At 38.0% G+C, this 70862-nt stretch overlaps 7 protein-coding genes and 1 long non-coding RNA gene across 8 annotated transcripts; 6 read left to right on the forward strand and 2 right to left on the reverse strand.

The window, feature by feature from the left end:
- The first annotated feature begins 3935 nt into the window (after positions 1-3935).
- Positions 3936-7633, forward strand: LOC113357906 (tRNA (cytosine(34)-C(5))-methyltransferase-like). The gene is made up of 8 exons (XM_026601406.1): positions 3936-4467; positions 5131-5216; positions 5341-5433; positions 5544-5780; positions 5936-6044; positions 6261-6778; positions 6878-7115; positions 7196-7633. Exons 1-8 carry the CDS (start codon positions 3936-3938, stop codon positions 7441-7443), a joined length of 2061 nt encoding a protein of 686 aa, XP_026457191.1. The 3' UTR covers positions 7444-7633.
- A 114-nt stretch (positions 7634-7747) lies between these two features.
- On the reverse strand, positions 7748-8908 carry LOC113312137. Its single transcript, XR_003341643.1, has 4 exons — positions 8432-8908; positions 8126-8333; positions 7943-8035; positions 7748-7867 (listed from the first exon to the last, which is right to left on the reverse strand). It is a non-coding gene; the product is annotated as an uncharacterized LOC113312137 (long non-coding RNA).
- Positions 8909-25450: 16542 nt separating this feature from the next.
- LOC113357912 (laccase-7-like) lies at positions 25451-27231 on the forward strand. Its single transcript, XM_026601411.1, has 4 exons — positions 25451-25655; positions 25742-25870; positions 26010-26975; positions 27065-27231. Exons 1-4 carry the CDS (start codon positions 25451-25453, stop codon positions 27193-27195), a joined length of 1431 nt encoding a protein of 476 aa, XP_026457196.1. The 3' UTR covers positions 27196-27231.
- A 5572-nt stretch (positions 27232-32803) lies between these two features.
- LOC113312157 (tRNA (cytosine(34)-C(5))-methyltransferase-like) lies at positions 32804-34187 on the forward strand. The gene is made up of 2 exons (XM_026560913.1): positions 32804-33053; positions 33144-34187. Exons 1-2 carry the CDS (start codon positions 32856-32858, stop codon positions 33234-33236), a joined length of 291 nt encoding a protein of 96 aa, XP_026416698.1. The 5' UTR covers positions 32804-32855; the 3' UTR covers positions 33237-34187.
- A 646-nt stretch (positions 34188-34833) lies between these two features.
- LOC113312142 (tRNA (cytosine(34)-C(5))-methyltransferase-like) lies at positions 34834-46507 on the forward strand. The gene is made up of 9 exons (XM_026560898.1): positions 34834-34848; positions 35166-35248; positions 35419-35675; positions 35765-35820; positions 38680-38765; positions 38890-38982; positions 39093-39329; positions 46042-46149; positions 46366-46507. The coding sequence occupies exons 3-9, from the start codon at positions 35479-35481 to the stop codon at positions 46399-46401; spliced, it is 813 nt and encodes a 270-aa protein (XP_026416683.1). The 5' UTR covers positions 34834-34848; positions 35166-35248; positions 35419-35478; the 3' UTR covers positions 46402-46507.
- Positions 46508-46982: 475 nt separating this feature from the next.
- On the forward strand, positions 46983-47737 carry LOC113312152. The gene is made up of 2 exons (XM_026560907.1): positions 46983-47219; positions 47300-47737. The coding sequence occupies exons 1-2, from the start codon at positions 47021-47023 to the stop codon at positions 47545-47547; spliced, it is 447 nt and encodes a 148-aa protein (XP_026416692.1). The 5' UTR covers positions 46983-47020; the 3' UTR covers positions 47548-47737.
- Positions 47738-47770: 33 nt separating this feature from the next.
- On the reverse strand, positions 47771-48964 carry LOC113312146 (gamma-interferon-responsive lysosomal thiol protein-like). The gene is made up of 4 exons (XM_026560901.1): positions 48542-48964; positions 48231-48443; positions 48048-48140; positions 47771-47972 (listed from the first exon to the last, which is right to left on the reverse strand). The coding sequence occupies exons 1-4, from the start codon at positions 48869-48871 to the stop codon at positions 47886-47888; spliced, it is 723 nt and encodes a 240-aa protein (XP_026416686.1). The 5' UTR covers positions 48872-48964; the 3' UTR covers positions 47771-47885.
- Positions 48965-57774: 8810 nt separating this feature from the next.
- LOC113357920 (putative invertase inhibitor) lies at positions 57775-58269 on the forward strand. Its single transcript, XM_026601413.1, has one exon. The coding sequence runs from the start codon at positions 57775-57777 to the stop codon at positions 58267-58269; it is 495 nt and encodes a 164-aa protein (XP_026457198.1).
- Positions 58270-70862: the final 12593 nt, after the last annotated feature.

The following is a 70862-nucleotide window of genomic DNA, read 5'->3' on the forward strand; positions in this document are numbered from 1 at the left end:
TGTGATAGTGCTATAAAGTGTGCATATTTTGTCAATCGATATACCACCACTAATATAAATCTTTTACGATTGGAGACTGAAAATCCATCAATAAAGTCCATGGAGATATCTATCCACACATCAATAAGAATTGGCAATGGTTATAAATGCCCTTGAGGCATAGTTGGCTCAGATTTATTATGTTGGCAAATGTCGCAACTCTTAATAAATTCTTTGATTGCATACTTCATATCCTTCCAGTAGAAATTGAGTTGTATACGTTTAGAAGTAAGTAAGTACCCTAAATGACCTCCCAAAGGAGATGAATGAAACTCCTTAAGTGGTTTAGAACAACAATCAGAAGTAGGTACTACGACACTGTGTCCTTTGTAACGTAGAATCCCAGCATCATAAGAATAATGAGCTTTATAATCTGCTTTATTCTTCAAGTTTTCTATAAGAATGCTTAATTCAGCATCAGTGTGACACTCATTGATAATATCATCAATGCTAAAAAATATTGGAGCAGTAATTTCCAGTAGATTAGCTATGCGAGATAATGCATCAACAACTTTATTTGCTGAACCACATAGATAGATTATCTCATAATAATAACCCAATAGTTTGTAAAACCACTTTTGTTGTTCAATTGAAGATAACCGCTGCTCCATAAAATATTTAAGACTACGATGGTCTATATAAACATTAAAATGCCGACCAAGAATATAGCGTCGCCACTTCTGAACTGCTGATACTGTAGCCAGCATTTCCTTGTCATAAACATAAACATTTAAATTCTTACCCGAGAGTGGTTTACTGAAAAGTGCAATGGGTATGTTTTCTTGCATTAATAAAGATCATAAACCAGTACCGGAAGCATCACATTCTAAGGAAAATTATTTCGAGAAATCTGGTAATGCTAACACATGTGTACTTGTTAAGGCTTCTGTTAATAAATTAAACGCCACTGTAACTTCGTCATTCCAAGCAAAAGCATTTTGTTTTAACAACTTATTTAATGGAGAACTTATATATAGTGTCGTAGTTTGTGACAAACTTAACCAGCTAAACACAAGAAACCACGAAGATCCTTAACTGTAGTTGGAATAAACAATTTTTGAAAATAGAAATTTTGCCATTGTACACTGCAACTCCCTTAGCCGAAACCATATGTCCAAGATAACCAATAGATGTCTTTGCGAATTCTCATTTTGAATCTTTACGAAACAGCTGTTGCGATCTTAACACCTTAAAAACTATCTTCAAATGTTTAACATGTTCAGATAAAGATTTGCTATAAACCAATATGTTGTCGAAAAATACCAAAACAAACTTTCCAAGGTAAGGACGAAATATATCATTCATCAGACTTTGAAACGTCGTAGGAGCATTTGACAAACCAAATGGCATGACCAAAAACTCGTAATGGCCATCATGTGTTCTAAAAGCTGATTTATGCATGCCAAGATCATGTAATCGAATTTGGTTATAGGCTGAGCGCATGTACTCTTTAGAGAAAACAGTTGCACCACATAACTCATCAAGTAATTACATTAGAGAACTTGTCGGTCGATCTCTCAAGCGTTGCTATCTCAAGGTTTTTTGTCAATGTTAGTGATCAAGACTATAAGTCTTGATTTCTAGTCTACTTATAATGACGTCTCGGACTAGGATAATTTGGTGTAGTTGAGCTTTAGACTTCACGACGTTCATAATTTGAAGACGAAGAACTACTAAGGAGAGATTGTGGAACTTTATCTAAAAAAGGTATGTGAAGACTGAAACTCATCCATCACATGGGAAGTCTATTTCTACACTATCTCCTATATTAAGGAAAAAGTCGTATTATGATAGTTTTCGTTTGTACACATTTGTGACTTCGAGCTGAGTATAACTCGCTCATCTATTTCTCAAACTATGTGTTGGTAAGATTTCGCTTCAACCAAGTTCATCTTATATTCTTGACAAAAGTCAAAAGATGATCATGTGAAAATTTCCGAGTAACATCTTACATGGTTTATGTGATACAAACATTTGGTGTAGACTTGAAATGTTTCGTTATGATTATTTCAATAACTTGAAAATCGCTTTGATGCTAATAGTTTGTGAAAACGACTATTTTCATCCTCTAAGAAAGTTTCAATGATTGAAATAGAGTTTCAATGCATTGTTAAGATTGTTGCTTCCTACTTGTATGTTGCACTGGTATAATCGTTGGATTGGTGGATATTGATTGAACTGGTGAATGTGTAGTGGTGGTCGTTTGTATTGTTGATGTTGACACGATGCATGATGATGGTTATGGTCTTAAATGAGGTGTTTGGTTTAAAATAAGAATGTGATGAGTTGGAAATAGTCCTCTCATGAGTCTTTACAAGAATTTGAACTGCAAGCAATGGTCTTCCCAATGCAGGCTGAGTGAATTCATTGTTTCAAAGGGCGTATATGTATTTTTAAGTCATTTTAACTGCCCATGTGGAGCTTACCATTCCATCCACCTTTTTTGGTCAAACTAGACATAGTTTTGTGACAATTAAAAAAACTGGCCTAATTTTGTAGACCATTAAAAATGCCTATTTTTGGAACGTACAATTGGAGGATACTAAAAGAAATTGGGGATATAAGAAAACGATAAAAAGATTTAACTAGTAAATTAAGGTCACCATCTATCCGGGTAATTTATATAATTCCTAATCAAACCCTCACTAATCATGTTTAGTAGTTAAATATAATTAGTTAAGTTAATAGATTAGTTTGATAATCATTAGAATAAATCATTATTGTTGAATCGATTGATGCAACAACGTCAAATAAAGATATTCATGATCATGAAAGTTTAGATGATCAGAACCAATCCAGGAAAGTAAACAAGCTGAACATACAAGTGCTCCAATTACTCATTTATAAGTATTAAAGTATTTAAATTTGATTTTTTTTCACTGAAATATATTTCAATTTGATTTTTTTCATTAAATTCGTCATTGTTGCACCTGGGAAACTCAGTGTCAGCATAGTAAAAGAATGAATACCATGCCGGAAGGTACCAAATCGACATGGTATTCATACTTTTACCAGGACGATACAAAATATCCCCCAATTTTGAAATTGTAAGTACACTGTCGGCACAAAATGTTCATTATCGAGCGTGCCGGTAGTAGTGCCGGCAATGTACATTCTAACTTACTATTTCATACAAATTTTTTTATATGTTTTTGTCCTCAAATCGACACGGTACACTTGGGATATCGATCATGCCGGCAAAAAAAAGTTTTGGGATGAACTTTCTTTGCTATGTTGGTCCCGACATGGTATTCATTCTAAAAGCCATGCCAGCACAAGATATCGGCATGATATTCATCATAAACAAATTTCCGGGACCATATTGAAATTTTTACTAAAAAGTTTCATTTTATGATTCTAACCCGGACGGAGTTTTAAAACAACAACAACACTTTAAATAAGATTTGGTATCATGTACCTTCTCAATGAAGCTATTTCTTTTTCTTCTTGTTGCTCAGCAACAATTCAATTTAACCTATGTTTAAGAACTTGTCGGAGTTTAATTTTAATTTTAATTTAGATGGAAGGCATGATCCTAAAGGGTATTTTAGTATTCCCCCACCCTACACACACAGAAAAAAAACACACCCCTTAACATAGAATATTAGATGTGGTTCGTAATTTATATCCCCGGTTGGAAAAAGTGTCCCAAAATTGCGGGTTCTATTTTTGTAAAAATCCCTTGAATTTTTATTAATGGAAAACATCCAACATCCTATGACACAAGATTTGGTCAAATCCAAAAAAATATCACCTTATTACTCTTTAATATTCCCCAAAATCATCATCTTAATGACCCTTTAATGTTTGATTCCCAAAAATATTATCAAGTCTCTGGCTCTCTCCTGCATGGAGGCTTCAGCAACTCTAATATATAAATATGAATGAATATAATCATGACTTGGAAGAACATTACAAAGTCTTTTTTAAAAACATTTCTAAAACAAAACACGAGTCCTCCAACATTCTCATTACTGTCCCTCTTTCCGATCTTCATTGTTTTTCTTTCCAGCTGCTTTGATAATCATTACGTAAATGGTGATTTGATCAGTGATGTATGTAGGAGTGCATCGAGAAGTGATCCACGACTAAAGTATGATTTTTGTGTTGCAACTTTTTTAGAAAACCCTGCAAGTAAAGATGCTAACCTTTTGGGGCTTGGAGAAATATCGATTCAAAAATGTCTACAAAATGCAACTTCTATTCAATCGAATATCTATAAAATCTTGGAAGGGGGAAAACAAGGACCAGATCTAAAGCCATATGTAGAGCCTCTAGAGACTTGTTATTTGGGGTATGCGGTTAGTACAGATTTTGTTAGTGATGCTATCGAAGGTTTTGAAGCTAAAGATTATGGTACAGCTAATAAGTTCATGAGGCTTACAATGGGTGCTGGAACTGGTTGTGAAAAAACTTTTAAGAAAAGTGGTGTGCGCTCAACAATGACCAAAATAAATGGTGATTTCGTTCAGCTTACTAAAATCTGTCTTGCCATTATTCGTATGGTGAAAAGATAATTCTCCAGTTATTGAGACATGTAATTTTGTTCTTGAGCTTAATTAAAATTAAATAAAATTTCATAAAATAACGTGTTTGGATTGATCAACTTAGGCAATATTCATGAGTAATGCAATATCACTCTTAAATCAAGAGCTAGTTTTTTTTTTTTGATGGCCAAAAACTGAAATTTATTCGCTTCTTTACAACCTTCTCAGTGTTTTTTTTTTAATCTTTTCGCAAATATGTAACGCATCCAACCAAACCTTGCAAGGGAACCATATCGGTAATATGGCCCATTTATAGGTTAATGCTTTATGGGTGTTTTACATAGTTGGCACCTGATCGTCTTCAATAAGAATTGTACGATAATCAAAGGTTTCATATCTAAGTGTTACCTAGCTATTCCAATTTCTCCAGACTCGCTTATGATCACATTGTGTCAAGACTATAAATATAACCAGATGCTTGTGCTGATGTATATCTTCTCTACATCAACTCATATTCGTATATATGCTCCCTTCCGTCAAACTAAAAATCTGATAGTGTACTTTTTCCATATTTCCCCAGACTTATTCTTGTAGTTCATTGCAGGTATTGCTTTGCTAAAAGTAGGTGGAAGAATGGTATACTCAACCTGTTCGATGAATCCCGTCGAGAATGAAGCTGTGGTTGCTGAGGTAATGGCGAAGCTACTTATAAGGAAATTACAGATGCTACAGGCGTTTTTTTTCTGCTACCGTATTATATTTGCCTAATTCATTTTTCTCCTCACGCATCCTAATCTCCATTTATTTTCTTCAGATTCTGAGGAGATGTGGGGAATCTGTTGAACTTCTTGATGTCTCTACCGAGCTCCCTCAATTGGTCCGTCGCCCGGGAATTAAGAGTTGGAAGGTTGATTTTCATATATCTATGATTGCTCTTAATGTACTCCTGTAGATAGATATTCCTGGATAGTTGATGTAGCTCCATAACTGATACTATGTATGATTGACAAATGGCAGGTCCGTGATAAGGGTGTATGGTTAGCTTCTTACAAAGATGTGTCTAAGTACCGCAGAACTGCCATTGTGCCAAGCATGTTTCCTTCCGGTCAAAGCTTTGATGCCGAAACAGTGGTTCCTTCAGGGTTGGATGAAAACGTGGTTCCTCCTAGCAATGACAATGACATGGAGAATGTAGATTCTGATCATGTCAACGAGCAGTCCGAGATCCTTGTGAGTCCAACTGATGCTTTGGAGATTTTGAACACCATTAATTTGGTAGCACAACCAATTGAAACACATGATAAAGTACTGTCTATAACAAAATATAGACTCAAATCATGAACGAAATTAAGTGCAATGAAATAGAAATCAACACAAGCATATATGTGAGTCCAACTGATGCTTTGGAGATGGAGGTTTCAGATCTCCCTCTAGAACGTTGCATGAGGATAGTGCCCCATGATCAGAACACTGGAGCTTTTTTCATTGCAATTCTTCAGAAAGTATCCCCTCTTCCTGGTAAGCTCTTCATTTTATTGGTCATTATTAGAAAATATTAAAAATGAGATATGAATTCCTTAGACTTCGTATCGTATGTCAACATCCTCCCAGTGTGTTAATTGTGTATTTTCCTTGCAATGCACCAGCATCACATTTATATTAATGTATGTTTACTTTTAACTGCAGTATAAATTCGATCTGTTCATTACGTTTGATTCCATTTGTATATTGCAGCGGTTTCAAGTTCCACCAAACCGAAGGAAACTTTAACAAACGGGAATCACAAGTTACCCTTGAAGGTATCAGATGAGGTACCCAGAGAAACTAATAGCGCAGAACCATCCGCTATATCAAATGTGGAATCATCAGATGGAAAAACAGAGGTTGGTGCTACAGGACTTAATTCTCGTGAGGTAGTCGAAGAAGAAAATGAGAAAGAACACACAGAGAATGTGAATGCAGAGACGGACACTAAGAAAGCTGGAGGTAACCGGAGGTTGCAAAATCAAGGCAAGTGGAGAGGTGTTGATCCAGTTGTTTTTTTCCGGGAGGACACTGTTCTTAGTAGTATTAAGGATTTCTATGGAATCAGTGATTCATTCCCATTGAATGATCACCTTGTGACGCGAAATACTGATTTCCAGAGTTGTAAGAGAATTTACTACATTTCAAAGTCAGTTCAGGATGTTATGAAGCTGAATTTTCAAGTCGGGCAACAACTGAAGATAATATCTATTGGTCTAAAGGCCTTTGTAAGTATAGTCCCTCTTGTTCACAAAATCTTCCAAGTAGCATGCAATAATTATTTCAGGATGAACCTTAACCGTTTATATTTTTCTTTGTTGTTTCAGGAGCGACAAACAGTAAAAGAAGATAGTGCTTCCGAATGCATGTACCGTATATCGTCTGAAGGATTACCATTACTTCTTCCTTACATCAGCAAGCAAATCCTATGTGCATCCTTGGCGGACTTCAAGCACCTGTTGCAGTACAGGTCTATCAAATTTCAAGATTTTGTCAATCCTCAATTTGGCGAGAAGGCATCATCGGAGATTAAGTTAGGGTGTTGTATTGTTGTACTGCAAACAGGTATTCACACATCTGTGATACTATTGTTGTAATATCAGTTTACCTAGATACAAATTCTAACGCTCATCATGGCTGTGCAGAAGATCAACCTACTTCAAAACCTATGGATGCATCGACAATAGCTATTGGTTGTTGGAGAGGGAAGTCCAGTGTAAGTGTAATGGTTCCAGAAACAGACTGCCAAGAACTTCTTGAGAGGCTTTCTGCACGTTTGGGGTTCGAGATGGTTCCGGTGAAAGAAAAACCAACAGTTAGGAGAGGAAAGAAAGATGATGCTGAAGAGAAGCTAGTGAAAGAACCAGTAGAAGAAGAAGCTATAGTTGGTTGAGTTATTGAACATTTTTCGTGTTTTATTTTTCGTCACTTTTACTTACCAGTTTGATTCAGCTGTATTTGCAATTATATGATTCTTTTGCCAGAAATTTGTAGTGAAATCTGTTATCAAATAACTTGCTTCATCTTGAATAGAAAAAGTTAGAAACTAGTCTTGATTTTCGTCAGGATCTAGACCAAGATTACTACTGCTATCTATGAAACTTAAAGCACCAAGATAATTCCAAGATTTCTTGCATTTCATTCAACTAATTTTTCAGAACAAATTCATTCAACTATTTTCAGACAATTTTTTTCGAAGAAACCAAAGCGATATCATCAGAACTTGGTCCTTAACTCCTTATTTCCCCCCTACACGCGTAAGGAACAGCACCTCTTCTGTATGCTTTACAGACGTATCTAATAAAGTTTCGAGTATCCTGCAAATGAATATCGGATCAAGACTCACCATATATAATACGAAGAAGAGATTGAGAGAGTGATGAGCAAATTACATGGCGTATAGGAAGGTCGTTCACAGTAACCCAGGGAACAAATTCTAGATGAGGATTGAGGGAGGCAGTCACTTTCGCATTGTGCAACTGAAGCTGTAAATAAGAAAAGAGTTTAATCAATAATATGCTACTATGTAATGTAAATATACAAAACAATCAAGAAAAATGGAGATGGATCAATACTTTTTCACCCAATCCATTGGTGAAGCATTTGTAAATACTTGTACTGGTTTCCGACCTCTAAGCATTGTAACCAATCCTCGGTAGTCTTTCCTTCAGAAACAATCACCTCCGTGCAGTATATGAAAGGGTAATAGTAATTATAGGCACCAGGAATTACATTCATGGCACATGCTTGCAATCTGTTCAATTCACATTCTTTGGAGCCGCGCTGGGAAAAAACAACCATTTATTTAATTAATTAGTGATTATGAAGTGAAATAAATTAATTATTATTGAAAGAAATCAGGTGGATCGAGAGAGGAATACCTCGCAGAGGATTGTTCCGTTTTTCAATAGACGAGATTTTCCGAAAGGAACTAGTTTAAGATCAACAAAATCAATGAGCCCGTTTTCGAGAATTTTCATTAGGTTGTAGGCGATGAAGTTTGCAGATCTAACAGATTGAGAACTGTAGTAGACTGTTAAAGACACCTTTTCAACAGAAGCAGCAACTGAAGATTTTGAGATTGTATGCTCATTTACTTGAGGAGGAGCAACTGCAACTGCAACTGCAACTTTAGATGAAGATGTAGTCGTGGAAAATGAGAAAACCAAAAGACATAGAACAACCAGAGCAGCAGCAAATTGAGTAGGAGAAGGGGAAGCCATGAGAACCTTCCTTGCAATTAAATTTCAAACAAACAAAACACTGTTGTGATTTCACAATGAGATGGCTATAGTTCTTATAGGATTTCAGTGGTAGTAGTTGGAAACTTCACTCTGAAGCTTGAAATTAAAATTAAATCATTCAAGTGCACCCTGAAGAATCGGCGTACATACGTACAACTGGTTCGCATATATGCACGAGTACAACCTTCAGATTGGCTGCGCCAGGCACGGTTTCGCTTCTGAGTTGCGGCAACGTAGATAGGCTCATATCATACTGGGACAAGTCCGGAGTACGTACGTTCGACTAAAACAAACAAGCGTGCTAAAACATTTTCTTTTCTTCTGGACTTATTCGTCTTCTACTTTCTTTGGTTTGTTTACAATGCGAGCTAGCTGTAGTGAACTTAATAATTTTCATTAAGCAGTTGAGCGCATTAAATTTTGGCTTAAAGAAGAAAGGAGTGGGTTAAAGTCCTGCAAGCAACATAAAAACCAGGCAGAATTAAAAGGAAAGGTTCTGAGATTTGTTTCATGTCTAAATCATAGACATTAATTTGTTTCATGTTTGTAAATTTCTAGGAAAATCCATCATTTTAATTGGCCTTATCTAAAATCCATCATTTAAAACGTATTTACAAGCATATCCTTTCCTCCTTTCTAACTTGACACCTTGGTCTTTCCTTTTGCACTTATTATCTTGGCTTCTCTAATGGGTAATTAGGATTCCTATTCTTTGGATCCAAATCATTCCTTAGACCTTTCTGTTAACCCTATTGTTAACATATTGGGCTAAATTCTATATGGTCATTTTGGGTATCAACATCGATCTCCCTTGGCAATTTATTTCCAAGTATCTACAAGAGTTAGGACACCATCTCCGTGTTGCATGAGCAAGGGATACCTCTCAAGAAAAGCTAAGTTTAATGTCTTCAGCTAGACATTGGAGAGATTAGTCACCTCGTAGAATCATAAAGCAGCAACCGAAATAACTGCGGGTCATCTGGAGCAAAAAGTGACAACCACAAGTAGAGGAAATTGGAATTGACCAAAAAGATGAGCATACCCTATCTACTCTTTTATTCAAGACAACTACATCAAGTTATGGTTCAGGCTCTATAAACAGGTCTAGATAAAAAGTTTTCAACGTATGGATTTCCTCAAAGGCAGGATCCGGAAGAGATGAGGTTGTAAAGTATGGAAATACTTAACTAAGAACTTAGAAGCACATAACAATAACCTGAATAATTGGGAATCCTCTAAGTCAATCAGATTTGACTCAACATAGTTGACCACAGTGGTGGTCATTCTTAAGCAAATGTATCGACCCTAATCTCCTGAAGTAATTAGGTTTAGTCTCAAAACTTAATAACTGACACATCTGAAACTCATATGTTCCCACAATTGGAAGAAAGGTTTTCGGTGGGAAAACAAAGTCAATCTTGGTATCATAGCATGGGTTAACCACATCAACCAGAGGATGGGTTTCTAACAACTGAACTTCTCTATGGACATAACTAGGTTCAGGAAAATGTGAATGAAGATAATCTTGTAAAATGGTTGAGGCACAAATGTCAAGTCCTACGCGAGGGAAATCTCTGAGAGTTAAAGGTAAGGCACATGGAGAATGATAATCACCCCCAAACTTAGAGTTTTCAGTGTCTTTAGGAAGACTAGTCACAATTTCTAAATCATCAGATTATTGAAAATGATCAATTGATTCTTCTAAGTTATAATCTGGAGGTGCATCCTCACTCATATTTGAACTCTCTATGAGTCTATCTTCTTTGTCTAAGACTAATGTTTCTAAATCAATAGACTCCAAACAATATCCTCAGAATAAACTTTTTCCTCTAAACCATCATCACAATCATATAAAGGATTATCAGCAAAATTTTCTAGTAAAGGCTCATTAGCTAAGGAGTTAATCATAGTTACTTTCTCCGATTCACTGATAGGCACATCAGCTAATGGATTATCCAACACACTGCTGGCTAAAGGATCATGAACTACATCGTCTAAAACGATGGTATCTCTAGTAAAATCCACATCCTTTTGAATAGGTGAATAATCATTAAAATTATCGGTATTTGGATCAGAAATAATATTATCCTTATGAAGCTCATCTCGAGCAACCATTTCCTGATCACTATGCCTACATATGTATGATTCTTCATCAACACTATCCTCATTATAATTATAATGACATGAAAATGGCTGAACCTTATCTAAAGTAGTGTCTTCAATTCTAACCTCACTATCATGATTATGTGAATAAAAACTATCATTATTTTCAAGAGTGTTATTGGAAACACTATATTGGAAATTCAAGTTATTTCGAGCAATACGTTCATTCGTCTCTAAATCAAAAGACATTAATTTGTTTCATGTTTGTAAATTTCTAGGAAAATCCGTCATTTTAATTGGTCTTTCCTCCTTTCTAACTTGACACCTTGGTCTTTCCTTTTGCACTTATTATCTTGGCTTCTCTTAATGGGTAATTAGGATTCCTATTCTTTGGATCCAAATCATTCCTTAGACCTTTCTGTTAACCCTATTGTTATCACATTTGGGCTTAAATCCTACATGGTCATTTTGGGTATCAACATCGATCTCCCTTGGCAATTTATTTCCAAGTATCTACAAGTGTTAGGCCACCATCTCCGTGTTGCATGAGCAAGGGATACCTCTCAAGAAAATCTAAGTTTAATGTCTTCAGCTAGACATTGGAAGAGATTAGTCACCTCGTAGAATCATAAAGCAACAACCGAAATAACTGCGGGTCATCTAGAGCAAAAAGTGACAACCACAAGTAGAGGAAATTGGAATTGACCAAAAAGATGAACATACCCTTATCTACTCTTTTATTCAAGACAGCTACATCAAGTTATGGTTCAGGTTCAGGCTCTATAAAAAGGTCTAGATAAAAAGGTCTAGATAAAAAGTTTTCAACGTATGGATTTCCTCAAAGGCAGGATCCAGAAGATGAGGTTGTAAAGTATGGAAATACTTAACTAAGAACTTAGAAGCACATAACAATAACCTGAATGATTGGGGTTCCTCTAAGTCAATCAGATTTGACTCACATAGTTGACCACAGTGGTGGTCATTCTTAAGCAAATGTGTCGACCCTAATCTCCTGAAGTAATTAGGTTTAGTCTCAAAACTTAATAACTGACACATCTGAAACTCATATGTTTCCATAATTGGAAGAAAGGTTTTCGGTGGGAAAACAAAGTCAATCTTGGTATCATAGCATGGGTTAACCACATCAACTAGAGGATGGGTTTCTAACAACTGAACTTCTCTATGGACATAACCAGGTTCAGGAAAATGTGAATGAAGATAATCTTTTAAAATGGTTGAGGTACAAATGTCAAGTCCTACGCGAGGGAAATCTCTGAGAGTTAAAGGTAAGGCACATGGAGAATGATAATCACCCCCAAACTTAGAGTTTTCAGTGTCTTTAGGAAGACTAGTCACAATTTCTAAATCATCAGATTATTGAAAATGATCAATTGATTCTTCTAAGTTATAATCTGGAGGTGCATCCTCACTCATATTTGAACTCTCTATGAGTCTATCTTCTTTGTCTAAGACTAATGTTTCTAAATCGCTAGACTCCAAACAATATCCTCAGAATAAACTTTTCCTCTAAACCATCATCACAATCATATAAAGGATTATCAGCAAAATTTTCTAGTAAAGGCTCATTAGCTAAGGAGTTAATCATAGTTACTTTCTCCGATTCACTGATAGGCACATCAGCTAATGGATTATCCAACACACTGCTGGCTAAAGGATCATGAACTACATCGTCTAAAACGATGGTATCTCTTGTAAAATACACATCCTTTTGAATAGGTGAATAATCATTAAAATTATCGGGATTTGGACCAGAAATAATATTATCCTTATGAAGCTCATCTGGAGCAACCATTTCCTGATCACTATGCCTACATATGTATGATTCTTCATCAACACTATCCTCATTATAATTATAATAACATGAAAATGGCTGAACCTTATCTAAAGTAGTGTCTTCAATTCTAACCTCACTATCATGATTATGTGAATAAAAACTATCATTATTTTCAAGAGTGTTATTGGAAACACTATATTGGAAATTCAAGTTATTTCGAGCAATATGTTCGTTCGTCTCTAAATCAAGTCTACGTGTCGACTCAGCTATCCTATCAAGGGTCTCTTCTAAAGAAAGTTCCCTTAGTGTTGGCTCTAAGTTTTCAGTTAACCTATTGAGGATATCTTCGAGAGAAGATTCAATCGCTGTTGCAGTTCTTTCGTCCATAACTACGTTATTCACCTCAGCTAACTTACATGTCGATTCAGCTAACTTACGTGTCGACTCAGCTAAACCCCTGAGGGACTCTTCTAGAGAAGGAATAGGAACAGATGGATCATAAAAATGACTACTTTTCAATAGTTTGATTGTATCCTCTAGAGACAAATAACTAGTACTATAACCTTCTTGCTCGTATGACTGATGCACATGTGGATAGTAATTGGGCTCACCATGGTATGACCCATAACCTTCAAAAGGTTGGCATTCCCAACCACTGTTCACACTATGGTCATAAAAAGAATAATGTCCATATTGTTCAGTTGGATAATCATATTCATTCTAATTGCTATTATAATACAAGTTTGACATCCTAACTGCAAGGGAATTCTACACAAACACAAACAAGGCTGAGTCGACCACAACAAGCCTATTTTATCTAGCAAACAAAAAGCATGATGCATCCATTAGATTGTTTCTAGACCAGCTTCTACTCTTTCGAAAGGCATTTTTTACAAGTTCAGCAAACCCCTCTGGAATCAATCTGAGTTAAAGTAAGTTTAATAGAGACAACGGAAGCTCAATGGAGCTTTGACACCTAGGACTCACTGGAAAAATATTCACGTAGGTTACAACGCGACACACTCAACTTACATTAACCATCATGAACTTCGAAGTATGATTAATAGAGCAACCAATATATTTCGAACGACTTTCCTATTAACCTCGTTACCCTGTCGGTCTCGTTCTAGTAAAATTTTAAGGCTTAGGTTCGCGTAGGTTACGTGTTCCCAAGGCGGGCAAGAATGAAACGGTGATGAAATCCTAGTCCTTATCTAAATTTGGCTAGGCCTTGCCCTTTACTAGAAATTAAACCGTATTCAGACCTCAATATATATGCAAACAAAATCATCCAGTAAACCCGCTGACAGTGGATTCACGGGTGTTTAGAATTCTTACCTCCCGTTCCAGACGGGGGATGAACCGTTGAAGTTGACTCAGGCCACCGACTCCTATGTCAGTGTACGAACCCGAGGGGCCGAGACAGTATCGTAACTGTCGTCCTTCCCTGTGCAGTTTATATTTAATTTTCCCCTTCCTTAGGGTTTAAGAATAATGTCCAAAAAGTGAAAAATAAAAAAAAATGTCCAAAAAATAAAACGAAAATTTACAACAACAAAATCCTAATTAAGTTTCAAAAAAGAATAAAAGAATAATAATCAAATGTACTACCATCCCTGTTTGACCGAACCAGGCCCAAACAATCTTATCCAGCGAGAATATCCAACAAAAACTCTCTCGAAATCATGCAGAAATCTTCGCGCGCCAGTGAAGGCTAACTTTCCCTGTTTCACTTCATACTAAAATCCAGCCCAAGTTGATCGAATAAAACACCCATACACGCCCTGTTTAGTCCATTCAAGCCTAACCCAAGAGAACTCAGCGATTGAATATCTCCATAATCGTTCCAAAATCAAAGCCTAAAATATGCTACGCTGTAAAAATAATTCCCGCCAGAACTTGAATTTGAATTCTTGAAGAAGACCTCCCCTTATCCTCTGATGGGGTGCCAATATTAATGCCCTGGAAATGGGATTCCCTTTAGTAATTGAGGTGCCCCTTATCCAAGATGAGGGTGCCTTTAGTATTTTCCTCCAGGGGGTCCAAATAAGACTTTTCTAGCAACTTTTCCCACACAGTGTATTTCTCAAAAAACCCTACACAAACATAAAATCACAATATTAGTACAAAAATCGAGTTCCAACAATACAAATATTGAGGACAATTTAGACAGAAAATGTGTCTATCAGAAGGTATCCTAACATCCCACTGCGCCTGAAAAATGGCTTGTTCTCAAGCCTCAAAGTATGGAAAAATCGAGCAAGAATACCATCAACATCCTCCCAAGTTGCTTCTTCATTAGGATGATCTTTCCATTTCACTAGTCATTTCTTTCCAACTGCATTTTCTTTCTTAAACATTTCGCGCTCCAAACTGACTCAGGTTCCCAAGATGTATAGTCCAAAGTAGTAGGAAATTGTGTATCAACAACAATTGAAGATCTAAGTCTCAGTTTCAGCTGTGAAACATGAGATACTGGATGAATCTTACTAGTAATTGGTAATTCCAATCTATATGTGACTGACCCAATCTTCTCAACAACAAAAAGGGTCATAAAATCGGGAGAAAACTTAGTATAAGATGGATTAGCTATGGATGTTTGACGATAGGACTGCAATCTTAGAAAAACCCAATCATTAATTGAAAATGTACGTTCAGTTCTGTGAGCATCAACATATGTCTTCATTCTAGATTGAGTAAGTATGATCTCGAGCCTTTAAAATTTCATCCACAACATGCACATAAGTTGATCCTGAAATATAGGTCAAAATTGTTGGTGGAATTCGACTGTAAATAGCTTGATAATGAGTCATCTTGATTGCTGAATAATAACTCGTATTGTACCACCATTCATCCCATGGTAGCCAATTTTTCCAATCCTTAGGTTTTATTCCAGCAAAGAAGCGTAAGTAACATTCCAAAGTTCTATTGGTTACCTCAGTATGTCCATATGTTTGAGGATGATATGCTGAACTTTGGCACAACAGAGTGTCTTGTAAAGAGAAAAAATCTACGCACGATTTCACATACAAAAATGTCAGCAATCTTGGCAGCAACGTAAGGATGTGATAGTGCTATAAAGTGTGCATATTTTGTCAATCGATATACCACCACTAATATAAATCTTTTACGATTGGAGACTCAAAATCCATCAACAAAGTCCATGGAGATATCTATCCACACATCAATAAGAATTGGAAATGGTTATAAATGCCCTTGAGGAATAATTGACTCAGATTTATTATGTTGGCAAATGTCGCAACTCTTAATAAATTCTTTGATTGCATACTTCATATCCTTCCAGTAGAAATTGAGTTGTATACGTTTAGAAGTAAGTAAGTACCCTAAATGACCTCCCAAAGGAGATGAATGAAACTCCTTAAGTGGTTTAGAACAACAATCAGAAGTAGGTACTACGACACTGCGTCCATTGTAACGTAGAATCCCAGCATCATAAGAATAATGAGCTTTATAATCTGCTTTATTCTTCAAGTTTTCTATAAGAATGCTTAATTCAGCATCATGTGACACTCATTGATAATATCATCAATGCTAAAAAAATATTGGAGCAGTAATTTCCAGTAGATTAGCTATGCGAGATAACGCATCAACAACTTTATTTGCTGCACCACATAGATAGATTATCTCATAATCATAACCCAATAGTTTGTAAAACCACTTTTGTTGTTCAATTGAAGATAACCGCTGCTCCATAAAATATTTAAGACTACGATGGTCTATATAAACATTAAAATTCCGACCAAGAATATAGTGCCGCCACTTCTGAACTGCTGATACTATAGACAACATTTCCTTGTCATAAACATAAAGATTTAAATTCTTACCCGAGAGTGGTTTACTGAAGAGTGCAATGGGTATGTTTTCTTGCATTAATAAAGATCATAAACCAGTACCAGAAGCATCACATTCTAAGCAAAATTATTTCGAGAAATCTGGTAATGCTAACACATGTGTACTTGTTAAGGCTTCTGTTAATAAATTAAACACCACTGTATCTTCGTCATTCCAAGCAAAAGCATTATGTTTTAACAACTTAGTTAATGGAGAACTTATATATAGTGTCGTAGTGTGACAAACTTAACCAGCTAAACCCAAGAAACCACGAAGATCCTTAACTGTAGTTGGAATAAGACAATTTTTGAAAATAGAAAATTTTCCATTGTACACTGCAACTCCCTTAGCCGAAACCAAGTCCAAGATAACCAATAGATGTCTTTGCAAATTCGCATTTTGAATCTTTACGAAACAGCTGGTGCGATCTTAACACCTTAAAAACTATCTTCAAATATTTAACATGTTCAGATAAAGATTTGCTACAAACCAATATGTTGTTGAAAAATACCTAAACAAACTTTCCAAGGTAAGGATGAAATATATCATTCATCAGACTTTGAAACGTCGCAGGAGCATTTGACAAACCAAATGGCATGACCAAAAACTCATAATGGCCATCATGTGTTCTAAAAGCTGATTTATGCATGCCAAGATCATGTAATCGAATTTGGTTATAGGCTGAGCGCATGTACACTTTAGAGAAAACAGTTGCACCACATAACTCATCAAGTAATTACTTTAGAGAACTTGTCGGTCGATCTCTCAAGCGTTGCTATCTCAAGGTTGTTTGTCAATGTTAGTGATCAAGACTGTAAGTCTTGATTTCTAGTCTACTTATAATGACGTCTCGGACTAGGATAATTTAGTGTAGTTGAGCTTTAGACTTCACGACGTTCATCATTTGAAGACGAAGAACTACTAAGGAGAGATTGTGGAACTTCATCTAAAAAAGGTATGTGAAGACTGAAACTCATCCATCACATGGAAAGTCTATTTCTACTCTATCTGCTATATTGAGGCAAAAGTCGTATTATGATAGTTTTCGTTTATACACATTTGAGACTTCGAGCTGAGTATAACTCGCTCATCTATTTCTCAAAATATGTGTTGGTAAGATTTCGCTTCAACCAAGTTCATCTTATATTCTTGACAAAAGTCAAAAGATGATCATGTGAGAATTTCCGAGTAACATCTTACATGGTTTATGTGATACACACATTTGGTGTAGACTTGAAACGTTTCGTTATGATTATTTCAATAACTTGAAAATCTCTTTGATGCTAATAGTGTGTGAAAACGACTAATTTCATCCTCTAAGAAAGTTTCAATGATTGAAATAGAGTTTCAATGCATTGTTAAGATTGTTACTTCTTACTTGTATGTTGCACTGGTATAATCGTTGGATTGGTGGATATTGATTGAACTGGTGAAGGTGTAGTGGTGGTCGTCTGTGTTGTTGGTGTTGACACGATGAATGATGATGGTTATGGTCTTAAATGAGGTGTTTAGTTTCAAATAAGAATGTGATGAGTTGGAAATAGTCCTCTCATGAGTCTTTACAAGAATTTGAACTGCAAGCAATGGTCTTCCCAATGTAGGCCGAGTGAATTCATTGTTTCAAAGGGCGTATATGTATTCCTAAGTCATGTTAACTGCCCGCGTGGAGCTTACCATTCCATCCACCTTTTTTGGTCAAACTAGACATAGTTTTATGACAATTAAAAAAACTGGCCTAATTTTGTAGACCATAAAAAATGCCTATTTTTGGAACGTACAATTGGAGGATACTAAAAGAAATTGGGGATATAAGAAAACGATAAAAAGATTTAACTAGTAAATTAAGGACACCATCTATCCGGGTAATTTATATAATTCCTAATCAAACCTTCACTAATCATGTTTAGTAGTTAAATATAATTAGTTAAGTTAATAGATTAGTTTGATAATAATTAGAATAAATCATTATTGTTGAATCTATTGATGCAACAACGTCAAATAAAGATATTCATGATCATGAAAGTTTAGATGATCAGAACCAATCCAGGAAAGTAAACAAGCTGAACATACAAGTGTTCCAATTACTCATTTATAAGTATTAAAGTATTTAAATTTGATTTTTTTTTCATTAAAATATATTCAATTTGATTTTTTTCATTAAATTCGTCATTGTTGCACCTGGGAAACTCAGTGTCAGTATGGTAAAAGCATGAATATCATGCCGGAAGGTACCAAATCGGCATGGTATTCATACTTTTACCAGGACGATAAAAAATACCCCCCAATTTTGAAATTGTAAGTACACTATCGGCACAGAATGTTCATTATCGAGCGTGCCGTTAGTAGTGCCGGCAATGTACATTGTAACTTACTATTTCATACAAATTTTTTTTATATGTTTTTGTCCTCAAATCGACACGGTACACTTGGGATATCGATCATGCCGGCAAAAACAAGTATTGGGATGAACTTTCTTTGCTATGTTGGTCCCGACATGGTATTCATTCTAAAAGCCATGCCAGCACAAGATATCGGCATGGTATTCATCATGAACAAATTTCCGGGACCAGATTGAAATTTTTACTAAAAAGTTTCATTTTATGATTCTAACCCAGACGGAGTTTTAAAACAACAACAACACTTTAAATAAGATTTGGTATCATGTACCTTCTCAATGAAGCTATTTCTTTTTCTTCTTGTTGCTCAACAACAATTCAATTTAACATATGTTTAAGAACTTGTCGGAGTTTGATTTTAATTTTAATTTAGATGGAAGGCATGAACCTAAAGGGTATTTTAGTATTCCCCCAACCTACACACACAGAAAAAAAAAACACACCCCTTAACATATAATATTGGATGAGGTTCGTAATTTATATCCCCGATTGGAAAAAGTGTCCCAAAATTGCGGGTTCTATTTTTGCAAAAATCCCTTAAATTTTTATTAATGGAAAACATCCAGTATCCTATGACACAAGATTTGGTCAAATCCAAAAAAATATCACCTTATTACTATTTAATATTCCCCAAAATCATCATCTTAATGACCCTTTAATGTTTGATTCCCAAAAATATTATCAAGTCTCTGGCTCTCTCCTGCATGGAGGCTGCATCAACTCTAATCTATAAAAATGAATGAATATAATCATGACTTGGAAGAACATTACAAAGTCTTTTCTAAAAACACTTCTAAAGCAAAACATGAGTTCTCCAACATTCTCATTACTGTCCCTCTTTCCGATCTTCATTTTTTTTCTTTCCAGCTGCTTTGATAATCATTACGTAAATGGTGATTTGATCATTGATGTATGTAGGAGTGCATCCAAAAGTGATCCACGACTAAAGTATGATTTTTGTGTTGCATCTTTTTCTAAAAAACCCTGCAAGTAAAGATGCTAACCTTTTGGGGTTGGAGAAATATCGATTCAAAAATGTCTACAAAATGCAACTTCTATTCAATCGAATATCTATAAAATCTTGGAAGGGGGAAAACAAGGACCAAATCTAAAGCCATATGTAGAGCCTCTAGAGACTTGTTATTTGGGGTATGCGGTTAGTACAGATTTTGTTAATGATGCTATCGAAGGTTTTGAAGCTAAAGATTATGGTACAACTAATAAGTTCATGAGGCTTACAATGGGTGCTGGAAATGGTTGTGAAAAAACTTTTAAGAAAAGTGGTGTGCGCTCAAGAATGACCATAATAAATGGTGATTTCGTTCAGCTTACTAAAATCTCTCTTGCCATTATTCGTATGGTGAAATGATAATTCTCCAGTTATTGAGACATGTAATTTTGTTCTTGAACTTAATTAAAATTGAATAAAATTTCATAAAATAACGTGTTTGGATTGATCAACTTAGGCAATATTCATGAGTAATACAATATCACTCTTAATTCAAGAGCTAGTTTTTTTTTTTTGATGGCCAAAAACAAAGAAATCAAAAAACAACACAGGCTCCTGTTCGGGAAGTGATACAGGTGCTTCAAAAAAATAAAGAAATAAAGAAAGAGAAGTGATACACGAGGGGAGATTTGGAGAGACCCACACAGTGTGGATGTAATTCATGCTATGCGAGATCATGTGCCATGTCGTTGGCATCTTGTTTGATGTAGGAGTACTTCGACGAATCCTCCATGGGATAACAGCAGTTAAAGTCAATATTGCTAATTATTTTTCTCATTGAATCACGGCAGCCTAACCCATTATGGACCATTCTCCAAATAAAGATTTGCATTAAGCCATGAAATGGGATAATTAACTATAGTTGGCATAATGTTACCATATCTGGGTTTCTTGAATGAGTGGTAGTAGCAGTTGGAACAGAAAGTATAGATTATTGAGGTTCAATTACTTGTGCACATGAATGTTTCGGTTTTGGATGGTGATTGGTGAGTTTCATCAAGTCTTTCAGCACCACCGGCCCCATATCCAACTCAAAAGCTTGAAGCCTATTTTTTTTCCTTCCTTCTTTTTAACGGGTCAAATAGAAATTTTATAGAAAAAAAACATTTAGGAGGGGTGTTTTAACCCAATGATACAACCTGAACAAAAAAGGGGAACCGAAAGGAAATTAGGCTAACTAAGTAAAAGAACATAAAAATTTACGGAAGCCGGTATAATAAATTAGATAAAGATATCACAATATTTTCCTAAGAAAAAAAATTCATTTTGTGAGGGTACTCATTACTCCATACAACATTGGATAATCCGGCTCAACTTGATCGTCGTTGTCTTTACATCCATCCTTAACCGTATATTCACCATGATTACTACCAATCCAAATTCGAGTATCCATAACCCCTTCTTGAATATATATGGAAGAGAGAAGATTTGATATAGATAACACTTCACTTGTAATGGTTTGAGAGTATCTTTGCCTAGACATAAACACCCACCTTACACCATCTTCTCTAACTTCATACATACTAGCCATCACAAACTCCTTGGTCCCTGAATCTTCATAAGCCAAAGGAAACATTTCACACAATCTTTCTTCACAAAGCCAAGAATCTTTCCAAAATCTAGTTTCCTCACCCACTCCAATCTTGAATCTAATAATTTTATTGAAATCTTCAAGCTCTTTATAGATATTAAACCACAAGCTACCACCTTTCGATCCTTTAGGTTGGAGAGTTTACCAACCGATAACTGTTTCACCAAATATTTCAACTATGATCTTCTCCAAAATTTTCAATCTCTACGCCAAAGCGCCACCACTATTTTTTTAGCAAAGCCGAGTTCACTTGCTTAGATCTTCTTATACCAAAACCACCTTTCTCTTTCGGTTTTGAAGACAATTTCCAACCAATATCGTGAGTTCTTTTATTTATTTATTTTGATTATCCCATAAGAAATTTCTCAAAACTCTATCAATTTTCTTAGTTATGGAACAATGAGCAAGAAAATTACAGAGATAATAAATGGGTAGACTAACTAAAACGCTTTTGATGAGAGTTAACTTACCTCCTCTTGCTATTGTTTTTCGATTCCAAGAAATAACTCTTTACCCACATATTTCAAGTGGCTTTTACCATTTTTGAGTGCGTTCTACCTTGTCTCCCAAAGGTAGGCCAAGATATATGCTAGAAAAACTTGTATACTTGCATCCTAGCATGTTAGCATAATTTTCAACTTCCTCCTCCACAACTACTCCAAACAAGCTACTTTTCGAGAAATTTATCTTCAAACCCGAAGTTAACTTTAAACAAAGAAGAAGGTAATCAACTTGTTCTCTCTTAGCATCAAGAAAAATCATAGTATCATCGTCAAATTACAAGTGATTTATTTTTGTTCCCCCTTCTTTGACGGAAAAATCCGAGATCTGATCATGTTCTTGTGCTTTGTTCAACATACAACTTAAGATTTCACCAACAATAATAAAGAGAAAAGGAGAAAGGGGGTCTCCTTGACGAAGTACCTTTTTATTACCGATGTAACCGAAAGACGATCCATTTACGAGAACCGAGAACTTTGAGAATGTTAAACAATTTCTAATACAATCCCTCCAAACACCACCAAACCCCATTTTGAACAAAACTTCATTTTAAAAATTCCAATTCACATTATCAAACGCCTTTTCGAAATCAATCTTGCAAACCAACTCTGGTAATTTTTGACGAAGTCTAGAAATCTACACATTTGGTTGCTATCAAAACTATATCAAGAATTTGCTTTCTTCCTTTAATGAAACTAGATTGAGTTGTTGAGATTGGAGTAGGAAGGTATACCTTTAAACGCTCCGCAAATACTTTTGAAATGATTTTGTACACACTCCCAATAAGACTAATATGCCGAAAGTCTTTTACTTCTTCTACACCAGCCTTCTTAGGGATAAGCGCAATAAAATATTTCAAAGACGAATGAAGAATATTATCGTCATGAAATTCTTCGAAAACCTTCATTAAATCATATTTTAGGAAATACCTACAAACAAGGAAGAACATCATAAGGAATCCCATTCCGGACCCGAAGCACGATCAATTCACAAATATTTAATTGCATTCATAACTTCTTCTTCATTAAACGACCTGGCCAACCATATGCTTGCATTCTCATCAATACGCTTTAGACACATATTTTTGATTCTTAGTCAATTATTTGAAATTTCTTTAAACGTTAACTCAAAATGATTTGCGATACCCAACTTGATTTCTTCTTTGTTTCCGGTCCATCGACCATTTATACGAAGGTTACTGATGTTGTTAAAAGCTCTATGACCCCCACTACTCGATGAAATTTTTTGGTGTTTCTATCTCCATCTCGAAAGTATTTAATTCTTGACTTTTGCCGCATCATTATGCTTTGACGACGATGAGCCACATCAAACTCCACTTTAGCGGTCACAACCATGTCTTCTTCACCTTCGGTCAGACCCCTTTCATCATCTGGTTCATCTAACTCCTTAATCTTGGTGAGTGCCAAGTCAATTTCCCTTTCAAAGTTTCCAAAGACGTCTCGATTTCACACCTTCAATTTCTTCTTGAAATCATGTAACTTCTTTGATAAACATTCACCCGACGTACCTACAAAAGAAAAAAGATTCACACCATTCTTTCATTAAATAAATTATGTTAGTTCCTTCAAGCAAGCTAATTAAAATCGAAACCAAATCCTGGTCCTTTGAGCATAACTGAATGGGAAAGTGACCCGAAAAAGGTCTTTCAAGTCGCTTGAAGTTGATATTTGGAAAATGATCTTCCCATTCCGACGAGAAAAGAAAACAGTCAATTTTTCTCTTCTTGTTAGGTGGTCTACTCCAAGTATACTTCGTATCAGTAAAAGTCAATTCAATAAGGCCCAACTCATTACATAAGTCATCAAAGAATTTTATTGAATTCGAAGCTTATGACAATCCCTTTTCTCCAACATGTATCGTATCTCATTGAAGTATCCCCTGAAACTGTGGATACACGAAATAGGCTCGCCACGTGTCGGACATAGATGGTGGCCGACACTACTCAAACTAATGATAGTGTATAAATTTATCTCCCAAATTAAAATTTTTCCTCTACTCTTGACCTTATATCACATAAAGGCCTCCAATTTTAAATTCGCCTAGGACACTACTCAAACGTAAGTCGACTGTGCCTTTAAGGCTATACTAGATTTGTGCCCGTGATGCGCACCGGGCATATATTTTTTTTTACCTTGGTGTGCGCGGGTCTTCATCCCGCCCCGTGGAGATGTATTTTTGATTTGGCGATCGCGGGGTTTCGGCCCGTTCCGTGGCGATGTATTTTTTAATTGGCGTGCGTGGGCTTCGCCTCGCCCCCTGGCGTTGTATTTTTGATTAGGCGAGCGCGGGGCTTCGCCCCACCCCTTGGAGGTGTATTTTTGATTTGGTGTGGCGGGACAGTTACATTAAATAGGTGGAAAATATGTGCAAATTTTATTTGTTTATTCTTTTTAATTTGGTGTGCACGGGGCTACGCCCCACCCTACGACAATGCAATTTTGATTTGGTGTGCGCGTGGCTTTGCCCGTCCCCGTGAAGATGTATTTTTGGATTGTGTGGAGGAAAAATACATTATAGGTGGAGGATATGTGCATATTTTATTTATTTTTTTGTGGATTTTTCCCCTTTATATATTAATTTTGATAAAATTGCCCTAACATAGTAATCACTCAATATCCAAATTGAATTTGGACTTTCATAAAATTTCAAACACGGTAAGTTATGATTTCCTTTTAAGTTTGTAATTTTTGAACCAATCATACGTTGCCTAGTGTTGTCACATAAATATTGTCACTTCATGAATTCCAAATTGAATTTGGTTTCCTTTTTTTAATCTTTTTTCTATTATTTTTAAACCTATCATACATTCCCAAGTGTCCTCACCAAAAAGCTCGTTTCACAAAACTCAAAAAAGAACAATTTCGGCCAATAGAAATCGAGGATTTCCTCACCGTTCAACATGGGAGCTTTATTTGTCTAGGCCTTTAAATCTTTAGATTTGATAAAGAAAATGGTCGGTATAAAACGAAATTGCTATTTGTCACGCTATATAACAGCTGATTGACAGCAAAAATTGACGTGTCGTGCCACATGGAAGAGATGTTTGTATTTTCTCATCCATGTCTGCAAATAACAAAAACGCAAAAACAGAAAGAAGGAATTTTCTTTTTTCACCGTAAGAAACATTAAGAGCGATTATTTCAAGAAACTCTTGCATTGAAACCTTGCATGAATATCTTCATCATCAAGCATTACCATCAATCCAATTTCTTATAAATGATTATACACTCTGAGTCCAGGGGATTGTTTTGATCGGGTCAGTCTACGACATTTTATTTGTTTTTGATTAATGAAAATAAAATTTATCTATGAAATTGAGATTTATTAATTACATTTGAGATTAAGAAACCAGTTACAGAGAGAAATCACAAACTTATTTTAACTTTCAATGTTTGAAACAGATTTTGGATCAGAGGTACGCAACATCTGTGCTGCTTACAAATTCAAAGTCACTAAACAAGAAGGGACCTTATGGTGGCATGCACACACATCATATATGCGAGCCACCGTGTACGGTGCTCTCATTATCCGTCCAAGGATAGGCCGAAAATACCCGTTCCCTAAACCATATAGAGAAGTCCCAATTATGATAGGTATTCTTCTTTTTCTTCATTTTCCGGTTACGATTCATTTTCAGTTCATTTAAAAGACTAAAATACCCTTCCGGTGAAATTTTCAGGCGAGTGGTGGAATGCCAACGTGATGGATGTAGAGCGGATAGGTATGTCAACCGGTGGTGTCCCAAATATCTATGATGCATACTCCATCAACGGTCTCCTTGGTGATCTTTACCCGTGTTCTAAAAAACGTAAACACATACAATATTTATTGTGATAAAATTGTTGGTGCAGGCTAGTTTCTCTGGTACATCACCCAGTGACTTTACCACTGAAGTCAATTTTGACCAAAATTAATGTTTTTGTTTTGGCAATGGCGTCATCCAACAGATACATATAAGTTGAAGGTGACACCTGGAAAAACTTATCTTCTTCGGATCATCAACGCTGCACTCAATTCTCAACATTTCTTCAAGATCGCAAATCACAAGTTTACAGTCGTCGCTATTGATGCCAGTTACACAGAACCTTACCGCACAAGCATAGTCGTAATAGCTCCAGGCCAAACAATGGACGTTTTGATGGAGACTAATAAACCCATGGCAGATTATTACATGGCAGCTCGTCCACATAATAGCGTAGCAGTAGCTGGTCCGTTTTCCGACGACACAATCACCACCGGAATAGTCCACTACATCGGTGGCCCAACCAAAAATTCAACAGCCAAAATGCCAATCCTACCAGCCTTGAATGACACCGCAACAACTCACAAATTCTACACCAATCTGACAGGTTTAACAACCTCGCGGTTCTTCGTTCCGGTTCCGCGTCACCCGGATGAGAAAATGTTCATAACCTTTGGACTGGGAATCAGCGTCTGCGGAACACCAAATGGTTGTATCAACAGTCCATTCAGACCTATGATTTCATTCGCCGCCAGTATGAATAACCACTCGTTCGAGCTCCCTACCAGTACGTCGATGTTGGAAGCGTTTGCTAATGGCGTAAAAGGAGTTTACACAGAAGATTTTCCTGACCATCCACCACTGAAATTTGATTACACAAAGGCTAACCTGAGCAGTTCGCTGTGGATGACCGAGAAAAGCACGCGGGTTAAGAAAGTGAAGTTCAATTCGATAGTCGAGATTGTGCTTCAGAACACAGCCTTGCTTACTCCTGAGAATCACCCAATGCATCTTCATGGTTTCAATTTCCATGTTTTGGCTCAAGGGTTTGGGAATTACAATAGCAAGAAAGATATGAAGAAATTCAACTTTTTTAACCCACATGAAAGAAATACGATCGCTGTTCCGACTGGTGGATGGGCTGTTATCAGATTCCGAGCAAATAATCTAGGTAATTCTTTTTTTATTTTACGTTGCTGGAAATGAGTAATTGCGTTATATCTTTGGAAAAATTGATCTTCAACTGATGGTATTGTGTAGGTGTATGGATGATGCATTGCCACTTGGATGTTCATATGCCGCTTGGTCTTGCAATGGCATTCGTTGTCGAAAATGGACCAACACTGTCGACCAGGCTCCCTCCACCGCCGGCAGATCTTCCTCGTTGTTGATAGTTTTTCTTTTTTAATTCGATATTCGGAAGCTGTTGATTGATTTATTTATTTTTTGTTTCAAATGGGAGTGATGTGTCGTAGGATTTGCTTGATTGATTGAGTTTGTAACATTGTTGTGTGTGGTACATAATTAGCTTTATTTTTTTTATTTTCCCAATTTATCCATTAAAAATGGGATAAATTGAATAAAATAAGGAGAAGTGCTCTTGATTCAAATGTTTAAATAAACTTATTTCAAGCTCTATGGCTACATGCCTCGTAGTGAAATAACCTTCAAGGAGTAGGCTAAATATATCCTTCCCAGAGTTTTTATTGAGATAAATGTCAATGAAAAAATTTGGGCCACATTCCAGTCAACATGGGAAAACAAGAACCCATCAAAGTGAAGCTATTTTTTGAGAAACTGTCCAAAGTATTCTATAAACATTATAGAATTCTCAATCACCCAAAGAGAAAACGTGTCCCTCATCAACATTTTCGCAAAACCATACAGGACATCCAAATTGAGGAGTTAGAAGAAAAAGAAGAGAATGAAGCTTTTGTAAGCAATAACAAATGCAGCTTTCAAAGCCACATCAACCTACTTGCTCAAAAAACCACAAAACTTTCAGCCATGAGAATCTGGTAAGTCCCAGTTTGATCAAGCAGCTTCTCAAACAACTGTTGAGGTAGCTAATTTATTGAATGGAATTTCAGCCCCAAGCTTCAAGTTAGGAGTCTTAATTTAGGATACCTTGCTCGAAAATGAAGATGTACATTAAAAAAGATAATTATCTGAAGAGGAAGAGATGTCACCAACACCAAATATACAAAGAAAGAACATGAAATGATAATGGCAGGGTGTTCAAAAAGACAGGTAGAAAATCAAGCATCTTTCGATTTTTCCATGGACCTTCTGAGGTGGTGAATTTTGTGACAAATCCTAACGCTGCTTTCCAACTAGTAGACCACACATCATTTGCTGGACCACCTCCAGGATTTGGAAACTTCAAGAAGCATACTAGACCAACAAGAAGAACTCATCTGACAAAAGTTCAAGGGAGGGTCTCAGCTGAAATGCCTCAGAAGCACAAAGAAAAAGAGTAGACAGGAAACTAATGAGGGGGCATTTTGTAATGGTAAACAAGGAAAAACTACCCCTTGGAAACTCAAAACTATCAATCACAGAAAATGGGGAGGGAGCAAGTCAAGAAAGAAGCACTGATATGAATACCAGAGATGCAATCTCAACAGAGGGTGAAGGAAGCATGCTAGACTCATATAAGAAGACTCAATTAAGTTTGGGAGTGGAAAGAAGAGAATAAGCATGAGGAGGACAAGAGAAAATGTAAAACTTTCTACTAAATTGATGAAAGCAATGCTACAAATCACAGCTCAAAGGGAAAGGAAAACGAAGGAAAAAATTATGACAATGGACTTTGAACTGAGTCCTTCTCTCAGACTTCCACATCAATTGTATCAGAAGAACTTTGAAAGCCAAGAAAATATCCAAATGATTCCATCACACGATAATCAATGCACTCAACTCCAACACCAAAATCTTATGCACTCACCTGTTAAAGCAGTTCAAAGCCATCCTAGCATCCCTCCAGCAAATCTTCTCCCACCTTCCACATCTTTACCATCTGAGATTCAGATACAATGTCTTGCAACTGAAATATCAACTGGCACACCTTCCTCCGCTGCTATGGGTATTGGATCCTAGCAGAGAGAAACTTCAGATGCATGCCCTTAAAAGATGCAACAAAGCACAGGATGAGAATCATTTGGATTTTCCCTCAAATGGGTGTGATTTGTTGTAGGATTTGCTTTATTATTTGAGTCTGTAACCTTGATGTATGTGGTACATAACTATCTCTAGACGTTTTTATTTTTGCAATTTATCCATAAAAATGAGATAAGTTGAATAAAGGAATGAGAAGTACTCTTGATTCAAATGTCTAAATAAACTTATTTCAAGTATCAATTGTCATATTTTACTACCATACTATAAAACCCATTCATATTTTTTTCAAATAAAAAAGCTAAATCGTCCAATATATCGAAATATTTATATCTAATAATTAGTAACATGCAACAACAGTAACAACAACCTATAATCTTTACAAAAGATTTCGATGGTCCAATATAAAAACAACACAAAAAAACCGACACACACAATATGTATGATCCTTGATAAACTCCCGAAAGGTGGGTCCACTGTTTCGGAAAAATCGTGAGAGGGTGATTTTTCGGTTGTTTTCAGGGCGGTTCGTTTAGAATTGCTGTAATCTTTATTCGTGAACATTGTAAGATTTCTTCTCTATCTCATTAATAAATTTTAAATTGGGCATGACCATTATCACCTTGTAGTGCGGGAGCTGGGATATCACAGACCACACCAAATATCATATTTCACCATGTTCTTTTTTTTCTTTTGGATTATATGCAGAAGTAGGCCTGGTCTGGACCCTCACTTTTATTTCTAGGCCACTTTTTTATTTCTTGCAAAATTAGGCAAGTTAAACGGATAACATCCACTTTAACCATCTCGGTCAATTTATCGCGTTGACTAGTCAAATTATTGTCAAAATCTCGTGTAAAGAGATCTCGTGGAGGTGGTTAGATTACTAAAATGTCCTTCACATGAAAACCCTTCAGAGAGAGGTCGATTTACATTGTTTCTTCTTCCTTCTTCTCTCTAGTTCTTCTCTCTGGTTCATCTAAATCAATTTTTTTCTGCTAAAATCGAGAGATAACTTAGGGGTATGATTGATCTGAAGAGTTTGGCTAATGTTTTGATGCTCAAATTAGTGAAGAGAGGATTTGGAATTAAATTAGGGTTTCACTGAAAAGATTTGTGGGAAGAAATTGATGATGGTTCTGAAATTGATTAAACATGGAAATTCGAGAAAAAGGGTTTGATAGAAATTGAGAAGCAAAGTAGATTAAGGTTCGGTTTGTGAAGAAAGTATTGATGGTGTTTGGATCTAATATGAGGAGAATCAGAGACGGGTTTCTTCTATAATTGAGTATTAGATCGATGCGATTGAAGAGAGAAACCAACATGAACTGATGGAGATGCCATTGGCCGGGATGTGATTTGCTGTTGTGCTCGAATTATCAAGAAGAAGAGGTTTTGAAGATGGGTACTGGTAGAGATTATGAGATGGTAATGGTGGTGAATTGAGCAAGGTTGAACTGTGAACAAGAGATGCGTACAAAAATAGAAGAAATGATTAAGATGTGGTGATTCAGAGTTAGGGTGAATCTGAGGAGAAGCTTTTTAATGAAGCAATCAGCAGTTGTGTTGATGAATAGAGATGGGTATGACTCATCTGGTGAATGGGTTTGAGCTCGATGGGAATTCAGGTGGGGTTCTTGTTGGATTAATTACAGCATCAGAAGAAGAAGATGGTGGTGCTACTAATTCACAGTTCGTGATGGCCTGGATGTAGATATGGGTGTTGTGTATAATTTCACAAAAGATTGAAACCGAAAATTACAGGAATTAAGAAGATTGGGTTGCTCCTAGATTTGATTTTGGTTTGTGTGTGACTGAGTTCTGATGGTAATTGGTGCTGGTAGTTGCATTTGAGAAAGAACAACACAGGGTATGAGTTTATGTTGTCGAGATATGCAGGGGTTGCACTGCAAGAATGGTTGCAGTCTCAGATGGTGCTGGTACTTAGAATTACAGGTGGTATTGAGATATTGTTGGTGGTTGTAGCTCATGACAGTGAGGCATGAGGTGAGTAACAGAGAAAAGTGTGCAATTGGTGTTGAATGAGCAGATGGGTTCTTGAGTTGGTAGGTGGTTTGCAGCGGAGTGATGCCGTGGTGAGATGAATTAACAAGAGCTGAGGGCAAGCTGTAATTGCAGGGTTGTAACTGAAGTTGAAGCTGCAAAAATGATGAGATTACAAGGCTGTAGAAGGTAGTGAAGGCTGTTGAAGGTAGTGAATTTGATGTGGTGATAGTTGGTTGAGGTGTTGCAGCTGGTAGAGATTGAAGACTGTATATGTTGTCCATTCTAGGAGTTGCTTCTCTTGAGCTTTCTTCGGGCGCTATACAAGGATGATATGTATCCCACTTGAAGTGTCCAAGGTAAAGAAAAACTAAAACCTTATTTTTGAAAAGTCCAACCCACATTTGTGTAACCACAGATTTGCTTGATGTCATATTGAGTGCATTGCGTCATCTTTGTCTCTTGGAGCATAATTATTGGAGGTCTCATTAACTGAATCATTTTGTGGACAACTGTTCTTCTAATGGAGGAATTGAGTCCTCTCACATTCCAGTCTAGGATTGAAAGATTCATGAAGAACCATAGTGTCCCCTTGTTTTGACTGCTCTTTTAGTTGTTGGTGAGTGTATATCTATCACAGTCACTCCAAGCCTTTTCCATTCAGTTTTTAGCTTTTTTGACACAACCTGCTGAGATGTTGCTGTATCTTTAAAGGTTGAGTCTACTTCCTCAGATAATTCACTTATATATGACTCAAAACCAGGTGGGTAAAGTGGAGAATACGATGATGATGAATCTGATAGAATATTTTCTTCAATGGAGATCATAAAAGAATCTTCTAAACTCAACATAGGTACAGACCTTTGCTTATGTTCATGAGTAGTGATACCTTCTGTTCCAGCAATTCGGAGAGTATTTTGTACTGCAAAATCTTCTTCAGGGAGAATTTTTGTTGGTAGGATGGGTATAGGTTTCAAAACTGGACCTGCATAACTTTTTTGAGTGATTTGGCATTGCGTTGAAACCTAATCCTAGGTGTACACCAAGTTTGTTTCATTGGGGACTGTTGATGGTTGGATGTTGTTGAAGCTGCAGTAAGGTTGCTGTTGATTTAGGTCTGTGAGTGGATTGTGTAGGCATGAAGCTACAGGTGATATTGGTCTAACGGCGATGAAATGGGATTGTGCAGTAGTGCCACTTGTCAAAATGTTGACGTGTACAGAGTCCACATGACATATTCGAGTCCAGGTGTACCAAGTCCATGCTGACTTAGTCGAGTTAAATCAGTGACACAGACTTGAACGAACGATTCAAAGGACTTTTAGGTCTTTTTAGTTACACTTAACGGTGCTAACTTTCCATCCATTACTTTTGGTCAAAACTTGCCTAGTCTAGCAATAAATAAAAAAAGTGGCCTAGATTTGAAAAGCACCAAAAAAACAGGCCTATTTCTGTAAAAATCCCTTTTCTTTTTTGGTCTTGACACAATCCACAAGGTTTAAGAAAACACCCAGAACCTTAGAAGAAAAACCAAAAAAAAAAAAAGACTACTGTCTGTAATAAACTTTCTATTCCTATCCTCTTCACGAAAATTATTCATCTCACTATCAAAACTGTCAGAACCAATGGTAAGAAATTTCACCATGTCCTTTATCAATGCCGAAGCCGATATTTCTGTTGCCGAGAGTCATTCGCCTCGGCACCAATAACAACTTGTTAGAACAAGGCATGGCCCAAACAATGATTCTTCCCTCAAAATGGGCACGGGCCGCGCGGCACTAACAATATGAGGCCACGATCGTGACCGTTAGATTCAATTCCCGAATCAACAAAAATTGAATTAAAAACTGAGACCCAAAAACCTCCGATGAACCTTAACCTCTCTCTATCCCTCTCTTCTCCGGTTTCAGCAGAAGAAGCAACAGCAGCCATGGGTGGAGTAGGAAGAGGTGGCGGACAAAAGAGAGGAAGAACACAGAGAAAACACTTTAAACAGACCAGAGAAAACGTTTGGAAGAAAACTAGATCTGATACTACTAACAACAATGATAATAACAATGGTGAAAATCATCAACCAGGGTGGGAATCTTTTGCTAATCAGAACTTAGCTTTTGAAGCTTATTACAAAGTAAGAAGAAACCCCTTTGATTGTTTTTTCTCTGATTCTTATTGATTCATAGATACATGGTTTTAATTTTTGATTTGTTTGGTTTATTAGGAACAAGGTATAGTGAAGGAGGAGGAATGGAAGGTGTTTATGGATGTTCTTCATAAACCATTGCCAGCTGCTTTCAGAATCAATTCTAGTTAATTTTAGTTTTGATTCTTGTTTTTAGATTGATTTGGGGTTGCTTTGATTTGTTAGTGTTTTCATGCAAGTTCAAATTAGGGTAGGGTTTAGACTTTGGATGAGTTAGTAAGTAGCATGTAAGGTTTAAGGATGAATCCCGAACATATGGAAGATTGACCTGTATACCCTCTCAACCAAAACAACAACTTGAACATGGTCAGACCTGTACGCCTTCTCAAGCTTGTGAATTATTAGCCGCAACTGACATGTTGTGTGATTCTGTGGCTTCTGTTGCCTTGTCATTCCACTACACTGAAATTAGAGCAATAATAGTCATATTGCTGATCCGTTCTGTTGTTAAAGGACCAAAATCTTCTATCTCTTTGCTACATTGATAAAATCGAAAAGCTTTAGAAATCTCATCCAGATATCTCTGTATGAAGCGACACTACTTGTAAATTTGATGAATAGAACCTGCCTGAGTAGGAATGATTGAAGAATCAGGTATCTGTGATTTGTTAGGATCTGCTATACTTGTTTCACTTCTGTTGTTTTCTTTATTATGTTTCCTGTTTTGTCACTTTTCTTTAGCTGTTCAACAGCTTCATGTTTATGAATTTTCGTATCTTCATTCTCTTCCAAACGATTTATTTCATCTTCTTCTTCCTTCTTCTGATTATAGACCTCCGTAAATGAAGATACACTTCCTTTTGTTTCTTCACTATCTCTGCATAAGCCCTTTTCTGTTCGTCACTTATGTCCTGCAATCTTCGATATCTATATAACATTTATAAACAACATTATTTAAGCCAAACACGTAATAAGATTATGACAGTTGAAGACAATCAGAGGACTGATCCATTACCTTTACAGTGTTATTGTTATCTTAATATATTGGATAACAACTTCTATTTCTGTGCAATTAAAAAATTTAATGCTTTTTCGGTGTTGCACTGTTGCTGATGTTTTTCGATGTTTGAAATTTGTAGTGGACAATTTTATGAGGATATTCGTTTGCAGCTAGAGAATGACTTTATGAAAACTCTTGAGTTCGAGGTGTGTATATTTACTTTATATAAATTTAAATGCATCTACTGCAGTTTTGGCTTGATGCTTGAGATGATTTTCTTCTTCTTGGCAGGTGGCTGATGGTGATGAAGGGATACCTGTCAGACCATTACCTTGGTATCCTAATAATATGGCTTGGCATTCGAATTTTTCAAGAATGCAGCTACGCAAGAATCAATCTCTTGAGAGGTAAACCATGATGTCTTATACGTCCGTGATACTACCTTTTCAAAATGGTTTAACCTGGAAGTTTTCAATTGAGATTAGTCTCCCTTGTTCAGTATTCTGTAATCATTACTTTGAGGTACATAATTAACAGCTGATCATGTCAGGTTTCATCATTTCTTGAAGCAAGCAAATGATATTGGAAACATAACACGACAAGAGGCTGTTAGCATGGTGAGCAAATGTTTTCAAGTTCATTTGCTTATGAAGTAGTCTATTCTAGTTACTGAGTAGTATTCAGGCTCCTTGGAGAAATTATCTGCTCATTGGTTCGCTGCTCTTTTTGCTTGTTATTCGTGAACGATTACTTGCTAACAAGGTGATATTTTGGGTGAGACAGGTACCCCCACTGTTCCTGGATGTACGCCCTGAACATTTCGTACTTGATACTAAGTTACTTTTGTGTCCACACTCTTTGTGAGATTTGAGTTATTTTATCGACAGTCCTTGCTTAGCTTTATATGCATAAACTATAATAACACAATTTGTGCCTCTCAAGTTCTCGAACACCATTCATACCATGTTGCTACAAGCATGTCAGACCAAGATCAGTCACGTAGTTCCTAGATATTTGCTGCAAACTTGTTGATGCCGATTTTTTATAATGAGTTTTTGAAGATTCTGACTTGGATTGACTGTTTTGTTTTACGATATCAGTGTGTGCAGCTCCTGGCTCGAAAACGTTCCAATTACTTGAGATAATACATCAATCATCCGACTCAGCACTGCCTACTGGACTGGTCATACTCTTTTCTCAATCAGCTCTCTCTTTTATTTCTTATATTCATGTTTTTGCTTTGTCAGCTGAATCTGGATAGACTTTTGCCAGCCACCTACTGTGATATTTTAAATATACTTACCTCGCTGCTCTTTGGGGTTTATGGCTTCTTGTTATTTTAATTTCGTTTAGGTTATCGCTAATGATGTGGACGCCCAAAGGTGTAACCTTCTCATTCACCAGACCAAAAGAATGTGTTGTGCCAACTTGATAGTTACCAACCATGAGGCTCAGCACTTTCCAAGCTGCAATTTGAGCAAAAATGGCTTAGACACATCTGAATTTGGAATTCCAGATATCAGTCAACTCTTGTTTGATCGAGTCTTATGTGACATTCCATGCAGTGGAGATGGAACTCTTCGCAAGGCTCCCGACATTTGGAGGAAGTGGTTGTTACTTACTCGCATCTTGTATTTTCTCTTTTACTCCTTGTTACCTTGTTTTCTTTTTGTTGAGAAAAGTTTCCATTTATATCCAGGAGTGGAGGTATGGGCAACGGAGTGCATCGCCTTCAAGTGCAGATCGCTATGCGTGGTATAGTTCTTATAAACAACACTTGGGAATTGAAATTTATTTGCTTCGTTACAACCTTATCAGTTATTTTATTTATTTATTTTTGAAAATCTGGAACGCATCCAACCAAACCTTACAAGGGAACTATATCAGTAATATGACCCATTTATAGGTTAATGCTTTATGGGTGTTTCACATAATTGGCTCCTGGCAGATTTTCGTCTTCAATATAATTGTACCATAATCATAAGTTTCGTATCAAAGTGAATCTCCGCTATTCCAATTTCACCAGATTCGCTTATGACCACATTGTGTCATAACATAACCAGATGCTTGTGCTGATGTGTATTTTTGCTCTACATCAGCTTATATTCGTATATATGCTCCATTTATTTTCTTCAGATTCTGAGGAGATGCGGGGGATCTGTTGAACTTCTTGATGTTTCTACTGAGCTCCCTCAGTTGGTCCGTCGCCCGGGAATTAAGAGTTGGAAGGTTGATTTTCTTATACCTACGGTTGCTGTTAGTGTACTCTTGTAGATAGAGATTCCTGGATATTTGATGTAGCTATATAACTGATACTATGTATGATTGACAAATGGCAGGTCCGTGATAAGGGTGTATGGTTAGCTTCTTACAAAGATGTGTCTAAGTACCGCAGAACAGCCATTGTGCCAAGCTGAACATACAAGTGCTCCAATTACTCATTTATAAGTATTAAAGTATTTAAATTTGATTTTTTTTTCATTAAAATATATTTCAATTTGATTTTTTTCATTAAATTCGTTATTGTTGCACCTGGGAAACTCAGTGTCAGCATGGGAAAAGCATGAATACCATGCCGGAAGGTACCAAATCGGCATGGTATTCATACTTTTACCAGGACGATACAAAATACCCCCAATTTTGAAATTGTAAGTACACTATCGGCACAGAATGTTCATTATCGAGCGTACCGGTAGTACTGCCGGCAATGTACATTGTAACTTACTATTTCATACAAATTTTTTTTATATGTTTTTGTCCTCAAATCGACACGGTACACTTGGGATATCGATCATGCCGGCAAAAACAAGTTTTGGGATGAACTTTCTTTGCTATGTTCCGGGACCATATTGAAATTTTTACTAAAAAGTTTCATTTTATGATTCTAACCCGGACGGATTTTTAAAACAACAACACTTTAAATAAGATTTGGTATCATGTACCTCCTCAATGAAGCTATTTCTTTTTCTTCTTGTTGCTCAACAACAATTCAATTTAACCTATGTTTAAGAACTTGTCGGAATTTAATTTTAATTTTAATTTAAATGGAAGGCATGATCCTAAAGGGTATTTTAGTATTCCCCCACCCTACACACAGAAAAAAAAAACACACCCCTTAACATAGAATATTAGATGAGGTTCGTAATTTATATCCCCGGTTGGAAAAAGTGTCCCAAAATTGCGGGTTCTATTTTTGTAAAAATCCCTTGAATTTTTATTAATGGAAAACATCCAACATCCTATGACACAAGATTTGGTCAAATCCAAAAAAATATCACCTTATTACTCTTTAATATTCCCCAAAATCATCATCTTAATGACCCTTTAATGTTTGATTCCCAAAAATATTATCAAGTCTCTGGCTCTCTCCTGCATGGAGGCTGCAGCAACTCTAATATATAAATATGAATGAATATAATCATGACTTGGAAGAACATTACAAAGTCTTTTTTAAAAACACTTCTAAAGCAAAACATGAGTCCTCCAACATTCTCATTACTGTCCCTCTTTCCGATCTTCATTGTTTTTCTTTCCAGCTGCTTTGATAATCATTACGTAAATGGTGATTTGATCAGTGATGTATGTAGGAGTGCATCGAGAAGTGATCCACGACTAAAGTATGATTTTTGTGTTGCATCTTTTTTAGAAAACCCTGCAAGTAAAGATGCTAACCTTTTGGGGCTTGGAGAAATATCGATTCAAAAATGTCTACAAAATGCAACTTCTATTCAATCGAATATCTATAAAATCTTGGAAGGGGGAAAACAAGGACCAGATCTAAAGCCATATGTAGAGCCTCTAGAGACTTGTTATTTGGGGTATGCGGTTAGTATAGATTTTGTTAATGATGCTATCGAAGGTTTTGAAGCTAAAGATTATGGTACAGCTAATAAGTTCATGAGGCTTACAATGGGTGCTGGAACTGGTTGTGAAAAAACTTTTAAGAAAAGTGGTGTGCGCTCAACAATGACCAAAATAAATGGTGATTTCGTTCAGCTTACTAAAATCTCTCTTGCCATTATTCGTATGGTGAAAAGATAATTCTCCGGTTATTGAGACATGTAATTTTGTTCTTGAGCTTAATTAAAATTAAATAAAATTTCATAATATAACGTGTTTGGATTGATCAACTTAGGCAATATTCATGAGTAATGCAATATCACTCTTAAATCAAGAGCTAGTTTTTTTTTTTGATGGCCAAAAACTGAAATTTATTCGCTTCTTTACAACCTTCTCAGTGTTCTTTTTTTAATCTTTTCGCAAATATGTAACGCATCCAACCAAACCTTGCAAGGGAACCATATCGGTAATATGGCCCATTTATAGGTTAATGCTTTATGGGTGTTTCACATAGTTTGCACCTGATCGTCTTCAATAAGAATTGTACGATAATCAAAGGTTTCATATCTAAGTGTTACCTAGCTATTCCAATTTCTCCAGACTCGCTTATGATCACATTGTGTCAAGACTATAAATATAACCAGATGCTTGTGCTGATGTATATCTTCTCTACATCAACTCATATTCGTATATATGCTCCCTTCCGTCAAACTAAGAATCTGATAGTGTACTTTTTCCATATTTCCCCAGACTTATTCTTGTAGTTCATTGCAGGTATTGCTTTGCTTAAAGTAGGTGGAAGAATGGTATACTCAACCTGTTCGATGAATCCCGTCGAGAATGAAGCTGTGGTTGCTGAGGTAATGGCGAAGCTACTTATAAGGAAATTACAGATGCTACAGGCGTTTTTTTTCTGCTACCGTATTATATTTGCCTAATTCATTTTTCTCCTCACGCATCCTAATCTCCATTTATTTTCTTCAGATTCTGAGGAGATGTGGGGAATCTGTTGAACTTCTTGATGTCTCTACCGAGCTCCCTCAATTGGTCCGTCGCCCGGGAATTAAGAGTTGGAAGGTTGATTTTCATATATCTATGATTGCTCATAATGTACTCTTGTAGATAGATATTCCTGGATAGTTGATGTAGCTCTATAACTGATACTATGTATGATTGACAAATGGCAGGTCCGTGATAAGGGTGTATGGTTAGCTTCTTACAAAGATGTGTCTAAGTACCGCAGAACTGCCATTGTGCCAAGCATGTTTCCTTCCGGTCAAAGCTTTGATGCCGAAACAGTGGTTCCTTCAGGGTTAGATGAAAACGTGGTTCCTCCTAGCAATGACAATGACATGGAGAATGTAGATTCTGATCATGTCAACGAGCAGTCCGAGATCCTTGTGAGTCCAACTGATGCTTTGGAGATTGTGAACACCATTAATTTGGTAGCACAACCAATTGAAACACATGATAAAGTACTGTCTATAACAAAATATAGACTCAAATCATGAACGAAATTAAGTGCAATGAAATAGAAATCAACACAAGCATATACGTGGTTCGACAACGGAATGTCTACATCCACGGGTGAAAAAGAGTTAAGGTGTTTATTAAGATTGTTGGGTTACATTGAAGGAGCTTCGTCAATTTCTCTGTGAGTAATCAATAGCAAGAATAGAAAAGAGAAATGAAATAGAAGCAGAACCCTCCTCTCTCTTCCGCCGACCAAGCCCCCACTCTAGACCTAATCGTTTTGGTTTATAAAGGGAAAATATCTTCTGGAGAATTACTCTTCTATCCTTAGCTTAGGATTGAAGCTGTGTTGGGGTTGATATGGTGTGTGCTGCTGTAGTCTTGTGTCCAGCTGCAGCTTCTAATCATCCTCCATGTGTCCATACAGATTATGGTATCTACAATTTGCCCCTTTTCTTGAGGGTCGATGATAAGCGATCCTTAAGAAAAATTCCTCTCACCATAATCGTTCATGCTTCGGTTGTTGTTTCCTTCGGCCGCTCCTTGTCGAAAGGTTCTGCATTCTTATCGTACTGGTACAAGCACTCTTCGTGGCTTGTTCTTTGTCGGTATTTGGCATTGACATTTTCAATACCCGGCTTGGTGCTTGTCCGTTGCATGCTTCAAGTTGAAAATGCTTTGTAAGGCCGGTTGAGCAGCAACAACCTATACATCGTAGCGTCGACAACTTTTACTTCACAACACCCTATTATTTGGGGTCACAGGACCTCGTAGGATTACTCAAATTTATCTGGCACAAAAATGTAAGTGGACGACATTTCTTATCAGTTTTTTTTTGTATTATAATAAATAAGGTAAATTCATCTTATGAGCAGTAACAAATTTATTAAGTATTTGTATGGTTTGATCTTGCCCCTGCATTGTGGGGAATCGTAAATCCATTGTCGCTGAGGTAAGATGAGTGTTTGAACCTGTCACCCCGTTGGCCAATCTCGGGCCAGGAGATTACCGAACGGTGGGGGTTGAAAATCTCCCGGAGACGTGGTGTAAAACTGAATGTTTTGCAAACACCCGTTCCGCTGAGCTTCCAAAGGCATGTCATGTTGGGCATCTCTTTCTTATGGAAGCCTTCCCCTGGTCGTACACTCATAGACGCTTATGGGGGAGTCCGGAGAGATCGCGTGTGAACGCTTTACCCAGTATGAAGATATGAGACCGGTGGTGCTTGCCCCGGTTCTCCATTATATGCATTAGTATCCAAAAACATATCCAATTTATGGAAATGTATGCATTATTCAGAAATGAAATGTATCAAATGCATATAACAATGTATGCTAATATAAACAAGACGCAAGGAGTATGAATATTTGCAAACTCTTTAGTTGTGTGTATGCCCCCTTTTGGTTTCGGAAGGTGGTTCTTGAAGCTTGCGAAAGCAAAAGTATCTGCTCTAACGTAGGATGCTTAGGCTGTCGAATTTGAGATGCCCCTTGAACTGTGCTTTTGAAATGATTGCCCCGAAGAAGTATTTATTAACTTCTCCGTTGCTGTCACTTTTTCTCTATTGCAGTTGCCAAAAATCATGATTTGCTGGAGATCTGTAACAACCAGCACATGCTTCTGTGTGTATTGCCGTCGGGCATCTTTGAGTGAAAAAAGTTTCGAGGTTACAATAGAAGGCTGTTTACTTGGCATCCACGTGAGATATTTAATCTCATATTGTATTACCCGCTCGTTTTAGGATCGGTCCAGGACAAGAAATTATTTTATTTCTTGTGCTTCAAGATACTCGTTAGTAATACCAACATTATGAAATTATTTAATTTCAATTAGCAACTTGAAAACCGCCAAAAAGACCTCGAGAATGACCTTTGTTTATTGATTGGGTTAAAATTATTAAACCCCAAGGACACTTTAGGAGCTTGTAGGGAATCGTATTGTCATCAACATGCATCATCGGAATTTAACCGAAGCTATATTTTCGGAGTGGGGCCGACACCATATTGGCCAAGCTTCTTATGCTTCTCAGTAGTTAACTAGTGCGGTGTCTGGAGCAATAATCATCGTCTTCAGCAAGCATCATGTCTGCGCTACTTCTCGTTTATTGTACAGACGCCTTCGTCTTCGAATCGTCGTTGCAAATCTTTGCACTCTCCATTGGATTATGCATCGTTGATGTCTTTGGAGCATCCCCACCGGATTTTGGATCATCGTTGTGACTGCGAAAGAGATATCTTCCTATCTCTGTGGTAAGGGATATCTTCATTCACGAAGATCATATCTCTTTTTTAAGGGATATATTCATTCATGAAGATATGAAGTTCAGGGAGATTGCTCCGTAAACATTGACCGTCCTGCTCGACCATCATATTCTGGATCATAGTTGTGAGCCTTTGGCTCATTGTTAGTCTTTGGATACTTGAAATAACGCAAAATGGGATGCTGAAGAGACCCTTATCATAAATCATGTGAAAATACGTCATCACAACAACCTCCTTGTTGTCATTGCATGATATATTAGACTTGTCTTATATAGACAACGAGACAATGAGAGCTGTCTTATATATTAAACATATTGCAGATTCTCTAGCTCTCCTCGTCCGAGTGGCGTCATCGGAGTACAGTCTGTATGCATCATAGGGCTGAGCTGAGCGCCGGGCGAAGTCTTCTCAAGTTTGCTTTCAGCATCATTATTGGAATGAAGATCGAAGCTGGGAAGAAAACGTAGGTACACCATCGCTGAAGTGGGGGAATGCAGGTACATCAGACTCGTGCTTCGTCGTTAGAATTGGCATCTTTATGGCATCGTAATGGTGCCATCGATGGCATCCAATTTTGCGTATGAACGAGGTTCGTACTTTGCGTATGAACGGAAGTATAAGAATCATTCTTATAAATAATGAAGCATCAGCTCTCATATCATCATACTAAGCATTGATGCTTAGTTTAAGGCAAGTCCATCGTACTGATACAAAGCTTTCGTCATTCGCTTCGTAATTTGAAGGTTTTGTCATCAGCTTCGTATTTTGAAGCTTCGTCCTTAGCTTCGTGTTTTGAAGCTTCGTGTTTTAAGGCTTCGTGTTTTGAAGCTTCGTGTTTTGAAGCTTCGTGTTTTGAAGCTTCGTCCTTAGCTTCGTGTTTTAAGGCTTCGTGTTTTAAGGATTCGTGTTTTAAGGCTTCGTGTTTTAAGGCTTCGTGTTTTGAAGCTTCGTCCTTAGCTTCGTGTTTTGGAGCTTCGTCCTTAGCTTCGTGTTTTGAAGCTTCGTGTTTTGAAGCTTCGTTAATTATGATGACGCGTTTTGAAGCTTCGTGTTTTGAAGCTTCGTCCTTAGCTTCGTGTTTTGAAGCTTCGTGTTTTGACGCTTCGTCCTTTAGGGTGCTGTTGGTTCATCTTCATGAACTGACTTCCTCCGTAGCTTTACTGTATATACACAACATTGCTTCTTTTCATCCTTTGTGAAGACTGTGTCCGCATTTGATTATTCTTACATCTTAGCAACAACACTAGGCAGCGGATTCAGGTCGTTTTTATCTTGAATTGCAACATTTAGCTTGGTGTCTTGCTGCTCTGGAAGGTACTCAATCCAGCCGTATCATCTACTTGCCTAAGAATGGAGAAAAAATAAGTTGATTTTGAGTTGGAATTGTGACTTCTCTCGAGTGGTTCTTCACTATCATAGCTTGGTGATCTTCAGCTTTGCGTCGATGAACTTTGGATATTGTAACAAGACTCTAGCTCTTCGTTTTCACAGATCATTGTCGTCGGACCATGGATCTTCGTTTGGTGTTGCACCGGTTTTGATCGTTAGTAACAAAATTTCACACCACCATCATTGGATTTGTTCTTAGGATATAGTATCATCGTTCCCAGAATTTGCATAGCGGCTGTACTGCAACATTGGGTCGGACGGAAGCTAGATGGGAAATCGGAGCTGAGCTAAGCTGCATGCGCTTTGTAATCGCCATATGAAGACTTCGAATGACTCCACAAACTGAACTTTAGATTCTAGGATATCTTGTGCATTCCAATATAGGGTTTGAACAACATGGCATGACAGTAACTTTCGAAGATTACTTGAACTGCAAATTCTTTTAGTCGTACTCCACCGTTCTTTTAGCTTGGCGATCTATCTTGCTTGGAAGCTACGGCATCGGATTAGGGGATCGTAGCTATTGTCCGAGTAAGGGACCGAAGCTGCGTCATCGGGGTTATCAAAGTCATCAGATTTGTTCTATAGATACTTCTGTCTTTGAACTTGCTTGCACCATCGGGTGGCCTTTGGTTGGTAACTAATCCTTTGTGTCAGGACCCTGCACTTGGATCGCCAGCGGGATGTTGGTTGATGTGAGCAGCTTGAATGTCAGGTGACTTGTACGTCTTCATTGTACTACCTTTTGGATGTAATGATACTCCTCCTCAGAGATTATGTACCTACATAAAATCAGAATTGAAACAAAGGGTCTTTTTGCTTGGCTTGATCGTCCCAGGACTTTGCTTCATCGGCACCAGCCCTTGCCTCTTTGACTTCGGTATTTGTATCATCGTCATCAGCATCGTCGGTTTGCTCACACCTTTTTCATTAGTGACGTCATCCAGCTTTGGTCCATCATCTTCGTATTTTGGCTCTTCATTTTCGGCCTTGGATCATCGTGGCGAGGCTTTGTCTCTTCGTCATTGGAATTGAGACATCACTGCAAGACTCGCATCTTCGGCATCAGTCTTTGTTTCATCGTTATAGTTTGCGCCAACATCGTCGTCGGACTTGAGCTGTGCTAGACTTGGGTTACGTAGAGGGACTTATATGTGCACGGACCAAGCTTTGAATGCCTTCGTCATCCACAACCGACTTTAGACCATCACTGCAAGACCTTGTACCACCTTCGTCGTTTGACTTTGTATCGAGTGGATGATCGGGATTGCATATTCAGACCAAGCCTGCGTTGTCAGACTAAGACTACATCTTCGGACCAAAACTGAGCTTCGTTTTCGCAAGACTCTGCACCATCGTCATCGTTGGCCTCCAACTTTGGTTCATCTGCGCATAACCTTGTCTCATCGGCTGACTTTGATTTGTCTGCATGAGGATTCATATCATCGGTCTTCTTGCATTTTTTGTCATCCTGGTTGGCCTTGGCTTTTTCATCTAGCTTTACAGTCTCGTCTTGTTTGTAGAAGAATCATCGGCGGTTAGCATGTACGAAGCATCTATATCATCGGCGCCGCAGGCTTCGGATAATTGCAAGTTGCTCGTACGTCGAGTCATACTTGGTTCATATTACAACATTTCTGCACGTCGGCTTTTACAGCTCCAAATTTGCAGCAGCAGTGACGATATCTTGGCTTCATGGTGGCTTAGCTATATCTTTCCACAACGACGGGTATTTGTTGTGAGTCACAAACCTGCATAGAGAATGAACACGGAAACTTGGACTGACTGAATCCATTAAAGTAAATGTATCACGATATCAGCTTGTATACTTCGTTTTATTTGCATGTCAACTGCATATTTTGGTGACTTTGTATTTCAGGTAGCCTGTGGGATACCATCGATGGCAGGGTTAAAAATTAAAGCGAGGCTATGCTCGTTTCAAAACGAAAGCAACAAGAGTTTTTATAAAATGATAAGGCCAAACAATACTGGGTTAGAAACCAACATCGCTATAAAAAACAAATCCAAAGATTGGGTAGCGATCAAATCTAAACATGACGGTTCCATGAAAGGTTGGAGGTATACTAAAAAGTTGAATACAAGGCTGGTTTATCATTAGGAAACAAATCTGAAAAGTTTATATAACATCTTAGCACCTCAAAAATCATTCAATACGCAGGAACAAAGCCATGCATCAAGAGCAAATATTAGGCCAAAGTTGTGTTTGGGTAAAAATGTACTGAAAAGATGAGGACCCCTTATAAAGACCCAGGAAAAAATACTCATCAAGATACTCGAAGAGTTAATAAAGGTCTGCATATATGATAATCTAAGTAAAATAGATTTTTGAAAAGAACCAAGTCCAGAAAAGAGATTCTTGAACCATTTCCATGAACAGTAAATTGAAAATTTGTAAAATTGAATACCGATTTCAGAGATAAAAACTTAAACAGTAACAGATCTGGAACAACAGGTAGGATAAATCCTTTACCCATTGCCTGATTCTAGCGCCAAATTGTGAACACCATTAATTTGGTAGCACAACCAATTGAAACACATGATAAAGTACTGTCTATAACAAAATATAGACTCAAATCATGAACGAAATTAAGTGCAATGAAATGAAATAGAAATCAACACAAGCATATACGTGGTTCGACAACGGAGTGTCTACATCCACGGGTGAAAAAGAGTTAAGGTGTTTATTAAGATTGTTGGGTTACATTGAAGGAGCTTTGTCAATTTCTCTGTGAGTAATCAATAGCAAGAATAGAAAAGAGAAATGAAATAGAAACAGAACCCTCCTCTCTCTTCTGCCGACCAAGCCCCCACTCTAGACCTAATCGTTTTGGTTTATAAAGGGAAAATATCTTCTGGAGAATTACTCTTCTATCCTTAGCTTAGGATTGAAGCTGTGTTGGAGTTGATATGGTGTGTGCTGCTGTAGTCTTGTGTCCAGCTGCAGCTTCTAATCATCCTCCATGTGTCCATACAGATTATGGTATCTACAGAGATGGAGGTTTCAGATCTCCCTCTAGAACGTTGCATGAGGATAGTGCCCATGATCAGAACACTGGAGCTTTTTTCATTGCAATTCTTCAGAAAGTATCCCCTCTTCCTGGTAAGCTCTTCATTTTATTGGTCATTATTAGAAAATATTAAAAATGAGATATGAATTCCTTAGACTTCGTATCGTATGTCAACATCCTCCCAGTGTGTTAATTGTGTATTTTCCTTGCAATGCACCAGCATCACATTTATATTAATGTATGTTTACTTTTAACTGCAGTATAAATTCGATCTGTTCATTACGTTTGATTCCATTTGTATATTGCAGCGGTTTCAAGTTCCACCAAACCGAAGGAAACTTTAACAAACGGGAATCACAAGTTACCCTTGAAGGTATCAGATGAGGTACCCAGAGAAACTAATAGCGCAGAACCATCCGCTATATCAAATGTGGAATCATCAGATGGAAAAACAGAGGTTGGTGCTACAGGACTTAATTCTCGTGAGGTAGTCGAAGAAGAAAATGAGAAAGAACACACAGAGAATGTGAATGCAGAGACGGACACTAAGAAAGCTGGAGGTAACCGGAGGTTGCAAAATCAAGGCAAGTGGAGAGGTGTTGATCCAGTTGTTTTTTTCCGGGAGGACACTGTTCTTAGTAGTATTAAGGATTTCTATGGAATCAGTGATTCATTCCCATTGAATGATCACCTTGTGACGCGAAATACTGATTTCCAGAGTTGTAAGAGAATTTACTACATTTCAAAGTCAGTTCAGGATGTTATGAAGCTGAATTTTCAAGTCGGGCAACAACTGAAGATAATATCTATTGTTCTAAAGGCCTTTGTAAGTATAGTCCCTCTTGTTCACAAAATCTTCCAAGTAGCATGCAATAATTATTTCAGGATGAACCTTAACCGTTTATATTTTTCTTTGTTGTTTCAGGAGCGACAAACAGTAAAGAAGATAGTGCTTCCGAATGCATGTACCGTATATCGTCTGAAGGATTACCATTACTTCTTCCTTACATCAGCAAGCAAATCCTATGTGCATCCTTGGCGGACTTCAAGCACCTGTTGCAGTACAGGTCTATCAAATTTCAAGATTTTGTCAATCCTCAATTTGGCGAGAAGGCATCATCGGAGATTAAGTTAGGGTGTTGTATTGTTGTACTGCAAACAGGTATTCACACATCTTTGATACTATTGCTGTAATATCAGTTTACCTAGATACAAATTCTAACGCTCATCATGGCTGTGCAGAAGATCAACCTACTTCAAAACCTATGGATGCATCGACAATAGCTATTGGTTGTTGGAGAGGGAAGTCCAGTGTAAGTGTAATGGTTCCAGAAACAGACTGCCAAGAACTTCTTGAGAGGCTTTCTGCACGTTTGGGGTTCGAGATGGTTCCGGTGAAAGAAAAACCAACAGTTAGGAGAGGAAAGAAAGATGATGCTGAAGAGAAGCTAGTGAAAGAACCAGTAGAAGAAGAAGCTATAGTTGGTTGAGTTATTGAACATTTTTCGTGTTTTATTTTTCGTCACTTTTACTTACCAGTTTGATTCAGCTGTATTTGCAATTATATGATTCTTTTGCCAGAAATTTGTAGTGAAATCTGTTATCAAATAACTTGCTTCATCTTGAATAGAAAAAGTTAGAAACTAGTCTTGATTTTCGTCAGGATCTAGACCAAGATTACTACTGCTATCTATGAAACTTAAAGCACCAAGATAATTCCAAGATTTCTTGCATTTCATTCAACTAATTTTTCAGAACAAATTCATTCAACTATTTTTCAGACAATTTTTTTCGAAGAAACCAAAGCAATATCATCAGAACTTGGTCCTTAACTCCTTATTTCCCCCCTACACGCGTAAGGAACAGCACCTCTTCTGTATGCTTTACAGACGTATCTAATAAAGTTTCGAGTATCCTGCAAATGAATATCGGATCAAGACTCACCATATATAATACGAAGAAGAGATTGAGAGAGTGATGAGCAAATTACATGGCGTATAGGAAGGTCGTTCACAGTAACCCAGGGAACAAATTCTAGATGAGGATTGAGGGAGGCAGTCACTTTCGCATTGTGCAACTGAAGCTGTAAATAAGAAAAGAGTTTAATCAATAATATGCTACTATGTAATGTAAATATACAAAACAATCAAGAAAAATGGAGATGGATCAATACTTTTTCACCCAATCCATTGGTGAAGCATTTGTAAATACTGTCCTTGTACTGGTTTCCGACCTCTAAGCATTGTAACCAATCCTCGGTAGTCTTTCCTTCAGAAACAATCACCTCCGTGCAGTATATGAAAGGGTAATAGTAATTATAGGCACCAGGAATTACATTCATGGCACATGCTTGCAATCTGTTCAATTCACATTCTTTGGAGCCGCGCTGGGAAAAAACAACCATTTATTTAATTAATTAGTGATTATGAAGTGAAATAAATTAATTATTATTGAAAGAAATCAGGTGGATCGAGAGAGGAATACCTCGCAGAGGATTGTTCCGTTTTTCAATAGACGAGATTTTCCGAAAGGAACTAGTTTAAGATCAACAAAATCAATGAGCCCGTTTTCGAGAATTTTCATTAGGTTGTAGGCGATGAAGTTTGCAGATCTAACAGATTCAGAACTGTAGTAGACTGTTAAAGACACCTTTTCAACAGAAGCAGCAACTGAAGATTTTGAGATTGTATGCTCATTTACTTGAGGAGGAGCAACTGCAACTTTAGATGAAGATGTAGTCGTGGAAAATGAGAAAACCAAAAGACATAGAAGAACCAGAGCAGCAGAAAATTGAGTAGGAGAAGGGGAAGCCATGAGAACCTTCCTTGCAATTAAATTTCAAACAAACAAAACACTGTTGTGATTTCACAATGAGATGGCTATAGTTCTTATAGGATTTCAGTGGTAGTAGTTGTAAACTTCACTCTGAAGCTTGAAATTAAAATTAAATCATTCGAGTGCACCCTGAAGAATCGGCGTACATATGTACAACTGGTTCGCATATATGCACGAGTACAACCTTCAGATTGGCTGCGCCAGGCACGGTTTCGCTTCTGGGTTGCGGCAACGTAGATAGGCTCATATCATACTGGGACAAGTCCGGAGTACGTACGTTCGACTAAAACAAACAAGCGTGCTCCAACATTTTCTTTTCTTCTGGACTTATTCGTCTTCTACTTTCTTTGGTTTGTTTACAATGCGAGCTAGCTGTAGTGAACTTAATAATTTTCATTAAGCAGTTGAGCGCATTAAATTTTGGCTTAAAGAAGAAAGGAGTGGGTTAAAGTCCTGCAAGCAACATAAAAACCAGGCAGAATTAAAAGGAAAGGTTCTGAAATTTGTTTCATGTATAAATCATAGACATTAATTTGTTGCATGTTTGTAAATTTCTAGGAAAATCCATCATTTTAATTGGCCTTATCTAAAATCCATCATTTTAAACGTATTTACAAGCATATCCTTTCCTCCTTTCTAACTTGACACCTTGGTCTTTCCTTTTGCACTTATTATCTTGGCTTCTCTTAATGGGTAATTAGGATTCCTATTCTTTGGATCCAAATCATTCCTTAGACCTTTCTGTTAACCCTATTGTTATCATATTTGGGCTTAAATTCTATATGGTCATTTTGGGTATCAACATCGATCTCCCTTGGCAATTTATTTCCAAGTATCTACAAGTGTTAGGCCACCATCTCCATGTTGCATGAGCGAGGGATACCTCTCAAGAAAAGCTAAGTTTAATGTCTTCAGCTAGACATTGGAAGAGATTAGTCACCTCGTAGAATCATAAAGCAGCAACCGAAATAACTGCGGGTCATCTGGAGCAAAAAGTGACAACCACAAGTAGAGGAAATTGGAATTGACCAAAAAGATGAGCATACCCATATCTACTCTTTTATTCAAGACAACTACATCAAGTTATGGTTCAGGCTCTATAAACAGGTCTAGATAAAAAGTTTTCAACATATGGATTTCCTCAAAGGCAGGATCCGGAAGATGAGGTTGTAAAGTATGGAAATACTTAACTAAGAACTTAGAAGCACATAACAATAACCTGAATAATTGGGAATCCTCTAAGTCAATCAGATTTGACTCACATAGTTGACCACAGTGGTGGTCATTCTTAAGCAAATGTGTCGACCCTAATCTCTTGAAGTAATTAGGTTTAGTCCCAAAACTTAATAACTGACACATCTGAAACTCATATGTTCCCACAATTGGAAGAAAGGTTTTCGGTGGGAAAACAAAGTCAATCTTGGTATCATAGCATGGGTTAACCACATCAACCATAGGATGGGTTTCTAACAACTGAACTTCTCTATGGACATAACTAGGTTCAGTAAAATGTGAATGAAGATAATCTTGTAAAATGGTTGAGGCTCAAGTCCTACGCGAGGGAAATCTCTGAGAGTTAAAGGTAAGGCACATGGAGAATGAACCATCATCACAATCATATAAAGGATTATCAGCGAAATTTTCTAGTAAAGGCTCATTAGCTAAGGTGTTAATCATAGTTACTTTTTCCGATTCACTGATAGGCACATCAGCTAATGGATTATCCAACACACTGCTGGCTAAAGGATCATGAACTACATCGTCTAAAACGATGGTATCTCTAGTAAAATCCACATCCTTTTGAACAGGTGAATAATTATTAAAATTATCGGGATTTGGACCAGAAATAATACTATCCTTATGAAGCTCATCTGGAGCAACCATTTCCTGATCACTATGCCTACATATGTATGATTCTTCATCAACACTATCCTCATTATAATTATAATAACATGAAATGGCTGAACCTTATCTAAAGTAGTATCTTCAATTCTAACCTCACTATCATGATTATGTGAATAAAAACTATCATTATTTTCAAGAGTGTTATTGGAAACACTATATTGGAAATTCAAGTTATTTCGCGCAATACTTTCGTTCCTCTCTAACTCAAGTCTACGTGTCGACTCAGCTATCCTATCAAGGGTCTCTTCTAAAGAAAGTTCCCTTAGTGTTGGATCTAAGTTTTCAGTTAACCTATTGAGGATATCTTCGAGAGAAGATTCAGTCGCTATTGCAGTTCTTTCGTCCATAACTACGTTATTCACCTCAGCTAACTTACATGTCGATTCAGCTAACTTAGGTGTCGACTCAGCTAAACCCCAGAGGGACTCTTCTAGAGAAGGAATAGGAACAGATGGATCATAAAAATGACTAATTTTCAATAGTTTGATTGTATCCTCTAGAGACAAATAACTAGTACTATAACCTTCTTGCTCGTATGACTGATGCACGTGTGGATAGTAATTGGGATCACCATGGTATGACCCATAACCTTCAAAAGGTTGGCATTCCCAACCACTGTTCAAACTATGGTCATAAAAAGAATAATGTCCATATTGTTCAGTTGGATCATCATATTCATTCTAATTGCTATTATAATACAAGTTTGACATCCTAACTGCAAGGGAATTCTATACAAACACAAACAAGGCTGAGTCGACCACAACAAGCCTATTTTATCTAGCAAACAAAAAGCATGATGCATCCATTAGATTGTTTCGAGACCAGCTTCTACTCTTTCGAAAGGCATTTTTTACAATTTCAGCAAACCCCTCTGGAATCAATCTGAGTTAAAGTAAGTTGAATAGAGACAACGAAAGGTCAATGGAGCTTTGACACCTAGGCCTCACTGGAAAAATATTCACGTAGGTTACAACGCGACACACTCAACTTACATTAACCATCATGAACTTCGAAGTATGATTAATAGAGCAACCAATATATTTCGAACGACTTGACTATTAAGCTCGTTACCCTGTCGGTCTCGTTCTAGTAAAATTTTAAGGCTTAGGTTCGCGTAGGTTACGTGTTCCCAAGGCGGGCAAGAATGAAACGGTGATGAAATCCGAGTCCTTATCTAAATTTAAACCGTATTCAGACCTCAATATATATGCAAACAAAATCATCCAGTAAACCCGCTGACAGTGGATTCACGGGTGTTTAGAATTCTTACCTCCCGTTCCAGACGGGGGATGAACCGTTGAAGTTGACTCAGGCCACCGACTCCTATGTCAGTGTACGAAAACGAGGGGCCGAGACAGTGTCGTAACCATCGTCCTTCCCTGTGTAGTTTATATTTAAACTTCCCCTTCCTTAGGGTTTAAGAATAATAATGTCCAAAAAGTCCAAAAATAAAAAGAAAAATGTCCAAAAAATAAAATGAAAAATTACAACAATAAAATCCTAATTACAGTTTCAAAAAAAAATAAAAAAATAAAAATCAAACTGTACTACCATCCCTGTTTGACCGACCCAGGCCCAAACAATCTTATCCAGCGAGAAAATCCAACAAAAACTCTCTCGAAATCATGCAAAACTCTTCGCGCGCCGGTGAAGACTAACTTTCTCTATTTCACTTCATACTAAAAATCCATCCCAAGTTGATCGAATAAAGTACCCATACACGCCCTGTTTAGTCCATTGAAGCCTAACCCGAGAGAACTCAGCGATTGAATATCTCCATAATCGTTCCAAAATCAAAGCCTAAAATATGCTACGCTGTAAAAATAATTCCCGCCAGAACTTGAATTTGAATTCTTGAAGAATACCTCCCCTTATCCTCTGATGGGGGTGCCAATAGTAATTCCCTGGAAATGGGATTCCCCTTAGTAATTGAGGTGCCCCTTATCCAAGATGAGGGTGCCTTTAGTATTTTCCTCCAGGGGGTCCAAATAAAACTTTTCTAGCAACTTTTCTCACACAAGTGTATTTCTCCAAAAACACCAACACAAACATAAAAACACAATATTAGTACAAAAATCGTGTTCCAACAATACAGATATTGAGGACAATTTAGACAAAAAATGTGTCTATCAGAAGGTATCCTAACATCCCACTGCGCCTGAAAAATGGCTTGTTCTCAAGCCTCAAAGTATGGAAAAATCGAGCAAGAATACCATCAGCCTCCTCCCAAGTTGCTTCTTCATTAGGATGATCTTTCCATTTTACTAGCCATTTCTTTCCAACTGCATTTTCTTTCTTAAACATTTCGCGCTCCAAACTGACTCAGGTTCCCAAGATGTATAGTCCAAAGTAGTAGGCAATTGTGTATCAACAACAATTGAAGATCTAAGTCTCAGTTTCAGCTGTGAAACATGAGATACTGGATGAATCTTACTAGTAATTGGTAATTCCAATCTATATGTGACTGATCCAATCTTCTCAACAACACAAAAGGGTCATAAAATCGCGGAGAAAGCTTAGTATAAGATGGATTAGCTATGGATGTTTGACGATAGGACTGCAATCTTAGAAAAACCCAATCATTAATTGAAAATGTACGTTCAGTTCTGTGAGCATCAACATATGTCTTCATTCTAGATTGAGTAAGTATGATCTCGAGCCTTTAAAATTTCATCCACAACATGCACATAAGTTGATCCTGAAATATAGGTCAAAATTGTTGGTGGAATTCGACTGTAAATAGCTTGATAATGAGTCATCTTGATTGCTGAATAATAACTCGTATTGTACCACCATTCATCCCATGGTAGCCAATTTTTCCAATCCTTAGGTTTTATTCCAGCAAAGAAGCGTAAGTAACATTCCAAAGTTCTATTGGTTACCTCAGTATGTCCATATGTTTGAGGATGATATGCTGAACTTTGGCACAACAAAGTGTCTTGTAAAGAGAAAAATGCTACGCACGATTTCACATACAAAAATGTCAGCAATCTTGGCAGCAACGTAAGGATGTGATATTGCTATAAAGTGTGCATATTTTGTCAATCGATATACCACCACTAATATAAATCTTTTACGATTGGAGACTGAAAATCCATCAACAAAGTCCATGGATATATCTATCCACACATCAATAAGAATTGGCAATGGTTATAAATTCCCTTGAGGCATAATTGACTCAGATTTATTATGTTGGCAAATGTCGCAACTCTTAATAAATTCTTTGATTGCATACTTCATATCCTTCCAGTAGAAATTGAGTTGTATACATTTAGAAGTAAGTAAGTACCCTAAATGACCGCCCAAAGGAGATGAATTAAACTCCTTAAGTGGTTTAGAACAACAATCAGAAGTAAGTACTACGACACTGCGTCCTTTGTAACGTAGAATCCCAGCATAATAAGAATAATGAGCTTTATAATCTGCTTTATTCTTCAAGTTTTCTATAAGAATGCTTAATTCAGCATCAGTGTGACACTCATTGATAATATCATCAATGCTAAAAAAATATTGGAGCAGTAATTTCCAGTAGATTAGCTATGCGAGATAACGCATCAACAATTTTATTTGCTGCACCACATACATAGATTATCTCATAATCATAACCCAATAGTTTGTAAAACCACTTTTGTTGTTCAATTGAAGATAACCGCTGCTCCATAAAATATTTAAGACTACGATGGTCTATATAAACATAAAAATTCCGACCAAGAATATAGCGACGCCACTTCTGAACTGCTGATACTATAGCCAGCATTTCCTTGTCATAAACATAAAGATTTAAATTCTTACCCGAGAGTGGTTTACTGAAGAGTGCAATGGGTATGTTTTCTTGCATTAATAAAGATCATAAACCAGTACCAGAAGCATCACATTCTAAGCAAAATTATTTCGAGAAATCTGGTAATGCTAACACATGTGTACTTGTTAAGGCTTCTGTTAATAAATTAAACGCCATTGTATCTTCGTCATTCCAAGCAAAAGCATTCTGTTTTAACAACTTAGTTAATGGAGAACTTATATATAGTGTCGTAGTTTGTGACAAACTTAACCAGCTAAACCCAAGAAACCACGAAGATCCTTAACTGTAGTTGGAATAGGACAATTTTTGAAAGTAGAAATTTTGCCATGGTACACTGCAAACTCCCTTAGCCGAAACCATATGTCCAAGATAACCAATAGATGTCTTTGCAAATTCACATTTTGAATGTTTACGAAACAGCTGGTGCGATCTTAACACCTTAAAAACTATCTTTAAATGTTTAACATGTTCAGATAAAGATTTGCTATTAACCAATATGTTGTCGAAAAATACCAAAACAAACTTTCCAAGGTAAGGACGAAATATATCATTAATCAGACTTTGAAATGTACAGGAGCATTTGAGAAACCAAATGTCATGACCAAAAACTCGTAATGGCCATCACGTGTTCTAAAAATATGCATTCCAAGATCATGTAATCGAATTTGGTTATAGGCTGAGGGCATGTACGCTTTCGAGAAAACAGTTGCACCACATAACTCATCAAGTAATTACTTTAGGAACTTGTCGGTCGATCTCTCAAGCGTTGTTATCTCAAGGTTGTTTGTCAATGTTAGTGATCAAGACTATAAGTCTTGATTTCTAGTCTACTTATAATGACGTCTCGTACTAGGATAATTTAGTGTAGTTGAGCTTTAGACTTAACGACGTTCATCATTTGAACACGAAGAACTATTAAGGAGAGATTGTGGAACTGCATCTAAAAAAGGTATGTGAAGACTGAAACTCATCCATCACTTGGAAAGTTTATTTCCACTCTATCTCCTATATTGAGGCAAAAGTCGTATTATGATAGTTTTCGTTTATACACATTTGAGACTTCGAGCTGAGTATAACTCGCTCATCTATTTCTCAAAATATGTGTTGGTAAGATTTCGCTTCAACCAAGTTCATCTTATATTCTTGACAAAAGTCAAAATATGATCATGTGAAAATTTCCGAGTAACATCTTACATGGTTTATGTGATACAAACATTTGGTGTAGAATTGAAATGTTTCGTTATGATTATTTCAATAACTTGAAAATCGCTTTGATGCTAATAATGTGTGAAAACGACTATTTTCATCCTCTAAGAAAGTTTCAATGATTGAAATAGAGTTTCAATGCATTGATAAGATTGTTGCTTCTTACTTGTATGCTGTACTGGTATAATCATTGGATTGGTGGATATTGATTGAACTGGTGAAGGTGTAGTGGTGGTCGTCTGTATTGTTGATGTTGCACGATGAATGATGATGGTTATGGTCTTAAATGAGGTGTTTGGTTTCAAATAAGAATGTGATGAGTTGGAAATAGTCCTCTCATGAGTCTTTACAAGAATTTGAACTGCAAGCAATGGTCTTCCCAATGCAGGCTGAGTGAATTCATTGTTTCGAAGGGCGTATATGTATTCTTAAGTCATGTTAACTGCCCACGTGGAGCTTACCATTCCATCCACTTTTTTTGGTCAAACTAGACATAGTTTTGTGACAATTAAAAAAACTGGCCTAATTTTGTAGACCATAAAAAATGCCTATTTTTGGAACGTACAATTGGAGGATACTAAAAGAAATTGGGGATATAAGAAAACGATAAAAAGATTTAACTAGTAAATTAAGGTCACCATCTATCCGGGTAATTTATATAATTCCTAATCAAACCCTTACTAATCATGTTTAGTAGTTAAATATAATTAGTTAAGTTAATAGATTAGTTTGATAATCATTAGAATAAATCATTATTGTTGAATCTATTGATGCAACAACGTCAAATAAAGATATTCATGATCATGAAAGTTTAGATGATCAGAACCAATCCAGGAAAGTAAACAAGCTGAACATACAAGTAGTCCAATTACTCATTTATAAGTATTAAAGTATTTAAATTTGATTTTTTTTTCATTAAAATATATTTCAATTTGATTTTTTTCATTAAATTCGTCATTGTTGCACCTGGGAAACTCAGTGTCAGCATGGTAAAAGCATGAATACCATGCCGGAAGGTACCAAATCGGCATGGTATTCATACTTTTACCAGGACGATACAAAATACCCCCAATTTTGAAATTGTAAGTACACTATCGGCACAGAATGTTCATTATCGAGCGTGCCGGTAGTAGTTCCGGCAATGTACATTGTAACTTACTATTTCATACAAATTTTTTTTATATGTTTTTGTCCTCAAATCGACACGGTACACTTGGGATATCCATCATGCCGGCAAAAACCATTTGCTATGTTGGACTCGACATGGTATTCATTCTAAAAGCCATGCCATCACAAGATATCGGCATGGTATTCATCATGAACAAATTTCCGGGACCAGATTGAAATTTTTACTAAAAAGTTTCATTTTATGATTCTAACCCAGGCGGAGTTTTAAAATAACAACAACACTTTAAATAAGATTTGGTATCATGTACCTTCTCAATGAAGCTATTTCTTTTTTTTCTTGTTGCTCAACAACAATTCAATTTAACATATGTTTAAGAACTTGTTGGAGTTTGATTTTAATTTTAATTTAGATGGAAGGCATGAACCTAAAGGGTATTTTAGTATTCCCCCACCCTACACACACAGAAAAAAAAACACACCCCTTAACATATAATATTGGATGAGGTTCGTAATTTATATCCCCGATTGGAAAAAGTGTCCCAAAATTGCGGGTTCTATTTTTGCAAAAATCCCTTAAATTTTTATTAATGGAAAACATCCAATATCCTATGACACAAGATTTGGTCAAACCCAAAAAAATATCACCTTATTACTCTTTAATATTCCCCAAAATCATCATCTTAATGACCCTTTAATGTTTGATTCCCAAAAATATTATCAAGTCTCTGGCTCTCTCCTGCATGGAGGCTGCAGCAAGTCTAATCTATAAATATGAATGAATATAATCATGACTTGGAAGAACATTACAAAGTCTTTTTTAAAAACACTTCTAAAGCAAAACATGAGTTCTCCAACATTCACATTACTGTCCCTCTTTCTGATCTTCATTGTTTTTCTTTCCAGCTGCTTTGATAATCACTACGTAAATGGTGACTTGATCATTGATGTATGTAGGAGTGCATCCAAAAGTGATCCACGAATAAAGTATGATTTTTGTGTTGCATCTTTTTTAGAAAACCCTGCAAGTAAAGATGCTAACCTTTTGGGGCTTGGAGAAATATCGACTCAAAAATGTCTACAAAATGCAACTTCTATTCAATCGAATATCTATAAAATCTTGGAAGGGGGAAAACAAGGACCAGATCTAAAGCCATATGTAGAGCCTCTAGAGACTTGTTATTTGGGGTATGCGGTTAGTACAGATTTTGTTAATGACGCTATCGAAGGTTTTGAAGCTAAAGATTATGGTACAGCTAATAAGTTCATGAGGCTTACAATGGGTGCTGGAACTGGTTGTGAAAAACTTTTAAGAAAAGTGGTGTGCGCTCAACAATGACCAAAATAAATGGTGATTTCGTTCAGCTTACTAAAATCTCTCTTGCCATTATTCGTATGGTGAAAAGATAATTCTCCAGTTATTGAGACATGTAATTTTGTTCTTGAGCTTAATTAAAATTAAATAAAATTTCATAAAATAACGTGTTTGGATTGATCAACTTAGGCAATATTCATGAGTAATGCAATATCACTCTTAAATCAAGAGCTAGTTTTTTTTTTTTGATGGCCAAAACAAAGAAATCAAAAAACAACACAGGCTCCTGTTCGGGAAGTGATACAGGTGCTTCAAAAAAAATAAAAAATAAAGAAAGATAAGTGATACACGAGGGGATATTTGGAGAGACCCACACAGTGTGGATGTGATTCATGCTATGCGAGATCATGTGTCATGTCGTTGGACAAAAACGACAAACACTAGAGACATCCATACGTCTTCTTAAAAGTTTATCTGCCATCATTACCCGATCATGAGAGAGAAGTCAAAGAAAAAAATTCACTCTGTGAGGGTACTCATTACTCCATACAACATTGGATAATCCCGCTCAACTTGATCGTCGTTGTCTTTACATCCATCCTTAACCGTATATTGACCATGATTACTACCAACCCAAATTCGGGTATCCGTAACCCCTTCTTGAATAGATATGGAAGAGAGAAGATTTGATATAGATAACACTTCACTTGTAATGGTTTGAGAGTATCTTTGCCTAGACATAAACACCCACCTTACACCATCTTCTCTAACTTTATACATACTAGCCACCACAAACTCCTTGGTCCTTGAATCTTCATAATCCAAAGGAAACATTTCACACAATCTTTCTTCACAAAGCCAAGAATCTTTCCAAAATCTAGTTTCTTCACCCACTCCAATCTTGAATCTAATACTTTTATTGAAATCTTCAAGCCCAACTCTGGTAATTTTTGACGAAGTCTAGAAATCTACACATTTGTTTGCTATCAAAACTCTATCAAGAATTTTCTTTCTTCCTTTAATGAAACTAGATTGAGTTGTTGAGATTGGAGTATGAAGGTATACTTTTAAACGCTCCGCAAATACTTTTGAAATGATTTTGTACACACTCCCAATAAGACTAATAGGTCGAAAGTCTTTTACTTCTTCTACACCAGCCTTCTTAGGGATAAGCGCAATAAAATTGTTTTTCAAAGACGAATGAAGAATATTATCGTCATGAAATTCTTCGAAAACCTTCATTAAATCATATTTTATGAAATCCCTACAAACAAGGAAGAACATCATAAGGAATCCCATTCCGGACCTGTAGCACAGTCAATTCACAAATATTTAATTACATTCATAACTTCTTCTTCATTAAACGACATGTCCAACCAGATGCTTGCATTCTCATCAATACGCTTTAGACACATATTTTTGATTCTTAGTCAATTATTTGAAATTTCTTTAAACGTTAACTCAAAATGATTTGCGATACCCAACTTGATTTCTTCTTTGTTTCCGGTTCATCGACCATTTATACGAAGGTTATTGATGTTGTTAAAATCTCTATGACCCCCACTACTCGATGAAATTTTTTGGTGTTTCTATCTCCATCTCGAAAGTATTTAATTCTTGACTTTTGGCGCATCATTATGCTTTGACGACGATGATCCACATCAAACTCCACTTTAGCGGTCACAACCATGTCTTCTTCACCTTCGGTAAGACCGCTTTCATCATATGGTTCATCTAACTCCTTCATCTTGGTAAGTGCCAAGTCAATTTCCCTTTAAAAGTTCCCAAAGACGTCTAGATTTCACGCTTTCAATTTCTTCTTCAAAGCATGTAACTTCTTTGATAAACATTCACCCGACGTACCTACAAAAGAAAAAAGATTCACACTATTTTTTCATTAAATAAATTATGTTAGTTCCTTCAAGCAAGCTAATTAAAATCGAAACCAAATCCTAGTCCTTTGAGCATAACTTAATGTGAAAGTGACCCGATAAAGGTATTGAAAGTCACTTGAAGTTGATATTTGGAAAATGATTTTCTCATTCCGACGAGAAAAGAAAACAGTCAATTTTTCTCTTCTTGTTAGGTGGTCTACTCCAAGTATACTTCGCACCAGTAAAAGGCAATTCAATAAGGCCCAACTCATTACATAAGTCATCAAAGAATTTTATTGAATTCGAACGACAATCCTTTTCTCCTACATGTATCGTATCTCATTGAAGTCTCCCCTGAAACTGTGGATACACGAAATAGGCTCGCCACGTGTCGGACATATATGGTGGCGGACACTACTCAAACTAATGATAGTGTATAAATTTATCTCCCAAATTAAAAAATTTCCTCTACTCTTGACCTTATATCACATAAAAAGACTCCAATTTTAAATTCGCCTAGGACACTACTCAAACGTAAGTCGACTGTGCCTTTAAGGGTATACTAGATTTGTGCCAGTGCTACGCACCGGGCATTTTTTTTTTACCTTGGTGTGCGCGGGTCTTCTTCCCGCCCCGTGGCGATGTATTTTTGATTTGGCGACCGCGGGGTTTCGGCCCGTCCCGTGGCGATGTATTTTTGATTTGGCGTGTGCGGGCTTCGCCCCGCCCCCTGGCGTTGTATTTTTGATTTGGCGAGCGCAGGGCTTCGCCCCACCCCCTGGAGGTGTATTTTTGATTTTGTGTGGCGGGACAATTACATTAAATAGGTGGAAAATATGTGCAAATTTTATTTGTTTATTCTTTTTAATTTGGTGTGCACGGGGCTTCGCCCCACCCCACGACAATGCAGTTTTGATTTGGTGTGCGCGTGGCTTTGCCCGGCCCCGTGGAGATGTATTTTTGGATTTTGTGTGGCGGAAAAATACATTATATAGGTGGAGGATATGTGCAGATTTTATTTATTTTTTGTGGATTTTTCTCCTTTATTTTAATTTTGATAAAATTGCCCTAATATAGTAATCACTCAGTATCCAAATTGAATTTTGTACTTTCATAAAATTTCAAACACGGTAAGTTATCGTTTCCTTTTAAGTTTGTAATTTTTGAACCAATCATACGTTGCCTAGGTTGTCACATAAATATTGTCACTTAATGAATTCCAAACTGAATTTGGTTTCCTTTTTTTATTTTTTTTCCTATTCTTTTTAAACAATCATACGTTGCCAAGTGTTCTCATCAAAACGCTCGTTTCACAAAACTCAAAAAAGAACAATTTCGGCCAAAAAAAATCGAGGATTTCCTCACCGTTCAACATGGGAGCTTTATTTTTCTAGGCCTTTAAATCTTTAGATTTGATAAAGAAAATGGTCTGTATAAAATTGTTCTGTGAAACAGACAGGGAAGCAAGATTTTATACAGGGACGAACCTGTGAGAGGGCTAACGTGGACTTTAGCCCGGGTGGCCCTCTGGTCCGTCAGTGTAAAAAAATCAAAACGAAAAGTTTTTTGGCCTTGGCAACAACCTTTAGTCCAGGTCAAAAAGAATTTAGATGGTCTCTTGGGTCCGTCCCTGATTTTATAAGGTATGATAACTAGGGCTAAACCCAAGATTTTACAAGCCGCTAATTATCTCACTCTGCGAAAGCGAACTTTTTCCATGGAAATAAAGTAAACCCGTGGAAACATCATTCCTCGGAAGTTTATTCGGTAAATTAACTTGTTTTTTTAAAGGAAAACCATCCAATATCCTTACTGTGAGCACACAAACCACGAGGGGGTCCGAACGCTCACAATCAATCATTATCATCTAAAGAGATTATGATGATGGTACCCTGGTGTTGATTCATTGGCTCAAAACTTTCGGGTTTATCATGGCATCATCCAACAACTCCATGCGTGGCGTTTGTGCATGAGATATAAGTATTAAAGAAAACAAAACATATAAGTAAACATGCATGGAGCTAAATGAATGTAAAGTGCTGTAATGTAAATAAGACCAAGGTTTACGTGGTTCAGCATTAAGGCCTACATCCACGGGGTTTGTTGTTTTACTATGTTCTTCACGGTTACACGAATAGTTGAATGACTTTTGGGGTTTACATGTTTCTCTCCTCTAAGGGATTAACTTACCCTTACTATTTATCTCTCTCTCTCTCCTTCCCTTCCTGATATTTCCGATCCCCCTTCCTCTTGGTGGAGATTGGGTATTTATAAGGTTAGAACGTGGGACCCATCTATGAAGATCGTTGGAACCTTATCTTCTTGTGTCCTTGCGTCCATCACGCGGAGGTATGCGTTTTCCCCTTGATCCCGCAGAGGCATCCTCGCTCGTTCCACAGGTTGTTCGACACGTACACTGCTCAGAGTGTTTAATGTGGGTAGTTGAGGGGTCTGCTCGTGTCAGACAAGTGTCTTCTGCCCCTGTCAGTCCGTGTCAGCTAACTTTCTCTCCACCGTTGATCTTAGCTTCTCTTTTGGGGATGAGATAAAGTAACTCCTCGGGGTTTATTTGGTGTTTCGTGACGCATCATGTTTTGATGTTTTGGCCTGCATGCTTTCCACGTACCTTTTTATATACACATGTCTGATAGTGAGATATATGTGTACACAATTTGCCCCTTTTCTTCGGGCTTGAATGACTAATGGGTGCCTTGAAGAAAAACTATCGTCGCATATTCTTCTCACTCCTAATAACTTCTCCTAGATACTTGGGCACGTCTTTTATTCGTGCATTAACTGCTTATGTAACGGGCACATTTCCCATTCCTCCCTTAATTTCCTTCTCTTTCTTTCGGGTATTTTAAGGATAGAAAGAAAATTTAATTTCATTCTTCCTAAACACTCTCTCAGTTTTCATTCTTTTTTCAACCTTTAAATTTTCTGTCTGTCTTCATTGAACCTGTGACCTTAAATTCTCTGTCAGTCTTCATTGCACCTGTGATCTTAAATTCTCTGCCAGTCTTCATTGCACCTGTGATCTTAAATTCTCTCCACCTTAGCATTAATCACGCCCGCTTCTCCTGTTTGTTTCTTCTACTGCTGTTTTTGCCGGTAAGTTTTTCTTTTCTTTATTTCCACCGTTTTATGCTGTGTTGATTTGTGAATTCTCTGCTACTGTTGTTCCTTGTTTGTGATGAAGAACTTCTTCTGATGCTTGCATACTAGTTTGCCCCTGTTCTTCATCTTAAATTAAGGAAGCCACTAATTCGAGGGTGAAATTTTGAGCATATATACTAATTTTAGGGTTGCTGCGTTATCGTGGTTGTATTGCTATGGATGTGTTTTTTGATCTTTGGTAATGTTTTTTGATTGTGTGTAACTTGTTCTTGATTTTATTCTTTTCGCAGCCATGTCTGACCGTCCGCGGCCTACTTATCAGACTCCTGATTCTGGGTTATCGAGATCTCCTCCGCGTCGAGAGTCTCAAGATGATGTTCGTCGGAGTCGAGTTTCTTCTGGAGCGAAAGCCTCGTCCTCTAGGGAAGAGATTCCTCCGATAATTTCGTCTGGTTCTCGAAGAGTCTTTGATCGCTCAGCGGCTAGTCCTCGTGATGATACTAGGAGTACGCAGGCTCCGCCCCGCGCTGTTGCTTTTGACATTCCTCCTCTACGTTCGTTAGTGCCCGAGCATCATCTACGGTCTTCTCCAACTTTTAAAGGGAAGAATACGAAGGGTGTAGCTCCTAGGGTTGAATCTTCAAAAAATCCCCCCGTGAAGAGAAAAGCTTCGGAAGCGTTCGTTAGTTCATCCGTCCCCGCCGAGGAGGATGAGGCTGCTCCCTTGATACGCAGTGTCTCTGTTAGCAGGAAAAAAGTAACCTTCAAGCATATCGATCTTGAAATATTCAAGGAAAAGCATGAGCTTCAAGCCTTCGGGGTTCGTTTCTATGCCCCTGAGGATGATATTACGTATGAGCTTATCTCCAAGTATGAGTTCGATGAATTTCATTTGTTAACGACGGTTGGGGCATTCGAAGATGGTCTCATGCTGCCGTTGTACAAATCAGGTGATTCCTTCTACTACGACGTGCTCGCTAGTCGTGAGGGCTCTTCCACCAATACTCACAGCCGTTCCATATCCCAACTATCGGGGAATTATCTTCGCGCCCTGAAGGAATGCTATCTGCGGAGTAAGGGGGAAACGTCGATGACTTGTTACGTCCCCAATCCCATGGAGAAGGAATGGTATACTCCTGAGAATTTCAATAACTCCTTCGGTGATTACGTCAATAGTAGGAATCGCAAGCCGTGGAGTGTCAGCCTTCGGAATCTCCCTGCTCCTCGGGGCGAGATTCGTCTGTTAAATGAGGTCAGCGATGCCAAGCTGAAGTATGTTCCTGGCACGGAGGCGTCCAGTCGTCGGAAACTCTTCCCCGCGCGAGAGAGGATCAAGCGCGATCATGACTACGAGTGGCACGCCACCGTTATCGAGATAGTTGGTCCGTGGGCTTACGGTTGGATTCCTGGTCCCCGCGGTTGGCGACCTACCGAAAATAGTAAGCCGCGCGAGTCTCCTCCTGTTCGCTATGGAGATTTCTGCCCCTGGCGTCTAAACTTTGCGGGCATGGATTTTCCTTATGCCCTGGACGTCGTAGAGGGAGACGAGGAGGATGGTTCCGGTGCTATACTCCCACCGAAGAATATCTCAGCTGCTCAGGTACGCAGATTCTAGCTGCGCTTCTTTTTTAGAACTTCCATCAGTCGGGAAAAATAATTCTTTTTGTGGTGTTGGTTTCAGGTGTTGAAGAAGAAAAAGATTAGGCCGAAGCAGTCTTCTACTACGGTGATGGGCGAGGTTGAAGCCCAAGAAGAAGTTACTAGTCCAGTGAACGAAGAGTTTGCTGAGGACGAGATTACAGATGGGGAGGAACGTACTGGTACCTCCCCTATCAATGTCGAAGAAGAGGTCTTCGCTGGTCATGCTGGTGATGAAGGAAGGAACAAAGATGTGGTGGCTGATGACGTTGTTATCGGGGATGTTTCCGTCCCTGTTGGTGATGTCGCGGATACCCTTCCCACTTCTCAAGAATTTTCTTTTGATCGGATGTATTCCACGGGGGAGTTCTTTGACGAAGCCCTCGATTTTCCCGAGGACTTCTCTTTACTTTCCCCCAATGATGATTGGGATGTTCTTGGTGGTGATGGTAATGGGGATGCTACTGTAGAAGATGTTGGTGCGGAGGAGCCTGCCGTGCATGTAGGCGCGGAGGAGCATGCCAACATTCGTGCTGAGGGGGTCGTGTCAGAGAAAGGAAAATATGTCGTTGATGCGCCTGCCGATAATCTTCCCCAGTCGCCGACGTCTGAGGGTGAGGAAGCCATCATGGATTGGTTTAAGGAAAAGAATCTTCTGTTTGTCTCTCATCCCGCTCCTGTTGTTGCTGGGGAAAAGGAATCAACCGCGTATACCCGTCGCATGATGGAGATGTCTTCTAAGGCGCAGGTGTCTGAAGCCTGGGGAAAAAGGTTGACTGTTCCCGAAGCTACCCTTGTGCCGGAGCCTCCTACTTCCGTTGCCGATATGATGGCCATCGCCGACGGGTATCAATATGGCTTTCCGCAGCAGCGTGTGCTGGAGGTAAATTTTCGTACATACTTCTACGTGACGATCAGACGCTTCGGTGAAATAATGTTTTGTCATCTTGATGTGTAGATGATGAGGAGCGAGCATTGTAACCACGTGCTGTATCAGTTCTTCAAAGCGAAATCTCTGAAGCTCGAGGCTAAGCTTCGTCACCGAGAAAAGGAATTATCTGCGGCTGAGGTGGAAATAGAAGAGCTGAAGAAAAGCCTTAAGGAGAAAGAAAAGCTGGGTGAAGCAGAGGATGATCTTCGTTCAGAACTTGTTACAGTGCGCGCTGAGTTAGAGCAAACTCGTAGCCAAGTTTCCACTTTCACAGGTTTGGTTCTTTTCCCTCGCCGTATGTCGTCATTCTTTTATCTCTTAGTTGTTCTGTCTGAGTCTCCCCACCCTATCTCCAGTGGGTGGCGTCCCCGAGCTGATATGGCTTCGAAACGAAAGAGCTCGGCAAAAATCTCGTATTAGAGATTTGGTTGAGAAAATTAAGAGTGAAGCTAAGAAATGGGATGCTCGGGCTGAGGTATGGCGCGCGCGGCATGTTCAGATGGTCGACATGCAAAATCTGTACAACCATGATCGTGCTTTATTTAATGGCACACTGCTGTGGACCCGTGATAATCTGCGGGAAGCCCGTGAGCGTACTTCCTTGTTGGAATCTAGGATTCATCTGTTGGAAGAAGAATTACAGACGGCTCGATCCATTCCTCTTTCAGGGGTCCAGGATAATATGCTCTGTCTTGCCAGATAACGAGATGATGCTCGTGCTGAAGTATACGCTCTCAGCAATTCTCTTTCCGCGTCTCGTGCCGACGTAGCTCGTCATGCTGAGTCTGAGAGGAATCTTGAAGTGTGCATGTACAGACTCAGCAAAGGGGTCTCAGAGATAAATAAAGAGGTCGACCACCTTCGTCATATGGACTCGATGAAGCAGGTAGAATTAGATGCCTGTAAATTTACTCTCACCAACCTTCAACTAGACTATAAGAAATTATCCGCGGAATATGATCATCTTGATGAAGCGCGATATGCGGTTGTTAATGAGTATGAAGAGGCTTCGGCTTGGGTCGAAGGTATAATCCCATTTCATCGAGTGTGACCTTGTTTTTTTTCTACGCTAACTCCATGGTGTTGTCTTTTTCAGAGCTCGAGGGACGCCTTCGCGTCACAAATGAAAAACTTGAAAAGGCTCAATCTTCCTTAGCGCAGCAGGAAGAACAGACCAATCACTTCAAGAATTTAGCAGCAACCCGCGAGGAGGCCGTTGGTGCTGCTTCTAGAGAAGTGAATCGGCTATCTTCGTTATTATCCCAAGCCCAACAGCGGACAACAGTTATTAAACACAAGGCTCGTTGTCAATTGGCTGAGGAGACGAACAAGATGATGGAGAGGATAGAACTTGGCCTAAGGAATGAACATGGTCTCGTGAAGAACTATCCTCGTCGTCCCGTTCCTTCTGCCTTGCCCAGCTCCTCGGGCCCCTCTTCTGGTGGGAGCGTCCCATCAAGTCTTCGGAATAATCCTGACGATGGGGCCGCCACCTAGGTAGAGATCGCAGCGTTCTGTAGGGTCTGCGGCATCATTATACTTTTTGTAATTATGTAACAAGGATATTTTTTGCTGATGATCCTGTAAAAGGAATATTTTTTGATTGTGTATCCTTGACTTTGTCCTTTCACTTCTTGTAATCACCCTTTATGAAATGAATCCTCTTCTTGATATACCTGCAATGTTGTTTTGTTTTTATTTTAAGTATTTGTGAAAAAACAAAACAAAAGTTTTTAAGTGTTTTTGAGTGCGATACTGAAGGAAGGTACCTTCGTGATCGTCTTGAGACCTGTCACCCCGCTGGCGAATCCTGGGCCAGAGGATTCCCAGACGGTGGGGGCCGGGGAAACGTTCTAGGATATGGGATTAAAATATTTACACACCCATTCCGTCGACCCGTTGCCTTAAGATTGGTTGGGTATCTCTTTCTGCTGGGTGCCTTCCCCCTGGTCCTACACTTATGGACACTGATGGGGGAGCCCTGAGAGATTGTATATTAACTACTTTCCCCAATATTGTAGGTAGATTCCACTGACTTGATAATTTGAAAGCTTGTTTGATTGATAAGTTGAGGTCTGCAATTCCTCTTCCAGAGATAGAAACATGTGGAGCGGTCAGGCTCCCTTCTTTTTCCGGTACACTCCAAGCAGATTCAAATCTGCGTTGCTTCTATGGGAAGTATGGTTTGAGCCATTTAGCATTCCAAGGATGCCGGAGGACCTCGCCTTTTAGATTACGAAGGTAGTAGGAACCGTTACCCGCAATGTCGTGGATCATAAAAGGTCCTCCCCATGTAGGTGCTAACTTTCCCCATTTCTTTTCTTGCTGATACCGTGGGATTGTTCTCAACACATACTGTCCCTCTACAAAATTCCGTAGCTTTACCTTTTTTTTGTACTCCCTTGCTAGTCTTCGTTGATAATTTTCCATCTTTTGCAATGCTACTTCCCTTCTTCCTTCCAAGTCGTCCAACCTTTCTAACATCATATCTGTTGTGAGGTTTTTCTCCCAAGCTTCGGTCTTCGTGGTTGGCATGAGGATTTCCGTAGGTATGACTGCTTCAGCTCCATAAGTTAGAAAAAACGGGGATTCCCCGGTGGTGGATCTTCGTGTTGTCCTTTATGCCCATAAGACATTGTGCAGTTGTTCGCACCATCTTCCCTTATGCTCGTCTAATTGTTTTTTGAGTATAAGGGCGAGGGTCTTGTTGGTAGCCCCCGCTTGTCCGTTGCTTTGAGGGTATATGGGGGTGGACTTGTTCTTTCTTATTTTGAAAGTGTCGAAGAGCATGTCTATATTTTTTCCCTGTAATTGCTTGCCGTTATCAGATACAATTTCAGCAGGTATACCAAATCTGCAAATGATGTTCTGGAATATGAAAGTGAACACATCCGCGTCTCTGATCCTGGCCAAGGCCTTAGCCTCCACCCATTTACTGAAGTAGTCCGTGGCTACTATCAAAAATCGTCTCTTCCCTGATCCTTCGATGAAAGGCCCGACGATGTCTACGCCCCATTTTGCAAATGGCCACGGGCTATCGACGGAGTTTAACATTGTTGCCGGCGCGTGGATCTTTTTAGCGAAGCGCTGACATTTTTCACATCGTCGGGACATCCTCGCGGCATCTTGTATCATTGTCGGCCAGTAATATCCTTGCGTTTTTGCTTTGTCAGCTAGTGATCTCATGCCGCTATGATTCCCCGCGTCACCATAATGGATATCATTTAGAATTCGATGCCCCTCTTTCCAGGACAAGCAGCGTAGTAATGGTCCAAGGAAGGATTTCCTATACAAGACCCCCTCCCGAAGATCATATCTTCCCACTTTGGAGAGTATCTTCCTAGCTTGTTTCCGATCCGCAGGTAAGCTTCCTTTTTCGAGAAAGGCATGTATTGTCACCCTCTAGTCATCTTCGTTGATGAAGTCTTCGTCTTGATTTGCTCTTGACAGGATGTCCTCTTCATCCAAGTCATTATGGATGTCTTCTCCTACCTGGTCTTCGATATTTTCTTCCATCGCATCTTGATTGGTAGCGAAGGAGAATTGAGATGCAATCGAAGGCTCGTATACCCTTGCTATTTTAATACCTTCGGCATTTTTATCCCTCAGCATGGATGATATATATGCTAGGGCATCCGCGTGCCTGAGGTCCCTTCTGCATAAGTGCCGGAACTTAATGTTCGGGATTTGTGATGCCAATGTTTGGACCAAGGCCATGTAAGCTGAAAGGGTGTCATCGTACACATTATACTCGAGCCCTATTTTCCGTATGACAAGCTGCGAATCACTTGTCAGCCTTACATCGGTTACCCCCATCTCTATTATTATACGTAGGGCATGTACGACAGATTCGTATTCAACAATGTTGTTGGTATGCTCTTTGAATTCCAATCTAAGTGCCTATATAATCCTTTCTCCAGTTGGGGTGATAATGACAATGCCTATTCCTGCTCCTTCCTTATTTTTAGATCCGTCGACAAAGACTTCCCATTGTCTATGACTCGCATGTTCGAGTATATCCATTGGATCCTTGATTTCTTCCTCGGCTTCTGGTATTCCCTTAATCTCTTCGTCGTTGTCAAGGGGGAGGTCTGCTAAGAAATCTGCCAGCACTTGGGACTTCTGAGAATGTTGAATTTCATGAATGATGTTGAATTGGTCCAGATGGGTGTTCCATTTGGCTATTCGGCCCACTTTTCCCGTGCTTTTGAGGACTGCTTCCAATGGTGCTTTGCATGGTACCCTGACGAGGTGAGTTAGGAAGTAGGTTCTCAGTTTTTGGGTAGCCCATACCAGTGCGAGGATGAGTTGTTCAATCTTAGTATAATTTCTTTCCGCGGAATTGAGTGTCTTGCTGACGTAATAGATAGGCTGTTCTACCTTTGTATTGGTTTTGACTAATACCGCGCTGACTGCGTCCTCCGTTGCTGCTATGTACAGTGCCAAAACTTCATCAGGGTCTGGCTTCTGCAGGATCAGGATTGAAGCTAGATGTTCTTTGATTTTTTGGAATGCTTCCTCGCATTCGGCGGTCCATTCGAACCTGCTCCCTTTTTTAATAATATTGAAGAAATGTTTGCATTTGTCCAAAGACCGTGCAATAAATCTGCCCAACGCTGCTATAGACCCATTGAGCTTCTGCACTTCCTTTAGATTCTTTGGGGACGGCATCTCTACTATGGCTTGAATCTTCGCTGGGTCTACCTCGATGCCCCTTTTCGTCACCAGATACCCGAGGAACTTCCCCGAGGTGACACCGAAAGTACATTTCTCCGGATTCACTTTCATGTGATGTTGTCTCATTGCTTCGAAGATATTCCTCAGGTCCTGGTGGTGATTTTTACGCAGCTTGCTTTTGACGAGCATGTCGTCCACGTAGACTTCTAGGGTTCCTCCAATCCATGGCTTGAAGATAGCATCGACCATCCTTTGGTATGTTGCCCCTGCGTTTCGAAGTCCGAAAGGCATTCTAGTATAGCAATAAAGGCCATGTGGGGTATAGAACGCTGTGTGTGGCTGATCTTCTTCTGCCAGGGCTACTTGGTTGTAACCAGAAT

The sequence above is a fragment of the Papaver somniferum genome, chromosome 1 (assembly GCF_003573695.1).
Source record: "Papaver somniferum cultivar HN1 chromosome 1, ASM357369v1, whole genome shotgun sequence".
Taxonomy (NCBI): domain Eukaryota; kingdom Viridiplantae; phylum Streptophyta; class Magnoliopsida; order Ranunculales; family Papaveraceae; genus Papaver; species Papaver somniferum.

Excerpts from the sequence above, each read along its gene's own strand:
- LOC113357906 (XM_026601406.1), top strand. The coding sequence starts at position 3,936 with ATGACTTGGAAGAACATTACAAAGTCTTTTTTAAAAACATTTCTAAAA. Across the intron at positions 4,468-5,130 it reads AAAAACTTTTAAGAAAAGTG|GTATTGCTTTGCTAAAAGTA; the intron begins GTGTGCGCTCAA and ends AGTTCATTGCAG. Across the intron at positions 5,434-5,543 it reads CGGGAATTAAGAGTTGGAAG|GTCCGTGATAAGGGTGTATG; the intron begins GTTGATTTTCAT and ends GACAAATGGCAG.
- LOC113357912 (XM_026601411.1), top strand. The coding sequence starts at position 25,451 with ATGTTTGAAACAGATTTTGGATCAGAGGTACGCAACATCTGTGCTGCT. Across the intron at positions 25,871-26,009 it reads TTACCCGTGTTCTAAAAAAC|ATACATATAAGTTGAAGGTG; the intron begins GTAAACACATAC and ends GTCATCCAACAG. Across the intron at positions 26,976-27,064 it reads ATTCCGAGCAAATAATCTAG|GTGTATGGATGATGCATTGC; the intron begins GTAATTCTTTTT and ends GGTATTGTGTAG.
- LOC113312157 (XM_026560913.1), top strand. The coding sequence starts at position 32,856 with ATGGGTGGAGTAGGAAGAGGTGGCGGACAAAAGAGAGGAAGAACACAG. Across the intron at positions 33,054-33,143 it reads CTTTTGAAGCTTATTACAAA|GAACAAGGTATAGTGAAGGA; the intron begins GTAAGAAGAAAC and ends TTGGTTTATTAG.
- LOC113312142 (XM_026560898.1), top strand. The coding sequence starts at position 35,479 with ATGTGTTGTGCCAACTTGATAGTTACCAACCATGAGGCTCAGCACTTT. Across the intron at positions 35,676-35,764 it reads CCCGACATTTGGAGGAAGTG|GAGTGGAGGTATGGGCAACG; the intron begins GTTGTTACTTAC and ends ATTTATATCCAG. Across the intron at positions 46,150-46,365 it reads GAAAGTATCCCCTCTTCCTG|CGGTTTCAAGTTCCACCAAA; the intron begins GTAAGCTCTTCA and ends TGTATATTGCAG.
- LOC113312152 (XM_026560907.1), top strand. The coding sequence starts at position 47,021 with ATGTACCGTATATCGTCTGAAGGATTACCATTACTTCTTCCTTACATC. Across the intron at positions 47,220-47,299 it reads TATTGTTGTACTGCAAACAG|AAGATCAACCTACTTCAAAA; the intron begins GTATTCACACAT and ends ATGGCTGTGCAG.
- LOC113312146 (XM_026560901.1), bottom strand. The coding sequence starts at position 48,871 with ATGGCTTCCCCTTCTCCTACTCAATTTTCTGCTGCTCTGGTTCTTCTA. Across the intron at positions 48,444-48,541 it reads ACGGAACAATCCTCTGCGAG|CGCGGCTCCAAAGAATGTGA; the intron begins GTATTCCTCTCT and ends GTTTTTTCCCAG. Across the intron at positions 47,973-48,047 it reads ACGACCTTCCTATACGCCAT|GATACTCGAAACTTTATTAG; the intron begins GTAATTTGCTCA and ends ATTCATTTGCAG.
- LOC113357920 (XM_026601413.1), top strand. The coding sequence starts at position 57,775 with ATGAGTTCTCCAACATTCACATTACTGTCCCTCTTTCTGATCTTCATT.